At 48.1% G+C, this 68,775-nt stretch overlaps 28 non-coding genes and 1 pseudogene across 28 annotated transcripts; 1 reads left to right on the top strand and 28 right to left on the bottom strand.

Annotated features, from left to right (window-relative positions):
- Positions 1-24,377: 24,377 nt before the first annotated feature.
- Positions 24,378-24,463, bottom strand: LOC125533384 (small nucleolar RNA snoR8a). Its single transcript, XR_007294264.1, has one exon. It is a non-coding gene; the product is annotated as a small nucleolar RNA snoR8a (small nucleolar RNA).
- Positions 24,464-24,814: 351 nt separating this feature from the next.
- LOC125533426 (small nucleolar RNA SNORD14) lies at positions 24,815-24,935 on the bottom strand. The gene has a single exon (XR_007294301.1). It is a non-coding gene; the product is annotated as a small nucleolar RNA SNORD14 (small nucleolar RNA).
- Positions 24,936-25,058: 123 nt separating this feature from the next.
- Positions 25,059-25,239, bottom strand: LOC125533340 (small nucleolar RNA Z112). Its single transcript, XR_007294224.1, has one exon. It is a non-coding gene; the product is annotated as a small nucleolar RNA Z112 (small nucleolar RNA).
- Positions 25,240-25,420: 181 nt separating this feature from the next.
- Positions 25,421-25,513, bottom strand: LOC125533394 (small nucleolar RNA snoR31). The gene has a single exon (XR_007294272.1). It is a non-coding gene; the product is annotated as a small nucleolar RNA snoR31 (small nucleolar RNA).
- Positions 25,514-25,564: 51 nt separating this feature from the next.
- LOC125533436 (small nucleolar RNA R30/Z108) lies at positions 25,565-25,660 on the bottom strand. The gene has a single exon (XR_007294309.1). It is a non-coding gene; the product is annotated as a small nucleolar RNA R30/Z108 (small nucleolar RNA).
- On the top strand, positions 25,588-30,055 carry LOC147992746 (uncharacterized; annotated as a pseudogene).
- On the bottom strand, positions 25,758-25,861 carry LOC125533355 (small nucleolar RNA Z107/R87). The gene has a single exon (XR_007294237.1). It is a non-coding gene; the product is annotated as a small nucleolar RNA Z107/R87 (small nucleolar RNA).
- On the bottom strand, positions 25,920-26,006 carry LOC125533385 (small nucleolar RNA U31b). The gene has a single exon (XR_007294265.1). It is a non-coding gene; the product is annotated as a small nucleolar RNA U31b (small nucleolar RNA).
- LOC125533338 (small nucleolar RNA Z43) lies at positions 26,684-26,779 on the bottom strand. The gene has a single exon (XR_007294222.1). It is a non-coding gene; the product is annotated as a small nucleolar RNA Z43 (small nucleolar RNA).
- LOC125533291 (small nucleolar RNA snR60/Z15/Z230/Z193/J17) lies at positions 26,892-26,986 on the bottom strand. The gene has a single exon (XR_007294214.1). It is a non-coding gene; the product is annotated as a small nucleolar RNA snR60/Z15/Z230/Z193/J17 (small nucleolar RNA).
- On the bottom strand, positions 27,054-27,131 carry LOC125533365 (small nucleolar RNA U83). Its single transcript, XR_007294246.1, has one exon. It is a non-coding gene; the product is annotated as a small nucleolar RNA U83 (small nucleolar RNA).
- On the bottom strand, positions 27,545-27,665 carry LOC147992755 (small nucleolar RNA SNORD14). Its single transcript, XR_015614530.1, has one exon. It is a non-coding gene; the product is annotated as a small nucleolar RNA SNORD14 (small nucleolar RNA).
- LOC147992754 (small nucleolar RNA Z112) lies at positions 27,789-27,971 on the bottom strand. The gene has a single exon (XR_015614467.1). It is a non-coding gene; the product is annotated as a small nucleolar RNA Z112 (small nucleolar RNA).
- LOC147992753 (small nucleolar RNA snoR77Y) lies at positions 28,030-28,110 on the bottom strand. Its single transcript, XR_015614777.1, has one exon. It is a non-coding gene; the product is annotated as a small nucleolar RNA snoR77Y (small nucleolar RNA).
- LOC147992752 (small nucleolar RNA snoR31) lies at positions 28,277-28,369 on the bottom strand. Its single transcript, XR_015614478.1, has one exon. It is a non-coding gene; the product is annotated as a small nucleolar RNA snoR31 (small nucleolar RNA).
- On the bottom strand, positions 28,424-28,519 carry LOC147992751 (small nucleolar RNA R30/Z108). The gene has a single exon (XR_015614473.1). It is a non-coding gene; the product is annotated as a small nucleolar RNA R30/Z108 (small nucleolar RNA).
- On the bottom strand, positions 28,622-28,724 carry LOC147992750 (small nucleolar RNA Z107/R87). The gene has a single exon (XR_015614479.1). It is a non-coding gene; the product is annotated as a small nucleolar RNA Z107/R87 (small nucleolar RNA).
- On the bottom strand, positions 28,784-28,869 carry LOC147992749 (small nucleolar RNA U31b). Its single transcript, XR_015614475.1, has one exon. It is a non-coding gene; the product is annotated as a small nucleolar RNA U31b (small nucleolar RNA).
- Positions 29,673-29,765, bottom strand: LOC147992748 (small nucleolar RNA snR60/Z15/Z230/Z193/J17). Its single transcript, XR_015614465.1, has one exon. It is a non-coding gene; the product is annotated as a small nucleolar RNA snR60/Z15/Z230/Z193/J17 (small nucleolar RNA).
- On the bottom strand, positions 29,836-29,913 carry LOC147992747 (small nucleolar RNA U83). Its single transcript, XR_015614488.1, has one exon. It is a non-coding gene; the product is annotated as a small nucleolar RNA U83 (small nucleolar RNA).
- A 271-nt stretch (positions 30,056-30,326) lies between the features above and the next one.
- On the bottom strand, positions 30,327-30,447 carry LOC125533425 (small nucleolar RNA SNORD14). The gene has a single exon (XR_007294300.2). It is a non-coding gene; the product is annotated as a small nucleolar RNA SNORD14 (small nucleolar RNA).
- Positions 30,448-30,570: 123 nt separating this feature from the next.
- Positions 30,571-30,753, bottom strand: LOC125533341 (small nucleolar RNA Z112). The gene has a single exon (XR_007294225.2). It is a non-coding gene; the product is annotated as a small nucleolar RNA Z112 (small nucleolar RNA).
- A 58-nt stretch (positions 30,754-30,811) lies between these two features.
- On the bottom strand, positions 30,812-30,892 carry LOC125533363 (small nucleolar RNA snoR77Y). The gene has a single exon (XR_007294244.1). It is a non-coding gene; the product is annotated as a small nucleolar RNA snoR77Y (small nucleolar RNA).
- Positions 30,893-31,058: 166 nt separating this feature from the next.
- Positions 31,059-31,151, bottom strand: LOC125533396 (small nucleolar RNA snoR31). Its single transcript, XR_007294274.1, has one exon. It is a non-coding gene; the product is annotated as a small nucleolar RNA snoR31 (small nucleolar RNA).
- Positions 31,152-31,205: 54 nt separating this feature from the next.
- LOC125533437 (small nucleolar RNA R30/Z108) lies at positions 31,206-31,301 on the bottom strand. The gene has a single exon (XR_007294310.1). It is a non-coding gene; the product is annotated as a small nucleolar RNA R30/Z108 (small nucleolar RNA).
- Positions 31,302-31,403: 102 nt separating this feature from the next.
- On the bottom strand, positions 31,404-31,506 carry LOC125533354 (small nucleolar RNA Z107/R87). Its single transcript, XR_007294236.2, has one exon. It is a non-coding gene; the product is annotated as a small nucleolar RNA Z107/R87 (small nucleolar RNA).
- A 59-nt stretch (positions 31,507-31,565) lies between these two features.
- LOC125533388 (small nucleolar RNA U31b) lies at positions 31,566-31,652 on the bottom strand. The gene has a single exon (XR_007294266.1). It is a non-coding gene; the product is annotated as a small nucleolar RNA U31b (small nucleolar RNA).
- Positions 31,653-32,437: 785 nt separating this feature from the next.
- Positions 32,438-32,531, bottom strand: LOC125533289 (small nucleolar RNA snR60/Z15/Z230/Z193/J17). The gene has a single exon (XR_007294212.1). It is a non-coding gene; the product is annotated as a small nucleolar RNA snR60/Z15/Z230/Z193/J17 (small nucleolar RNA).
- Positions 32,532-32,643: 112 nt separating this feature from the next.
- On the bottom strand, positions 32,644-32,721 carry LOC125533366 (small nucleolar RNA U83). Its single transcript, XR_007294247.1, has one exon. It is a non-coding gene; the product is annotated as a small nucleolar RNA U83 (small nucleolar RNA).
- Positions 32,722-68,775: the final 36,054 nt, after the last annotated feature.

Below are 68,775 nucleotides of genomic sequence, written 5' to 3'. Positions count from 1 at the left end.
ACCGTGAGAGCTTGTGATGGGCTAAGTTGGGACACCCCTGCAGGGATTTGAACTTTCGAAAGCCGTGCCCGCGGTTATGGGCAGATGGGAATTTGTTAATGTCCGGTTGTAGAAAACCTGAAGTTGAGCTTAATTAAAATGCATCAACCGCGTGTGTAACCGTGATGGTCTCTTTCCGGCAGAGTCCGGGAAGTGAACACGGTGTTGGAGTTATGTTTGACGTAGGTTGTTATAGGATCACTTCTTGATCATAGTTTCTACATCGTGCTTTGCCTTCTCTTCTCGCTCTCATTTGCATATGTTAGCCACCATATATGCTAGTCGCTTGCTGCAGCTCCACCTCATACCTTTACCTTACCCATAAGCTTAAATAGTCTTGATCGCGAGGGTGCGAGATTGCTGAGTCCCCGTGACTCACAGATACTTCCAAAACCATCTTGCAGGTGCCGATGAGTCCGTGCAGATGACGCAACCAAGCTCAGGAGGAGCTCGATGAAGATCTTGCCCTTTGTGTTGTTTCGTTCTAGTTGATCAGTAGTGGAGCCCAGTTGGGGTCGATCGGGGATCTGTGTAGCATTTGGGGTAGTCTTCTTTTATTTTGGCTCCATAGTCGGGCCCTGATTGTATTTGGATGATGTAATGCTTTATTCATGTATTTGTGTGAAGTGGCGATTGTATGCCAACTATGTATCTTTTCCCTTATTGTATTACATGGGTTGTTTGCGAAGATTACCTCACTTGCGACATTGCTTTCAATGCGGTTATTCCTCTAAGTCGTGCTTAGACACGTGGGAGATATAGCCACATCGAGGGCGTTACAAGTTGGTATCAGAGCCTTCCCCGACCTTAGGAGCCCCCACTACTTGATCGAATTAGCTGACGAGTTGAGTCTAGAAAAATGTTTTGAGTCATTTAGGAATTTTATATGAGAGAGTTTAGGAATTCTTTTTACTCCTCAGTCCCTTCGTCACTCTGGTGAGGCATCCTGACGTAGAGTTTTGACTCTTCTCTGCTCAAATTTCACTAAAAAAAATTTAGGATCACGCGGGTATCTTGGAATCGTTCCGATGGTTTTGTGATGAGAACATTGTTCTTGGTGCCTCCTGTCATTTAGGGGTTGTGGCAGTGTCCCGGGGAATTGAGCTCCGAGGTGTTGTCGTCACAATTTTATCGTTGCAGTTCTGGAATACCTGAGATTAGTTTCGCCAACATCGAAAATCTCTTTTATGAAGTTGTTGGTGAGATAACCTTGACGCCACCCAGTACTGGGGCGGGAGTTCGGGAGTATTGCCATAACTCATATAACGGATGCTTTTCGAAGGTTGAGGTAGACGATTTCCGAAGGTTTCTTGGTTTTGTGTTGAAGGATGGATACAGCTGGATGTAGGATTTGCTAGTTTTGGGTGAGATATTATGCTTCCCCTGTATCCCCAACACCTGATTGCATAACTGGAAAATTTCGGGAGTTTATAAGTGGGAATTCAAGTAGATCTTAGGATATCTTTCCGATAGATGTATGATATGAAATTGGGGTTCGACGTCTAGTGGTCCGCCTATTCATGGTTGGTTTTACAGTGGTCTCGTTGTGTCTTAACGAGTACTTGGCTATGCCTACTCGGGGACGCTTCGTATGTCATGTGCACTGCCTTGTACATGATGGTGATGTACGATCGAGCCCGTGTAGGCCCCACCACGAAAACTTCGGACGAAATCTCTATCATATGTTTGTTCCGGCTTATTCTACAAGCCAATCCTTTGTTTTGTTTTGAGTTGTGGTATTCGAGTTGCTTCGAAGTCAAATGTTGATTCCATACCTTTTCCAAGTGGTGTTCTCATGTTTCCTATGTGAATCAATCCTTCTTGATCATCGAGTTTGTCATGTCAATCCTTTTCAACCGGCGTGTCTTTCTTTAAGTGGATCCGATCTTTTTCAACATCCGCAAGTTCAATTCTAAGCTTTCTCTCAACGGTGTTCGTTTCATCCATCCCAGGTTGTCTTTGTTGTCCCGCCCTCCCGCCCTTGTTTCGTCAAGGACTCGGATTTCTTAATCAAGTATCCATCGTATGGATGTCAAGCCTTTCCATTCTTTTAACTAATATTCTTATCCGGTGATTCTCAAGAAGATGCTAACGGAGCTTCAAGTTCTTCATTCTTCATTCTTTTCATCTCCGGTGGTTTCAATTCAAGCTTTGTTGACCATATCCTTTTCCTCGTTTCAATGTTTTTCCATGCCGGTGCACCCCATAATCATTCACCTCTCGCTATTCATTTGTTCTGGAGTGCTGAAGATATCTCAGAAGATGCTAGTGCTTATTCTCATTCTTTCAAGATCTTTCGAGGTTGCTATCTCATTCTAGCCATTTAATTCAACCGGCGCAATCTATCTTTTAAATCATTCAACGGTGTTTCTTTTGAGTGGGCCCTAACCCACAGGTCTGTTTCCAGGATCTTACCTGACTCTTCTCTTTTTCCTGGAGTTCCAACCTTTACAATTTTTTTTCACCACGGAGTTTCATCTAAATCGGTACAAGGATTCACCTTCTGTTTTCAACTTCTCTTTCTTTCCGTTTGATCATTCTTTTGTTTAACAGAGTTCTTCATGAATGTTCTACATGATGGATTCATCAAGGATTTAATTCCTTCTCGAAGTGTTCATCGACATTCTTTGCTAAGAAGCTCAAGTTTTCTTCATCTTGCTATCCGGAGTGCAATTCTTTCTTCCGTATCATTGGAGGTGGTACTATGTCATTCTTGATAATTTGAGTTCATGTTTCATGATTCACATGTTATTAAGAATGAGGTATTTTAAATCCATCAATCTCGTCATTGGAGTTACCTTGGGTTAAATTTCACCTAAAGCCTTCCCTAAGGACTGTTGCTATCTATGGTGCTTATAAAGGACCCAAGTTCTTCTTTATCCTCCCGGTGAAATACTTTCTCGCCTCCTTGTTGATATCAATCCAATTCTTTTCCCGTGAGTGGCAGGTTGTCACCTCATAAATTGAGATGTATTCCATAAGACCATATCAAGATTATTCTTTTCGTTGTTGTTTTTCCCAACAACTCCGTTCGACCCTTCTCCTAAGGATACGTTTTCAAGATCTTTTGTAGCAGAAGTTGGCATTTTCTTCTACATTCTTTTATCTCAATAATCTATCTTCTATTTCTCTCTTCCGGACGCATTGTCATGTTGCTCTTTTAAACCCATCATCTTGTTTTGTCAAAGATCATGTTCTTTTCATGCCTATCCATTTAACCGGAGTGTGTGCCCGCGGCTCAAGTTTTTTCATTTTATCAAGTCTTTCATCTCTTTTAACCGGAGTGCTTTCAACATTGCTCTTCTTCGTTGTATTCTTTCTTTTAATTTGTTCAACCTCGCAAGGTTCTTTGGTTTCACTCTTTTGTTAAGAAGCAACTTAATTTTACCTCTTCTCTTTCTCGTCCGTTGTCCTTCCGGTGCCATTCTAGATCTCGGGACGAGATCCTCTCGTAGTGGTGGAGTGTTGTAACGCCCCGAGACCGATGTGTCAGGTGTCCTCCAGTTATTCGCTGTTGTTGCCTTGTCATGTGCTTGCATGTCATGCATTGCATACCATGCCATCATGTGCATTGCATCATCATGTTTTCAAAACTTGCATCCGTCCCGGTCTCCTTGTTCTTTCCGTTGTCCGTTCTGAGCCCAGACACACTTGCACGCGCCCGCGGCATGTTTGAAATAGTATTTTATAAGTGGCCAGAAAATGTTCTCTGAATGGGATGAGAGTTGGAGTGTGGTCTTTTTATAGTGTAGATAGACCGCCTGTCAAGTTTCATCGCATTCGGAGATCGTTTGATGCCCCAACGGATAACTATAGCGGCAGTATAGCCGGTCTAACATCGGACGTTTTCGGTCTCCGGAAATCATGCCGGGCTGCATCTCTCCCCTCTTTTCTCAGACCAACCCGCTCTCCCCAGCCCACCTAGGCCCATGCCTACCCCTCTTTGCACAGTGCATCGGACCTCCTCGCGCGCGCGTCCGAAAGTTGTCCCGGACTCGACCCGGTCAGTCGTCACCGTTGGGTCCGGATCATCCCCAAACGTCTACAAAACGTCTCCGTTTTGTTATCTGGACTCCCTAGCCTATTTTTCCTGACCGTCCGATTACGATCGGAGGGACGAGTTAGCCCCTAACCTATCCTACTCGCTATATATATTAGTCTAACCCGAGACCAAATCCCTAGTTTCTAGGGATCCCCCTAGCTGCCGCCGCCACTCTTCCTGTCTCCTCCCGATCCACCTGCTCCTCTCTTTCCGCGCCTGACCAACCCTCCATCCCGATGCACCAACCACCTTCCTCGGCCCTGCCCGGCGCTCCACCCCCCCAGAAAGCAGCAGTGCCCGAGCGCTCCTCTCCTCGCCGGTGCGGCCCCCTCCATTCCGGCGCCAGGAACGGAACCCCCGCGCCCGGATCTCGCCACCACCGCCTTGCCTCTGCCTGACTGCCGCTGCAGCTCGTGGACACCACCAGCCAAGCTATCCTCGTCCCCTGAGCCCTTCGATCCCAAGCTCCTCGGCCCCGAGCACGCCTCCTGCGCAAGCCTCGCCGGAGTTCTTCCGACGACCACCTAGGACGTCGCCGTCTTCAACCAGGCCAGTCGCGCCGCGCCTCTTCTCTTTTCCTTGCTCCCTTTTTCCCCGCGCTCATCCTGCTGCTCTCTTCGTTCTTTCTCTGTGTGTAGAGATTCTGGGCGACGGAGCCGAGCTCCCTGACGCCTTCGCTACCTCCACCGGGTCTACTTTACTTCGCCGCCCGGAGCAACCCACGTCGTCGTCTTCGCTGCCCGTGGACCTCCCCTGCCCGACGCCATGGATGGCCGCCGCCCTGCTGCTTTGAGGCCAAGTCCCGCTCGATCCTCTGCTCGTTGACCCTCCGCGCTGACCCAATCGCCCTGTCTCTGCTTCGATCTGCCGACGAGATCCAGCGCCTCACCTCGATCTGACGTTGGCCCAGTGCCGCGCCCGTCGAACCTCCAGATCCACCGGATGGGCCACACCGCTGCAGGCCCAGCTCGCCTCGCCCGGCCTACCCACTCAACCGACCCGCCTGCTTCCCCTCCAGCTGGGCCAAGAGCCCATGGTGAGCACCCAGTCCGCTCAGATTCGGCCCGCGTGTGTTTTTTTAGCGTCTGCGAATTTGTTCTTTTTCCCAGAGTTGGCAGTTTTGCAGTATAACCCCTAAGCTCCATGCATATTGTAACTCTCAAACCGTGCATCACATGTAAAAACTTTATATATGAAAAATGCTTAGATTTCCGTCTAGTTTCATAATATGTCACTTTCATCCATGTTTGAAATGCTTAAAATGTTTTTTGGTTAATTTTTGCTCTATGCCTTGCTAAAATGCTTTAATTCATAACTAAATAACCGTAACTCCGAATTTAATAAACTTTATATGTAGATGGGGTGGAAAATGCCTAGTTTAACATGGTGGCTTTACTTTGCATGGTTAACAACTCTAAAATTGTGTTTAGGGTAGAACAGTACCAAACCTTAAAATATGCACAGGAGGAGTTGCCGGACTTGTTGGTTTGTTGTTCCGGCCTCATTTAAACTTGCCTAGATAGATAGTTTCTTTATGCTTCATCTCTTGCCATGTTAATCAACATTTGATCTTGTTGGGTACATAACCGAGAGAGAACTAAAGAATTGATGTGGTGTTCCGTCAATATGCAACCCGTTGCATATTGAGCTCTACTTAACTTGTAGTGTTGTTTGTGCACTTTGCCATGCCATGCATATTTAAACCGGACATGCATCATACTTGGTTGTGCATCATGCCATGATTATGTGATGGTTGTTTACTATATTGTTTGCTTCTTTCCGGTGTTGCTTCTTCGGATTGGTTTTGATAATGTCGTGTTTGTGAGGATCCGTTCGACTACGTCCGTTTGTCTTCTTCATGGACTCGTTCTTCTTCCTTGCGGGATTTCAGGCAAGATGACCATACCCTCGAAATCACTTCTATCTTTGCTTGCTAGTTGCTCGCTCTTTTGCTATGCCTATGCTGCGATACCTACCACTTGCTTATCTTGCCTCCCATATTGTTGAACCAAGCCTCTAACCCACTTTGTCCTGGCCAACCGTTGTTTGGCTATGTTACCGCTTTGCTCAGCCCCTCTTAGCGTTGTTAGTTGCAGGTGAAGATGAAGTTTGTTCCTTGTTGGAACATGGAGATGTTGTTCCTTGTTGGAACATGTTTACTTGTTGGGATATCACAATATCTCTTATTTAATTAATGCATCTATATACTTGGTAAAGGGTGGAAGGCTCGGCCTTATGCCTGGTGTTTTGTTCCACTCTTGCCGCCCTAGTTTCCGTCATATCGGTGTTATGTTCCCGGATTTTGCGTTCCTTACGTGGTTGGGTAATAATGGGAACCCCTTGACAGTTTGCCTTGAATAAGACTCTTCCAACAATGCCCAACATTGGTTTTACCATTCGCCACCTAGCCTTTTCTTTTCCCTTGGGAGTCGCGCTCCTGAGGGTCATCATTATTTTACCCCCCGGGCCAGTGCTCCTCTGAGTGCTGGTCCAAACTAGAGCCCCTTGCAGCGCCACCTCAGGGAAACTCGAGGGCTGGTTTTAGTTGTACGGACTGCTCATCTGAGTGTGCCCTGAGAACGAGTTATGTGCAGCTCCTATCGGGATTTGTCGGCACATTCGGGCGGTGTTGCTGGATTTTTTTTACCATTGTTGAAATGTCTTTTAACCGGGATTCCGAGTCTGATCGGGTCTTCCCGCTAGAAGGAACATCCTTCGTTGACCGTGAGAGCTTGTGATGGGCTAAGTTGGGACACCCCTGCAGGGATTTGAACTTTCGAAAGCCGTGCCCGCGGTTATGGGCAGATGGGAATTTGTTAATGTCCGGTTGTAGAAAACCTGAAGTTGAGCTTAATTAAAATGCATCAACCGCGTGTGTAACCGTGATGGTCTCTTTCCGGCAGAGTCCGGGAAGTGAACACGGTGTTGGAGTTATGTTTGACGTAGGTTGTTATAGGATCACTTCTTGATCATAGTTTCTACATCGTGCTTTGCCTTCTCTTCTCGCTCTCATTTGCATATGTTAGCCACCATATATGCTAGTCGCTTGCTGCAGCTCCACCTCATACCTTTACCTTACCCATAAGCTTAAATAGTCTTGATCGCGAGGGTGCGAGATTGCTGAGTCCCCGTGACTCACAGATACTTCCAAAACCATCTTGCAGGTGCCGATGAGTCCGTGCAGATGACGCAACCAAGCTCAGGAGGAGCTCGATGAAGATCTTGCCCTTTGTGTTGTTTCGTTCTAGTTGATCAGTAGTGGAGCCCAGTTGGGGTCGATCGGGGATCTGTGTAGCATTTGGGGTAGTCTTCTTTTATTTTGGCTCCATAGTCGGGCCCTGATTGTATTTGGATGATGTAATGCTTTATTCATGTATTTGTGTGAAGTGGCGATTGTATGCCAACTATGTATCTTTTCCCTTATTGTATTACATGGGTTGTTTGCGAAGATTACCTCACTTGCGACATTGCTTTCAATGCGGTTATGCCTCTAAGTCGTGCTTCGACACGTGGGAGATATAGCCGCATCGAGGGCGTTACAGATGCCCCCTCCGGCGGAGCTCCGGAACAGGCCCCAAGATGGGATCTCGTGGATACAGAAAGTTACGGCGGTGGAATTAGGGTTTTGGCTCTTGTTCTGATCATTTGGGGGTACGTGGATATATATAGGAGGAAGGAGTACGTCGGTGGAGCAACAGGGGGCCCACGAGGGTGAAGGGCGCGTCTGGTGGGGGTGGCGCGCCCCCTACCTTGTGGCCTCCTGTTTTATTTCTTGATGTAGGGTCCAAGTCTCCCGGGTCTTGTTTGTTGAGAAAATCACGTTCCCGAAGGTTTCATTCCGTTTGGACTCCGTTTGATATTCCTTTTCTTCGAAACCCTAAAACAAGCAAAAAACAACAATTCTGGGATGGGCCTCCGGTTAATAGGTTAGTCCCAAAAATAATATAAAAGTGGATAATAAAGCCCAATAATGTCCAAAACAGTAGATAATATAGCATGGAGCAATCAAAAATTATAGATACGTTGGAGACGTATCAGGTGACAGTTGAAGATCAGCAGCCAGAAGGGCCGCCTCCTCCCAAGCGCCAGAATGGCGGCAAGCCCAACTGGCTGTATGCTTTCTCATACGAGCAGACTCTTGATGCACCTTGAAAGTTCCATAGCGGTGCGAAGCCGTCCAATCACACTACTCGGAAGTGCCACTGGCTCACCAGGATCGCCAAGGGTGACGGACTCCAGCCTCCTCCTCCTCCTCCTCCTCCTCAGCAGCCGGCGGCCCGGCTAGTCGGTGCCATACAAGATGATTATCCCGAGGAGCATGGATCCTACGTCGTGTTCACCAGCGTGGCCGATGACAGGCGCAGCAGACGGCAGCAACATCTAGAAGTGAATGCAGTAGCATCAGAAACCCCCCGAGTTCATGCATTGGTCGGAGAAGCCCATCAGCTGGAGCAGAGTTGACCACCCGGAGGTGATGCCAAACCCCGGCTCTTATGCCTTGGTGTTGGATGCCACGTTTGCCACAGAGAGGCGAGCTGCTCGCTTCTCCCGAGTCCTGATAGATGGCGGCAGCAGCATCAACATTCTGTTCAAAGATACCATGGAGAAGTTGGGGATCAAGCAGAGACATCTTTAGCCCAACCGGACTATTTTTCATGGCATAGTTCCTGGCCTTTCCTGCTCACCAATCGGCAAGACTCAGATAGATGTCCTCTTCGGGGACAAAAGTCATTTTCGCTGAGAGCCAGTCTAGTTTGAAGTGGTGGACCTTGAGAGCCCTTATCATGCATTACTTGGTCGGCCTGCACTACTAGGGAAAAGCCTAGTAGTAGTGCGGGTTTTTAGGCTATCAGCAGCGCGTGGGGCCGCGCTACCAATAAGGCGCTACAACTAACTCCTAGTAGTAGCGTTGTATTCACCCGCGCTACTACTATTGACTATAGCAGCAGCGCTTTTACAGAACGCGCTGCTATTAGTTAGCTGTAGTGATTTCCTAGCCCTGCGCTACTGCTATATCTTTCATCATTTCAACCCCGTTTCAGCTTCAATAAACTACAATTTCGAGATACTAGGTACTACTAGATATCAATTTCATAAAGGCATAAAGCATGATAGGTACTAGGTAGTATTCCCTCGGTTCCAAATTACTCGTCGTGGTTTTAGTTCAAATTTGAACTAAAACCACGACGAGTAATTTGAAATGGAGGGAGTACTAGATAACAATTTCATATATACTCAACATGCATCCTCAAGCAGTACTAGGTGATATCGACGACGATCATCATATGTAGTTTTAGATGATACCGACGACGATCATCATATGTAGTTCTACATGATATCGATGGCAATCATCATATGTAGTTCTAGATGATATAGCCACACACACACATATGTAGTTCTAGATGATATCGACGACGGTCATCATCCTCAAGCCTGGACGGCGGGTGTTCCTGATAGTAATTAGGATGGCCTGTCCAACACGAAGATTCTTGCCAATGAGGAATCTCTTCCAGCCAACCGAGTTTAAGTGTGTGCGACCGTCGTCTGTGTCCATGTGGTAAGTACAGGTGGTGACGGAGCCCCTTGCGGTAAGGTGTAGTCCAGCTGAGCCTTCTTCATCAGGCTCAATACCACAACTCGCAGATAGGTTCTTTGGCAATTTCTGAATAAGAAAAACATATCAATTAATAAATAGCTTGGCACATACTCTTGCAAATATATTTCTATTAAGTCTACATTTCTACACTATCAAAAGACACAGTACTACATATTTGTACTAATTAATCATGAATTCTACTAATAAGTATATATGGATTATCTACTAGATTCCACATAGCATATCATCGACTAGATTCCACATAGCTTATCAATGGACTCTACACTAAGCATATCATCGGATTCACTAAGCATATCATCGGATAATTTGCATTTGTAAGTATAAAAATAAAGCATATATATATATCATCAACTTACTACAGTCAGTATAACATACCATTTCATGCCAATCGACCATGGTACTTGTCAGGCGGGTCACGAATGGCACCCCGACAAAGTCATCACGTGGCGGAATTATGTCCCATAGGTTGCGCACCTCCTCCTCGCTCAGCCTCATTCTTTGAGCTACGATGGCTTCACGAAGTGGGTTCTCATCATCTTCATCATCTTCGTCATCTTCATCATCTTCCACCAGGTTGAGATATATGACAGCCAGCTTGGGTCTTTCTGCTCTGAAGGAGAACCTAATCAACTCACCACCAGTAAGACGCATGTGGGCGATGAAACGGGCCCATCCATCTCCTCCAATCTGCGACATATTGCTTCCTTTCTCGACCTCCATAGTGTAAGGGCCCCCGGAGCCTCAAATGTCATAGTGTCTCCTGTCAGCTTGTTGAATTTCAACCTCACATTGCATGGGACGATCTGTGTAAAAAAGCAAAATGACACAATGCAGTAATGTCAACACTAAAAATAAAATAGTGTTACATTTCATCTAATTTCTTACCGCCGCATGACGAAAACTCGGCTGGAAGTAGACTATGTAGCACCGATACGCCAGGAAAGTGCCGTATCGCCGTTCCGGACGGCTCCGATACGCCGATACGGCTTGGATACGTGTATCAAAGAAGTATTGCGTTTTTTATTTAAAAGAAAAGAAAAAATAATGCTGATATGGCAGCGACACGCTCGGGACACGCCTGGGACACGGCGAGCGGCCGAGCGAGCCTGATAGCTCACGACCACCTAAACCTAATCTCTCTTTCTGCATGAGGAAGGGCTCGAGGGCTACTCGCCGCTGCCGCCGCCTGCAGTGGCTCACCGTCGTCGCCTCCGCCGCCTGGAGTGGCTCGCCGCCGCTGCACCCACCGCCTGGAATTGCCTCTCCTCCTCGAGTCTTCTGCACCGTTGTCGCAAAGGCAATTTCCCCGAGCACCGAGTGATGTCTGATGTGTGCTTGCTGTGTGCTTGATGTATGCTTGCCTGCTTGCTGGATTCTTGCTTGGCTATGCTTGCTGTATTCTTGCTTGGTTGTGCTTGCGGGCGTCCGTAGTACTAGTACATCGAGAGAAATAGCTGCACAAAGGAGGCTATCACTTCTATCTACTGCTGCTTGTTGCTGTTTGTTGGATAAAATTGCTAGCTGATGTTGCTGCTTGTTGATGTATTTTCTATTTTGCATACACCATGAGGAGTTGAGGACCTGGATCATTCAAGACAAAAGAAAAGAGGCTTGGAGGCAATCAGGCAACTAATGGAGTCGAGGACATTTTGTTATGTTGGTTTCTATTACATGTCACTTTTGTTAATTATTTATATATACTCGACGTATCGCATATTGCTGTTTCTAGAAATTGCCGTATCCCGTATCGCAGTACTCGTATTGCCGTATCGGTGTCGCCGTAGGAAGTAGATGCTGAACAGCTTGCCAGTTGCAAGGCTGCTGGCGCACCTTGACTTGCACAGTCGACATAGTGGTGGTGGTGGCGGCGCTATTTTCCTAAAGCAATATGAGCAAAGGATTAACGATCCACTTCACAGGAAAGAAAAACAGTAGCATGTGATTGTAACTAAATTGGCACCTACATTTTGCCAAAAAATAACTTACTACAAAAAAACAAAAACATCTACATATCCATGTATAGAAAAAATAACAATAAAATGATGCATACTAAATCAACTAGCCTACTAAATCAACTAAATCAAAATGTTCTAAATCAACTAAATCAACTAGCCTACTAAATCTACTAAATCAAAATGTTCTAAATCAACTAAATCAACAAGCCTACTAAATCAACTAAATCAAAATGTTGCATATGAAGTAGCCTACTAAATCAAAATGTAGCAGGGAGGAGGGAGAAGGAGGGGCGACTCGAGGAGGGAGAAGAGAGTAGGACGGAGGAGGAAGGCGGAGCGAGGAGGGGCCGGCCGGCGGCGAGTCGAGGGAGGACGGAGGAGGAGGGCGGTACCGAGTCCAGCGAGGAGGAGGAGTTGACGGTGGCACAGAGGGAAGAGGGGTAGGCGACGGCGGCTGGCCGGGGCGACGGCGGCCGGCGGGGGAGGACCAGCGCGCCGGGGGGGGGGGGGGGTTGAGGGGGAGTGAGTCTGAGTGTGTGAGTGTGTATCGCGGAGAGGAGCGGTAGTGGGGGTGGAGATAACTAGTTTTAGCAGTAGCGCTCTAAAGGCGAAGGCGCTACTGCTAAACTACCTATCAGTAGCGCTGTCCGAGTAAACGCGCTGCTGCTAGAACTAGCTTCATGGCGGGGTCGTGGGAATTTTAGTAGTAACGTGTTTATGACGTAACGCGCTACTGCTAGAACTTTATCTGCAACGCGGTTTGCACAGGCGTGCTACTGCTACTTAGCACCAGCGTGCTTTTTTGACCCTCGCTACTGCTAAAATTCGGTGTATAAGGTTTTCCCTAGTAGTACTGCCCTGGCCAAATTCATGGCAGTTCCCCACTATGCTTACCTAAAGATGAAGATGCCGAGCTCCAAGGGGATCCTGACCATAGCAGGAGACTACAAGAAGTCGTCTGCCTGCGCTGCAAAGAGCAGCCGGTTGGCCGAGTCCCTCGTGATCGCAGCGGAGAAGCGGCTCCTTGACCAGGTTGTGGCAATGGCAGGCAAGCAGCCGGAAATGTCACCCAACCCCAAGGAGTCGGAAGCCGAGGGCTCGTTCAAGCCGGCCAAAGAAACAAAGAAGATACCCTTGGACCAGGAGCACCCGGAGATGTACGCTGTCATAGGTGCAAACCTGGACAGTAAATAGGAAGGCGAGCTCATCGATTTCCTCCATGAGAATCGGGACATCTTCGCATGGTCCCCCAAGGACATGCCGGGTGTTCCGACGGATTTCGCCGAGCACAAGCTACACGTCCGACCTGATGCCAAGCCAGTCCGGCAGCCCTTGCGCCGCCTGTCAGAAGAGAAAAGAAGAGTTGTTGGAGAGGAGATAGCCCGACTTCTGGTAGCCGGCTTCATCATGGAGGTGTTCTTTCCAGAGTGGTTAGCCAACCCGGTCCTAGTGCTGAAGAAACAAGCAGTGGCGCATGTATTGATTATACCAGCCTCAACAAAGCATGCCCTAAAGACCCATTTGCTCTGCCAAGAATCGACCAAGTGATTGACTCTACAACCGGATGCGAGCTGTTGAGTTTTTTGGATGCATACTCCGGGTATCACCAGATCAAGCTGAACCCGGCCGACAGGCTGAAGACAGCCTTCATCATGCCATTCGGAGCCTTCTGCTACCTGACCATGACGTTCGGCTTGAGAAACACCGGCGCTGCGTTTCAACGATGCATGCAGAAGTGTCTCCTCAAGCAACTCAGCAGAAATGCTCATGTCTATGTGGACAATGTGGTCGTGAAGACGGAGAAGCTTGGGACGCTACTAGAAGATCTCAAAGAGACCTTTGAGAATCTGTGCCGATTTCAGATCAAGCTCAACCCGGCGAAATGCGTCTTTGGAGTACCAGCCGGGTAGCTTCTTGGCTTCTTAGTCTCAGAGCGCGGCATAGAGTGCAACCATGTGAAGATCAAGGCCATCGAGAGGATGGAGGTTCCCACCCGACTGCTGGACGTGCAAAAATTCACCGGCTACTTGGCATCCATCAACTGTTTCATCAGTCGGCTGGGCGAGAAGGCTCTTCCCCTGTATCAGCTCATGAAGAAGACCACTCTTTTCGAGTGAAACGACAAAGCAGATGAAGCTTTTCTCCAGCTCAAGAAAATGTTGGCCACCCCGCCTGTCCTGGCGGCCCCGATTCCTAAGGAGCCCATGCTCCTCTACATCGCCGCTACCAGTCGGGTGGTCAGCACAGTCATAGTGGTGGAATGCAAGGAAGAAGGAAAAGCCCTACCAGTCCAAAGGCCGGTGTATTACGTGAGCGAAGTACTATCCGCTTCCAAGCAGAACTATCCCCACTACCAGAAGATGTGTTATGGTGTGCACTTTCCTGCCAAGAGGCTGAAGCCATACTTCCAAGAGCACCCAATCACTATGGTCTGCACAGCTCCGCTTGCCGAGATCATTGGAAGTCGAGATTCCTCGGGCCGAGTGGCCAAATGGGCCATAGATTTGGCCACCTACACCATCTACTACCAGCCTCGCACCGCCATCAAGTCACAAGCACTGGCCGACTTCCTCGTCGACTGGGTCGAGACCCAGTACCTGCCGTCAGCGCCAGATTCCACCCATTGGCGGATGCATTTTGATGGTTCAAAAATGCGCACTGGTTTAGGAGCCGGCATCGTCCTCACCTCTCCCAAAGGCGACAAGCTCAGATATGTGCTGCAAATTCACTTTGTCGCCTCCATCAACGTAGCTGAATACGAAGCGCTTATACACGGGCTCCGGCTTGCCAAGGAATTCGGCATTCGCCGGATCCTGTGCTATGGAGATTCCTACTTGGTGGTCCAGCAGTCATCGGGTGACTGGGACGCCAAGGATGCAAATATGGCCAGCTACCGCTTCCTCGTACAGCAAGTCAGTGAATACTTTGAAGGGTGCGAGTTCGTCCACGTGCCAAGAAATGACAATGAGGAAGCCGACGCCTTGGCACGAATTGGCTCCACCCGGCAAGCAATACCAACCGGCGTCGCCCTGCAACGCCTCCTCAAGCCGTCTATTAAACCATCGCCAGAGTCGGATTCCATCTTTGTGTCGGATCCTCCTGAAGCAGTCGGATCCGACTTAAGAGCCCCAGCAGCCGGCACGAGAACTTCAGCAGGCCGCCCGGGGACTGCAACAGTCGCACCTGGCCCTGGGACCTTAGAGCCCGACCTGCGGACTGCAACAGTCGGCCTGGGGACTTCATCAATTCAGCAAGCGGCGGCCGACTCCAACCCATCGCCTCCCAGCCCAACCGCCCTCGTGCAAGTAGCAGTCCTAGCAGTCGAAGAAATTGCAGCACCTTCATGGGCGCACCCCATCCTCAACTTCCTGGTGAACAAAAACTGCCGACTGATGAGATCTCGGCCCGGCAGGTGCAACACCGGGCAGCAGTGTACACAATCGTCAACAGAGAACTTGTGAGGCGCAGCGTCACTGGTGTTTACCAGCGCTGCGTGGAGCCAGAGCAAGGCCAAGCAATCCTCAAAGATATCCATCAAGGCGAGTGTGGTCACCACGCGGCTTCAAGAGCACTTGTTGCCAAAGCTTTTCACCATGGTTTTTTCTGGCCAACTGCTCTAGAAGACGCCAAAGACTTGGTCCAGAAATGCAAAGGGTGCCAGAACTTCCGCTCCAAGCCTCATCAGCCGGCTTCTGCACTCAAGACTATCCCCATTGCCTGGACCTTTGCTGTCGGCCTGGACATGCATGGTGGGACCATTCAAAACAGCACGAGGTGGCATGACTCATCTGCTTGTCGCAGTGGACAAGTTCACCAAGTGGATAGAAGCAAAATCAATCAAGAAATTGAATGGTCCGACTGCTGTGACTTTCATCTCCGACATCACCATCCGGTATGGCATACCATACAGCATCATCACCGACAATGGCACGAACTTCGCCAAAGGCGCCTTGGCCCGTTTCTGCGCGACGCAGGGCATCTGACTAGACTTAGCGTCTGTAGCCCATCCGCAGTCAAACGGTCAAGTGGAGCGAGCAAACGGACTTATTTTGTCTAGCATCAAGCCCCGACTGGTCGAGCCTCTAGAGCGTTCGGCCGGCTGCTGGCTCGACGAGCTGCCGGCCGTCCTCTAGAGTCTGCGCACAACCCCGAACAAATCAACCGGCTTCACTCCTTTCTTCCTCGTCTACGGTGCCGAAGCCGTCATCCCAACGGACATAGAATTCGACTCCCCTCGAGTCACCATGTACACCGAAGAGGAGGCAGAAGAAGCACGACAAGACAGCGTCGATCTGCTAGAAGAGGGCCAGCTGTTTTCACTCAGCCGGTCCACCATCTACCAGCAGAGTGTGCGCCGATACTACAACCGAAAGGTTAGGCCAAGATCCTTCCAAGAAGGAGACCTTGTGCTCCGGCTGATCCAGCGAACAGCCGGGAAACACAAGCTCTCGGCACCTTGGGAAGGCCCCTTCATTATCAGCAAGGTGTTGGGCAACAACTCCTACTACCTCGTCGACGCTCAAAAGCCTCGAGCACGCAAAAGAGATGACTCCGGCAAGGAGACGCAGCGACCATGGAATGTGAATCTCCTTCGAAGGTTTTACAATTAAAAGAAGTATGAATCACACCAACTTTTGTATTAAGTACGAAGACTCCGGGTCCCCCGAGAAGAGCTCGGGGACTACCCTCTTTTATCTATATGATAAGTATTACGCCTGTCATTTGTGTTATCCCATTAGACCGTCTGGCAGCGGGTTCGACCAATCGACCCGGGGACTTGCCGCTTTGTACTATGAAATGCTTCTTGCAGCCGGACAAGTAGTGTGTTGGCACCTTAGCTTTCTCCTGCTAGAGCCCGCAGCTCGCAGAGCGACTGTTCGGTCGGTAGGAGCTAAGGCGAAAAGGGCGTCTGCATGAAAAATGGCTAAGGACCTAAAGCATACACATAGTCCAAGCCGACTTCTCGCCTCACCGACCGGCTTCTACTTAACTTGCCAAGAGAACTCTAGCCGGCTAAGTACTTGCCTTCCCAAAAGTGGCTAAGTACTTGACCCAGCCACAGTCCGCAGAGCGGCTGTTCGGCTGGCAAGACGGCAACCAAGGGAAGGCGGCAAAGGAAAAAAAGCCAAAAGAGCATAAAGCAAGGAAAGATCGAACTCGGATAAGATATTTACACATCAAAAGGCCCTTGGCCGATATTCAACAGGAGTTTGAAATACACCCAGTGGGTGGGATTGTGCGAAATTAACAAAGTTGTTGAGACTGATAAGTAGGAAGAAGCAAAGGTAAATAGCAGCCTAGGAAGCAGCAGACGGAGTCGGCGGAATGGCGGAGTCGGTGGTGCTGGCTGGTTGGGCGGCCGGCTGGTCGGTCTCCGCTTGGTTGCCCTCAGCAGCAGCCGGCTCGCTCGGGCGCGGCTCATTGCTGGAGGCGCGGTCGAGTTGAGGCTGGACGTCCGCTCCGACCTCTGGTGCCTCCTCTTCACCTTCCTCCTCTTCGTCTTCTCCCTCGTCGCTGGAATCGATCACCTCGGCCGAGTCCTCGCCATCCTCCGGGTTCAGCCCAAACCACTCCGGTGGCGCCTCGGCACCGTTCTCGGCCAGCTCCGGGACGAAGATGCTGGTGTTGGTGTACTCGGTGATTGCCGCCGCTCGCTTGACAAGGTCATCCTCCACCGCCACCAGCTCCTCCTGGGCTTCCAGTCGAAATGTGGTCAACCAGGCTAGATCTAGCCCAGGGTACCACGCCTTGATGAATTCCAAGGCCCGGCGTGCTCCGACGCGGGCCGAGGAGCCCTTCCACGCCTCAAGACGGCCGACCATCACCTCCAGCCAGTCGGCAGTCCGGCTGGGTGTGTGTGGTGCTAGCATGTCTGGGCACAGGGCGGCAATTGCCTGGGCGCCGACACGCTGAAGGCGGCGCAGCATCCGATGAGTCGGCCGAAGACGAGCCTGGATGCTGAGAAGCTGCTCGCGGAGAGTGCGAGGGGCATTGGTGGCGATCTCCTCGCCTTCTGCCCTTCGTCCTTTGTGGTCGGCCTCAATAGCCTGGTTGGCGGCACCAGAGTGACCTAGGAAGAAGTCTGCCAGGACAAAAAAGCAAAGAGTCAGAACAGAAACGAGAAGTCGGCTTGATCAGAAGCTGGCGGTTTGAAGAAAGAGTAAAGAAGGCGGCTTACCGTCGACCATGTCCTCGATCTCGCCAAAGCCAGCCGTCAGCATCGCCTCCTTGTCGGTCCAGGCGGAGCGTTCGATCTCGAACTCAGCAAGGAGACCCGCCTCCTTGTCCTCCGCCTCCTTCTGAGCCTTCTTGAGAAGCTCCGCCAGTTGCACAACCAGCCGATCGCGCTCTTCGGCCATCTTGCTGCAGTCCACCTCCTTGGCATGCAGCACGGTGTTGGCTTCGCCCAGCTGCCGTTGAAGGGTGGCGTTGGCCTCTGCAAAAAGAAGAAGAAGAAAGGACATCAACATTTAGCAAAGAAAGATGAAATTGCCAGGAAGATCCGGCCCGACTGCTCAGTAGTCGGCCCGAATCTCGGGGACTACAGCCCGCGGGTGCGCCAACGCGCCCCCGCAGAGAAAGAAGAAGAAGACTTACTCCGGCTCTCCGACAAGTCGACGGCACGTTAATCCAACTCCTGGACTCTGGAGTTGAAGGCGGCCGCACGGAGGTTATGATAGTCCTGCAGCAAAGATATTAGTACTCGGAGCTTGCTAATTAAAGTTCCGGGCCGCCTGCTCAGCAGTCGGCCCAAAATTCGAGAACTACACCCAGTGGGTGCGCTGGCGCGCCCCCACGAAGCAATACAAGAATTAAAAACGAAGAAGCAAGAAGCGTACCCAGATGGCCTCTTGCGATTCCAGGAACGCCTTGTTGCAGAGCTTGAGAGCGTCGGCCTCGGCGCGGAGTTTGGCTTGAACGTCCAGGATCGCCTTGTTCAGAGGGCCCGTCCTGCCTCCCCGCACCCACCCAGTGGGCGCGGCGCTGGTCGCCTCGGTGTCCGGCATCGAGGAGCTTGCGGTGCCGGTCTCCAGCGGGCGTGGCGTCTAGGCTGCCTTCGTGAGCCGGCATCGTAAGGGTGTGCGGACCCTGGGAGTCGGGCCTGTCACCATCTCGTTTCCGGCTGGTGGCGCCGGCGGGTCGGCCGGCTGCTTGTCTCGCGCCTCCTTAGAAGGTGGTGGCGGGGGCACGATTACGTCCGGCATGGCGACGTTGCCGCTGTCCCTCTCCATGATAGGGTGCTCGCCGCCGGTTTCCCCAGTCTGTGCCACGAACTCCAGTGGTGGCGGCGCAAAGTTCAGGGGGATAACAAACATCACCGACTGACGGCGTGCGGCTTCCTCGGCCTGCTCCTTCGCCACGGCGGCGGCCTCGGCCTCCGCCAGCTTCTTCAAAGCGGTGGCCTCCGCCCTGTCTGCCTCTGCCTTCTTCAGGCGGGCGGCTTCCTGCTCCTTGCACGCCTCCCGCGCGTTCCGCTCCGTCGCCTCCCGGAGGTCCGCGGCCGGATCGATCCGCCAGGTGGTGGTGGAAGTCTCTGCCGACCCCATGATGGAGGAGGCGGCCAACGTCTCAAGAGAGAGCGGGGCCCTAGATCAAGGGAAACAAAGCGAAGAAACTCGGACAAGATCAGCAAGGAAGGAGAAAGTACGAGAGGAAGACAGTACTTACGCGGAAACCAGTTGCGGCTCCTTCACCGCCTTGTGGAAGCGGATGGTCTTCGCGGCCGCTTCATCCCGCTTGGTCGCCGCGGCCGAGCCCCTGGGCTTCTTCGGCTGGCTGCCGAACAGGCTCGGCGCGGCCCTGCGCTTATGCGCACCACCTTGGGCTGCCGGCGCAGCAGACGAGCTCACGCCCTGCTGGTCGGACCTCGGCTGGCGGCGCGGGACGACTTCCCCCGCGTCGTCGTTGTCTGGCCAGTCCTCGAGGCCGGCTCCGAGCCCTGAGCCGCCTGCTGCGCCGCCCCCTCCCTCGGCGTCGTCCTCCAAGGTTGCCGCCCCCAAGTCGGGGTCATCCACGTCGCTCTCCGCTCGGTCGGGGAGAAATTGACGCTCCAGCCCCGCGGCGCCGGCTGCCGGCTGGAGGAGGGGGCTCTGTTTGAAGAGCCAGTTGGTTAGGTTAGACAAACGAAACTCGGCAAAAAAGAAAGAGAGATAGAAGGAAAGGAAATCTACCATAGGCGGGGGATGGCGCGAGAATACGGCTCCTTGCCGAACCGCCACTCTTCCGTGAGCTTGCAGTTCACAAGGTAGTTCACCATATGAGCCACCTCTGCGTGAGGCATCTCCTTGATGCACAGTCGGCTTGGGTTCCGATGCCCGCTCATCTGACAGATCATGTGAGGGCAGCCCTGGAGCGGGAGCACCCGGCGCGCCACGAAGGCGGACAGCAAGTCGGGCCCGGTCAGGCCCTCCGACTGAACCAACACCCGAAGCCGCGCGATGGCGGCGGCTCTAGAAGGCGATAGTGTCTTGGCCCGGTACGACTAGTTGGGCCGCCTCCCGGCCGGCGGGCCGGCAGCGTAAGCCGGCAGGTTGACCTAGTCACCCTCCACGAAGATACTCTTCACGTAGAAGTATGACTGCTGCCACATCTTCACCGACTGGATCAGCGTGATGGGAGGAAATGGATTGTCGCCTCCCGGCCTCCGCACCGCGATGAAGGCGCCGCATTGAGCCGGCACGCCCGCGACGACGGTGCCGAGCTTGGTGTAAAAAAACTCCCCCCAAAGCTCGATAGTGGGGAGGACGCCGAGGAAGCCTTCGCACAGAGTGACGAAGGCGGACAGCAACACCACCGTGTTCGGGGTGAGGTGGTGCGACTGGAGGTTGTAGAATTCGAGGAAGGCCTGGAAGAAGCCGCTCGCCGGCAGGCCGAGGCCACGCAGGCAGTGCGAGCGGAAGACGACCTGCTCGCCCTCCTCCGCCACCGGCGAGATCTCCCCCTCCGGCGCGAGGCGAACCCTCACGTACTCCTTGATGGGCAGCCGCCGCGTCTGGCGGAGGAAGTCGATGTGGTCTTCATGAACTGTGGAGCCGTCCCAGGCTCCGGCGCGCGCCATGGGGACGCGAGGTTGACGGACGAACTCGACGGAGACGAACTATGGCAGCGCTTCGGCAGGGCTCGGGGCGCTGCGACGAGAAGAAGAAGAGGGAGGGAGAGTGGGGTGGAGGGGCGCGCGTGCTTCGCCGCTCCCTCTCCTCCCCCTACTTATAGCCTACGGGCTACGAAGCCGAGGGGTGGGCGTGGGATTAACTGTGCCCACGACCCCACGCTCCCGCCTTTACCGCGCGGGTACTGCGCGCAGTAACTCCGCAGGGGAACCCAACCGCCCGCCTCGGCCACAGCGGATCCGCTCGCAGCCTGAGGCCCGGTGGTGGCGGGCCCGGCCTGCGGTCGCGTCCCGTCACGCGCATGGGCTGGCAGGCCGACCCGGCTGGCCGACGCCATGTGGCACGCCCACGACGGATGGCAGGCAGAGAAGCTTAGCAAGCACGCCACCTGGTTCCCACCGATGCATTCGAAATCCCAGAAGGATCCGACTGGACGTATCCGACTCCTGCCAACCGGCTCCCCAGAAGTCGGATGGAGCTTCCTTCAGAGCACCCGGAGGAGGAAACTATTGAGGCTCCCCGGCTCCTCGAACCGCGGCCCCTCACCAGATTCGGGGACTACTGTCGGAGTAATGGGCCACGGGTAGCCTAACCCGAGCCCCTGAACCTTTCAAGACAACGGGGCTGGATGCGCCCCTCAAGACGTCAAGATAGATCTCCGCCTTCTGGCAGCCGGTTGGCCGAGCGGCCGACTGGCCAAAGGCTGCCGAGTTCCAAAAGACGGCATCACGACAGGCCGACTCCTAGTGAGCGGCCTCCAGAGAGGCAGTCGGCCTGTGGCGCCCTCAAAGTCTGCGCCCTCATCAAGGAGACAAGACAGGGTACTGCTACAGTGCAGCCATCCCCCCGAATCCAGGGCCGGGCGTGGCCACAGTGCCCCGTACAGGTGGAGATCTCCGCACGACGCGGCACTGTTGCCTCCCCCCCCCCAAACGTCACCCCTAACAGGCGGAGCCCTGTTCCCACGACGGCCTGTCGGTACGGCTTGCAGGCGGCGGGCCCTACCAAGCAGTGAGAGCCCTGAAGACGGAGGAAGCCAGGGCAGCCAGACCTAAGGGAAGGCTTCCAGCAGGCGACTTATCCCTCCCTCGGGCCCCATGCGCCATCAACCAGATGGGACGCGGTGTGGCCATAGTAATCGCCCACCAGGCGGCCGGACAGTAGCCACGCCCCCCCCCCCCCCGACCAAGCCTGCGTCATTAGCATCACGGCTACAGTGATCAGCAGCCGGCAAGACCCGCGAGCGGCGAGAGCGGCCTGTCGGCTCCGTACCAGACCAGTCAGCGGGGCCCACCATGCGGCGGGCCCGAGCAGTCGGCGGAGAAGCCGGCGGCCGGAGACACTGACAGCCGGGTCTTACACCCGGCAGATTACCAATGTACCCCTGGGAGGTGTAGGCCTATATAAACCCCCTAGGGCACCCATGCAAAGGGTTCAAACCTGTTAGAACTAGACTCACACCTAGAGGAGAGAGCGTGCCTGCCTTCTTCCACCTCTAGCAAACAGCTCAAGGAGCACCATTGTACCACTAGTGCCTTAGTGATCATGCGAAGACCCCGCAGAGCAGGACTAGGGTGTTATCTCCTAGGAGAGCCCCGAACCTGGGTAAAGTGCGCCGGCGTTCGTGTCTACGCCTCATCCCACTTTCAGGCACCGGCGACGTTCTAGTCGCTCCCACCATGATAAGCCATCCTTTGGCATATGTCGCACCTAACCCCCAACAGTCACGAATGGAGATAGGGAAGTGAAGACTTGAACACGACTATAGGCACATCCTTCGCATGCAGATTTGGGTGGGCTTGGGGCACATAGTGTTGGTGACATAGTGTGCATCTTTCTAAGAAGCTGGTCAATGTAAATCAGTGAGGCATGGGTACTAATTTAACAATGGCAACTACAAACCAGGACAGTAAAAGAACAACGGATAAACACACCCCAAAGAAATCAACGAGCACCAATCACACAACATGCCCATCACACAGACATGCAGTCTGCTGGTCTAAACAAACACATGCAAAACTAGTTCCCCGGCCTAAAAAACTCATGCAAAACCATCCCCGAGACAGATACCACAAGCCAACAACCCCACCAGTTAACCAGATGACCCCACCATGCAAAATTGACCATAAAACTTTCATCACACACGTCACACCGCCAACGGCAAACTGCTTTAGGCCTTGTTCGGTTCAAGAGTATTTAATCCTCTGGAGGATTGGGTGATCCCCCACCATGCACCAAATCCCCTCGAGGAACAAATACATGTCACTATGCAATACATGTCACTATGTAATCCATGTCAATTATTATGCATTTGGTTAATCCTTTGCTACAAATAGAGAGAACAGAGAGTAGGCAGGTGAGAAGCACACAGTAGAGAGAAAGAGAGACCGCCCTGAAGAGGTCTTTGTCGTCTACCTCCTCTTCTCCGGCGTGAGGTGGCGGGGGTGATTGGTCGAAGTACAGCTAGGGTTCCGGCCAGGCTCCATGGTTGTCTGGGTCACCGCCAAGATCATGCCACTTCCCCTAAATGTTGTGCGGCAATTCAAAAAGGGAGAATAAGGGGAAGGAGGAAGTGCATCGTCGCTGAACGGAGAGAGGGAGACAAGGTCGGGGCAAGAGAAAGGTTGTGTAACATTTCGCGAGAGGGTTTGCTTCCACTGAATGGGTCACGTGGGTCATTTCCCGGTGATTTCCACGAGGTTTGGGAGGGATTTGGCCCGGGCCAGGATCCAACCCTGTCCAGGGCTAAACCCACGCAGATCGGCCGGGTTTTGGCCTGAATTAGACAAAAGACCTTGGAGCACGGAAAAGAGCCACATTAAATACGAATGGCATGAGAAAACACATGAACCATGACCCAGTTGGTGGAGATGTTGTACAATCTCTTTTCGTCAACCACATCACACCACCAATTTCAGTGACAATGTTGCTGTCGATCTCTCGATACTAATACTTAAATTGTGGCGGATCAAAAAAATTGTCAAATGATAAATCATGGTTGACGAAGAGATATTGTACAACATTTCTCCACCAAAAAGAATCGTCGGTGAGTAGTGACATATTTATAAGCATTGATCATCAGTGTCGATCACTAAACATGCTTCACAATGATTCACTATTGACCAGCAATTACAAAATCTTTTAGAAGCGAAGGCTACATTTAAAAAAGAAATTAAGCGAACCCTATTGAAACCGTCTCTATTTCAACAGTCTAAATTACATTTCATGGAGGAGTGCCTGATTCAAACCCGATGCTTTGCAACTGAGCAATGCTCTCGCTGAAAAAGAGCTGGATAGTTCGGGACTACTGTCCAAGGTCTTGTAATACGGTGGCCCGCAAACTAGCAAGAGATGGCTGGACTTCAGGGGCTCCACTACAGAGTTTATATCTGAACTGGTGACTAGTGGTTAATGTTCAATAATCACTGCAAATTGCAACCACCAGCAATACGAATAGAGAATTTACCACACCTCAAGTCAAACAAGCTTCATATCTTAAAGTTCAACAGATACAGATAAACATTTAGTCTCAAGTCCAAACGAAAAGAAAGTCAGGGGAAATAAACAGAAAACAAAATTAAGAATCAAATGAAACCAAAGGACATATTGTTTGTTGGTGCTCAGATTCTATGGGTGTATAGTTGTCGTTCACAGGGATTTCCCGTCAGCACGAGGAATGTTTTATAATCACCACACCAACAAAGGTTCAAATTGCTAAATAATCAATCCCACAATAACTAGAACTATAATACATGAAAAAAAAAGTATAAAACAGTAGAGATTAAACTGGAATTTGGGGGCGAGCGAAACAAAGATCCATCTAGACGGATTTGTGCTGGAAGCGCCACCAGAATACCTCTTAGGAGCGTTGTAAACTCGGATCCAACTAGAGAACGGTGGGCGGACATGGGACAGTGCTCCCCAGATAAACCAACAAAACACAACAACATTTAACAAGATTAAAGCATCAAAGAAGAGAAGGCGGAATAAATAGATCAAGAAATGAAGTCAACAAAGAAAATAAAAATAAAAATAAATTGGGGATTTCATAAGGCTCAGACATCCAAGGAAGGAATTAGCAGCATTAACTCTCAAGCCTGGCAGGGCGAAAGCTCTTAGGCGGCAGCTGCGAATGTTTTGAGAAACAAGCCTTTAATTTATCATCATTGCCATAACACATCCCCAAAAAATAAAATCATATTGATCACAACTGATTAACTACTCGTAACGAAAACTTCATCACAATAACAGGCACTCTGGACCGGCCAAATAAAATGCTAACAAGATTAAAGAGAATCCCTCTGAGACCCGTTTAAAATCACACACAGCTGAACCAAACCAGCTGCAAATGGAGATTCCAGCCCAGACCAAACCACAAAGGCTATGCTCGAAGGAGGACATTTGCAGTGGAGAGAAGCAGCTGTTGTTTACAGTGTCATACGGCACTTCCTATGGTCTGAGAATCTTCACAGGGATGATTTAAGATGAACGAAATTAACAATGCAAAAACTACAGAAGACCCACAAACATATCGTAAAGCTAATCATAGATCCAACTTGGAAGACAAGATGGCCCTCATTTACAGGAAATTAAGCAGTGTGTCAAAGGTGTAAACCCATGATAGTAACGAAATAAGAAAAAATATAACTCATATCTGATGGATTCAGTTGCAAAGATGACGTCATATGGGCGGCTCAAGCTGCCCTCGGATCAAGTGTTGGATTATGCATCAATACTTCCTCACGATCCAAACAGATCTTGTAGATGTAAGCAGCAACAAAGATTGTACGAAGATACAGAGTTGCTCAGTGATGGCAATATTTAATTGGTTCGATTCTGCCAGCGATGTCGTCAATGCTTTCAGAAGAGGGAGCTTGTTATCCTCATCGCAACTACGTCCTCCAATACAAGAAAAAAACACACGAAAAGATGCATGTTACTGAAGAATCCAGATATAAGAACAATGACCGGCAGTTTAAAAAACTCAAGTGTCAGATGGTTCGGTTCAGTGGGATAATTGGCATACAAATCAACTCCTGAGAGAAAACCTATGATTTGGTCTGTTAAGCTTGAATATTTCCAAATCATCACTGCCATCACCCAAGGAAAATAAGTAGAAAAGAAAATCAAACCAATTGTTCAAAAATTCATATGCCGAGTCAGATTCAGCAGTATGTCAATCAGCACAGTTCCACCAAAGCGGATCCTAAGACTGGGGCGACAAATATGAAATCATCACCCTCAAAACTGGTTTGGAGAATCATAGCAAAGATCGAAGTACGTACTGTACTGCAGATGGTCAACCGACAGTGCCGTCTAATAAAAGATAACCCCAGAAATATGAATTCCCATTTATTACTCTTCTGTTATTTCTCCATTATACTAACACTACTCTTTTTCTTGACTTGTGTAATCACAATAATTTCATGAACTACTATGTGAGAGGTTCTGTGTAATGTGCAGTAGAATGGCTTTCCAGTGTTCAATGGCATTAACATTACAGTTCTGCGCATACTATACGGAGCCCTTAAGAACTTAGCAATTGATAATCACACCTGAAAGATCATATTGAGTGAATTGTCTCATCACTGCTCCAAATTAAACTAAATAAAACATTCTCCAAAATTATTGAGTAGGATATGGTTTATCATATGCACTTGTAACTGAAATTAAACAGGTAAGCTAAAGTTAGCGAAGGACTGCTTTGTTAATGCAATCACTGTTTGGTCATCTGATATGCACTTGTCATAATCAGCCTACCTAAATACTAATAGTAAAAAAACAATCAGATTTTGACCTCATTGCTAATTACATGAAGAGAATTGAGACATATGCTTGCCTATTTGTTTGGTTTATTTATAGGCCAAACAGCAAAATAATAACATATCAAACCAATTATATGCTTGAGTATGTACTAAGAGGACTCAGAATATGGGTGGTGATATAGCAGGATGGTCGGCAAGGCAAATAAATGCCAGTTACGACGAACGAGACCAAATATCAATCTTCACCGTCCTCGATGGAATTCAGACATCTACATTTTATTACTTATTAGCATAAAATGTAAAATACAATAAAAAACAGACAAACGACTAAATTGTTTGATTCCCCTGAAAAAGGATGAGCTTGAAAGTCGTCCGATAGGAGCGAGAGACTTTTTTTTGTTCAAGTGATCACAATTTGATCATATGAACTATGCACTTGTGACAATCATTCGACCTTGGCAAACCAATAATTCAGGAGACAACCAAAAAAATGACAGAAAAAGACAAGGAATCTAGGAATCATGGTGCCTCAGAAGGAAGGCAGTAGGTTATGTAATCATTAGTGATTTCATTGAGAAAGGTTCACACTAATCATCATCGGCATCATGCAACCAACAACATATCAAATAAAACTGCAGATTAAGAAACGAGCAAGATCATTAGCATCATAGAGAAGATTAGATCATTCCACATGAAGAAAATTCAGACATATGCTTGTCTATAATTTGGTTTAATCCTCGGCCACTAACAAAGCAAAACAAAAAAAAGATAAGTGAAATAAACAAAAAGCAACAATAATAAGAATCCAATGAAACCAAAATACTCCTTGGGAGCGTTGTAAACTTGGATCCAACAAGAGAACGGTGGGCGGACATGGGACAGTGCTCCGAGTGAAACCAACAAACAGAACAGCATTTAATAAGATTAAAGCATCAAAGAAAAGAAAGCGAAATAATTAGATCAAGAAATGAAGTCAACAAAGTACATAGAAATAAAAATAAATTACGGATTTCATAAGGCTCAGACATCCAAGGAAGGAATTAGCAGCACTAGCTTTCAAGCCTGGCAGGGCGAAAGCTCTTAGGCGGCAACTGCGAATGTTTTGAGAAACAAGCCTTTAATTTATCATCATTGCCATAACACATACCCAAATAATCAAATCATAGTGATCACAACTGATTTACTACTCGTAACAAAAAATTCATCACAATAACAGGCACTCTGGACCGGCCAAATACGATGCTAACAAGATTAAAGAGAATCCCTCGGAGACCCGCTTAAAATCACGCACACAGCTGAACCAAACCAGCTGCAAATGGAGATTCCAGCCCAGACCAAACCACAAAGGCTATACCCGAAGGAGGACATTTGCAGTGGAGAGAAGCAGCTGTTGTTTACAGTGTCATACGGCACTTCCTATGGTCTGAGAATCTTCACAGGGATGATTTAAGATGAACGAAATTAACAATGCAAAAACTATAGAAGACCTGAAGCGATTGGTTTTATGCCTCAGAAAGCCGCAAAAATATCATCATTGGGCATCTGACGGTAATTCCAACATAAAGCTAATCATCAAGAGCTTCAATTGCATTACAGATCTAACTTAGAAGACAAGATTGTAAAAAATTATGAAAATAAGATGTACCATCAGAATATAAATGACTTCTTATTCACAGAAAATTAAGCACTGTGTCAGAAGGTGTCCTAAGATTGTTTCTATGTTTCAGAAAAAGTAACACTGAACTCTGATGGATTCAGTTGCAAAGATGACATCATATGGGCAGCTGAAACTGCCCTCGGATCAAGTGTCCGATTATGCATCAATACTTCCCCATGATCCAAACAGATCTTGTAGAAGTAAAAAGAAGCAACAAAGATTGTACTAAGAGACAGAGTTGCTCAGTGGTGGCAATATTTAATTGGTTCGATTCTGCCAGCAATGTCATCAATGCTTTCAGAAGAGGGAGCTTGTTATCCTCATGGCAACTTCGTCCTCCAATACAAGCAAAAATAAATAAACACGAAAAGAAGCATGGAAGTGAAGCATTTGGAGATGAGAACAATGAACGGCAGTTTTAAAAACTCAAGTGTCAGATGGCTCGGTTCAGCGGGATAATCGGCATACAAATCAACTCCTGGGAGAAAACCTGTGATTTGGTCTGTTGAGCTTGAATTTTGCAAATCATCACTGCCATCACCCAAGAAAAATAAATAGAAAAGAAAATCGAACCAACTGTTCAAAATTTTCATCTGCTGAGTCAGATTCAGAAGTATGTCAATCAGCAAAGATCCGCCTAGGCGGATCTAAGACTGGGGCGACAAATATGACATCATCATTCTCAAACTGGTTTGGAGAATCATTGCAAAGATCAGAGTATCTATTGTAGATGGTTTACCAATTCAAAATCAGCTAACTATGTTAGTGCCGCCTGATCAAAAATCCCAAAAATATGAAATTCCATTTATTACTACAAAATTCCATTTATTACTCTATTGTTCCAACAAAGTCTCTTTTCCTTGAGATGTGTCATTCCAATAAGTTCATGAACAACTACTATATGAGAGGTTCTGCCTAATGTGTTGTAGAATGGGTTTCCAGCGTCCACTGGCATTAACATTACAGTTCTGAAAATATTATACGAAAGATATTGAGTGATTGTTTAGTCACTGCTCCAAATTCAAGTAAATAAAACATTCTCCAAAATTATTACTCAAATCGAAATAGCTTTACTGAGTAGGTACGGTTTCTCGTATGAAATATTAACTGAAATTGAACAGGAAAACTAAAGTTCGTCAGCTACATGCTCAAGACTACTTTGTTGATGTAATCACAGTTTGGTCATCTGTGACTATGCACTTGTGATAATCAGCCTATTTCAGACAAGTTATACTAGTACAAAAACAATCAGATTTTGACCTCATTGCTACTTATGCTTTCCACATGACGAGAATTGAGACATATGCTTGTCCATTGTGTCAAACAAATAATATGGTACTCGGAATATGGGTGCTGATATAGCAGGATGGCCGGCAAGGCAAACATCAATCTTCACCGTCGTCTACAACAAATTCAGACATGAGGTTGCAAAACATAACAAGGAAAATAACACACAAATTGTTTTTCTCCTGAGAAAGGTAAGGTTGTAAGGTCGTCAGATAGGAGCGAAAGACTATTTTTGTTAAGTAATCACGATTTGATCATATGAACTATGCACTCCTGATCATCATCCGACCTTGGCAAACCAATAGATCCAGAGACAGACAAGAAAACTGACAGAAAAGGACATGAGGGATCCAGGAATCGTGGTGCCTCAGAAGGAAGGCAGTAGGTTATGTAATCATTAGTGATTTCATTGAGAAAGGTTCACACTAATCGTCATCGGCACCACGCAACCACGGAATGCATCAAATAAATCTGAAGATCAAGAAACGAGCAAGATAACTGGCCTCATAGAGAAGATTAGATCGTTCCACATGAATAAAATTCAGACATATGCTTGTCTATAATTTGGTTTAATCCTCGGCCACTAACAAACCAAAACAAAAAGAAAGTTATGGGAAACAAACAGAAAGCAAAATTAAGAATCCAATGAAACCAAAATACCTCTTGGGAGCGTTGTAAACTTGGATCCAACAAGAGAACGGTGGGCGGACATGGGACAGTGCTCCGAGTGAAACCAACAAACAGAACAGCATTTAATAAGATTAAAGCATCAAAGAAAAGAAAGCGAAATAATTAGATCAAGAAATGAAGTCAACAAAGTAAAATAGAAATAAAGATAAATTGGGGATTTCATAAGGCTCAGACATCCAAGGAAGGAATTAGCAGCATTAGCTCTCAAGCCTGGCAGGGCGAAAGCTCTTAGGCGGCAACTGCGAATGTTTTGAGAAACAAGCCTTTAATTTATCATCATTGCCATAACACATACCAAAAAAATAAAATCATATTGATCACAACTGATTAACTACTCGTAACGAAAACTTCATCACAATAACAGGCACTCTGGACCGGCCAAATACAATGCTAACAAGATTAAAGAGAATCCCTCTGAGACCCGTTTAAAATCACGCACACAGCTGAACCAAACCAGCTGCAAATGGAGATTCCAGCCCAGACCAAACCACAAAGGCTATGCTCGAAGGAGGACATTTGCAGTGGAGAGAAGCAGCTGTTGTTTACAGTGTCATACGGCACTTCCTATGGTCTGAGAATCTTCACAGGGATGATTTAAGATGAACGAAATTAACAATGCAAAAACTATAGAAGACCTGAAGCGATTGGTTTTATGCCTCAGAAAGCCGCAAAAATATCATCATTGGGCATCTGACGGTAATTCCAACATAAAGCTAATCATCAAGAGCTTCAATTGCATTACAGATCTAACTTAGAAGACAAGATTGTAAAAAATTATGAAAATAAGATGTACCATCAGAATATAAATGACTTCTTATTCACAGAAAATTAAGCACTGTGTCAGAAGGTGTCCTAAGATTGTTTCTATGTTTCAGAAAAAGTAACACTGAACTCTGATGGATTCAGTTGCAAAGATGACATCATATGGGCAGCTGAAACTGCCCTCGGATCAAGTGTCCGATTATGCATCAATACTTCCCCATGATCCAAACAGATCTTGTAGAAGTAAAAAGAAGCAACAAAGATTGTACTAAGAGACAGAGTTGCTCAGTGGTGGCAATATTTAATTGGTTCGATTCTGCCAGCAATGTCATCAATGCTTTCAGAAGAGGGAGCTTGTTATCCTCATGGCAACTTCGTCCTCCAATACAAGCAAAAATAAATAAACACGAAAAGAAGCATGGAAGTGAAGCATTTGGAGATGAGAACAATGAACGGCAGTTTTAAAAACTCAAGTGTCAGATGGCTCGGTTCAGCGGGATAATCGGCATACAAATCAACTCCTGGGAGAAAACCTGTGATTTGGTCTGTTGAGCTTGAATTTTGCAAATCATCACTGCCATCACCCAAGAAAAATAAATAGAAAAGAAAACCGAACCAACTGTTCAAAATTTTCATCTGCTGGGTCAGATTCAGAAGTATGTCAATCAGCAGAGATCCACCTAGGCAGATCCTAAGACTGGGGCGACAAATATGAAATCTTCATCCTCAAACTGTTTTGAAGAATCATTGCAAACATCAAAGTATCTATTGTAGATGGTCTACCAATTCAAAAACAGCTAACTATGCAAGTGCCGCCTAATCAAAGATCCCCAAAAATATGAAATTCCATTTATTACTCGTAATTCTGTCATTTCTCTATTATTCCAAGAATTCTCTTTTTCTTTGAGATGTGTCACCCCAATAAGTCAAGAATGGCTTTCCAACGTTCACTGGCATTTACATTACAGTTCTGAACATATTATACAAAGCTAGGTAAGAACAGAGCGATTAATCAAACCAGAAAGATATTGAGTGATTGTTTAGTCACTGCTCCAAATTCAAGTAAATAAAACATTCTCCAAAATTATTCCTCAAATCGAAATAGCTTTACTGAGTAGGTATGGTTTCTCGTATGAAATTTGAACTGAAATTAAACAGGAAAGCTAATGTTCGTCAGCTACAAGCGCAAGACTACTTTGTTGATGTAATCACGGTTTGGTCATCTCTGACTATGCACTTGTGATAATCAGCCTACCTCAGACAAGTTATACTAATAAAAAACTATCAGATTTCGACCTCATTGCTAATTATGCTTTCCACATGAAGATAATTGAGACATATGCTTGTCTATTAGCTTAGTTTAATCATAGGCCAAACAGCAACAACAATAAGAATAACATGTCAAACAAATAATATGGTACATCCTCTACAACAAATTCAGACACGAGGCTGCAAAACATAGCAAGCAAAATAACACACAAATTGTTTGATTCTCCTGAGAAAGGGAAGGTTGCACGGTCGTCAGATAGGAGCGAAAGACTATTTTTGTTCAAGTAATCACGATTTGATCATATGAACTATGCACTTGTGATCATCATCCAACCTTGGCAAACCAATAATTCAAGAGACAACCAAAAAAAATACATACAAAGACACAAGGAATCAAGGATTCGTGGTGCCTCAGAAGGAAGGCAGACACAAGGAATCAAGGATTCGTGGTGCCTCAGAAGGAAGGCAGTAGGTTATGTAATCATTAGCGATTTCATTGAGAAAGGTTCACAGTAATCATCATCGGAACCACGAAACGCATCAAATAAAACTGCAGATCAAGAAACAAGCAAGATCCCTGGCCGGCCTCATAGAGAAGATTAGATCGTTCCACATGAAGAAAATTCGGACATATGCTTGTCTATAATTTATTTTAATCCTTGGCCACCGAAAACAAACTAAAAATACAAGAACAAATCAGGAGAAGAATGTAGTTGGGAGAAAGGTACTTCTAATCTAATCCAGAAGAAAGGAACAAGAAGATGCCAGTTACGACGAACGAGACTGAATATCGATCCCCACCGTGCTCAAACCCAGATGGGGAAGAAATCCCGAAGAACGAACGGAAAAGAGGTTCCGAAGCAAGACAGATCGAGAATCTGCAGGATGAAGATGAGAGAAGAAGAACCTGTTTGCTGAGATGGGAGGTGGCGGCGTGGGGAAGAAAGGCTGTGATTAATATAGAGGGGCTCCCGTTAGGGCAGATTGCTTACAGGGGCGCCCGGACGATTCGTGCCGTTGGATGCGTTCGGTGTAATCTGCTCGGCCCGTAGGGCCAGAACTAACGGGCCGAGGAACCCATCCCATCGGCCGTTCTCCTTCGGCCTTTGTTGCTTTGTCTTCGAACACCTAGAAAAACTATTATCCCTCAAAAAATCTTAGAAAAACTTTTTTTTTTGAGGAAAACAGGAGTACACAAAATTACTCCTGAGCCAACACAGGGTCGGCAGCTAAAGCTGCATCCAAATCATCTGGGACGCCCGCCACTATCTCTACGTCGTCCTGGGTTCTAGCTCGAGCGGCTAGGAGGTGGGCCATGTTGTTTTGGCTCCTGCTCGTATAATTAACCTGGGCAGCACTGAATTTCGCCAGTTCCATCTTAATGTCGACGATCGCGTGGAACCAAGCAGAGAGTTGCTTGCACCCGGGCGCAGCTCATTTGAAAGGAAGGTGCAGTCTATTTCAGCAGTGATTGGCCCCCTGTACAGATTCGAGAGGGTATTCAGTCCAGCATGTAGGGCTATCGCCTCGGCTTCCTCCACCGTGGCACAGTTGGCGATCTGCTTGGACAGTGAGAAGAGGACCTCTCCCCTGTGGTTACGCGCGATCGCACCCGCATGGGACACGCCGCTGTTAGCCAGGAACGCCGCGTCCGTGTTCAGTTTAATGGTGCCATCAACTAGGGGGCACCACGGACTAGAAGTGGCTTTCCCATTGTTCTCTATTCTCATACTGGCTGTAACTGACTGGGGATCCGAGGGGGTTCGCCCGACCAAAGCTCCTTATCCACTGCACTAGTGCAACTGATTTCCTCCTTGTATTGTTTCAAGAAGAGCGCTGAACGGGTAATTTGCTCCTTCCCTGTGTTGTGGATACAGTCATCTCGGAGGAACCAGCAACGCCACAGGAGGAGGAGGATTTTTGCTCTCATCTCGGCACTGCAAGGGATAAGTAGGTTCTATAACCAATCTGTCCCCGTGTATTTGAACTGCAACTCGCTAGGAAGAGCCCAGACATCTCTCATTTTATCCCTCAGTGCCTTGCTTTTTGTGCAGGCTACAACTACATGGTATTCATCTTCTTCTTCTCTGCCACATATGGTACACCTGCTATCCAACTCCAGCGTCCGTCTCCATTTATTCTTCCTCGTAGCTAGAGTGTTAGTTGCAACTCTCCATCCGAGGATTTTAACTTTTTCTGGCACTTTTGCTTTCCATATCGAATCCCACATGCTGCGATCATCCGCACCATTTGTTGAGGTAGAAGTTGGGTGGTTCACTTGGTTTTGGAGTGAAGCCGCCAATCTATATGCACTCCTGACTGTGAAGGAACCGGATTTCTCAAAGCCGCCAATCTTCAGTATGCGACCTAGGGAGCTTGATGTTACAGATAGCCTCTGCATCAAACGGATAAAATAATTGATATATCAGGTCTGAGTTCCATCCACTGCCGTCGGCCAACATCAATTGGTTCACCCATCTCAACCTAGATTGTCGGATGAAATTAGCAGGCTGGAGCCCCTCCTCCCTTGGGATCCAATTGTCTCTTTTGATCTGAACCTTCTCTCCGTTTCCAATCCTCCAGACCAGCCCTGCTTTTAGGAGTTGCAGTCCATGCTCGATCCCGCGCCAGACCGGAGAGGCTTCTAAAGCAAAGATAGTGTCAATCAGCTCACCGTGAGGGTAGTACTTGGCCTTCAAGACTCGTGCACATAGAGACTCTGGTCTTTGCAGCAGTCTCCAAGCCTGCCTGGCCAGTAAGGCTTGGTTAAAGAGATTCATATCCTTGAAGCCTATGCCGCCCCCTCTCTTCGGTTTGACCATTCGATCCCATGACATCCAGTGCACTTTCCGGTGTCCATTTTCCTCTCCCCACCAAAAATCCCGGATCAGTTTCTCATACTTATCACATAATCCCTAGGACATCTTAAACACGCCCATGCAATACGTGGGGAGAGCTTGCAGGACTGATTTTACTAAAGCTTCTTTAGCAGCAAAAGACATGAATCTTTCAGACCAATCCGAGCATCTCTTAATAAACCTTTCCATGATCGGTTGGAAGGACGAATCCTTCATGCGTCCTTCCGGGGTTGGGAGGCCCAAATACTTACTCTCAAAGGTGGCAGTTGAGAGCTGGAGGGTCTCTTTAACAGCAAGTTGCGTAGACTCTGGGCAAATATCGCTAAAAAGGATTGAGCATTTATTGTTGCTTAACAGTTGACCTGAGCCCTTCTGAAATTTGTCAAGCGTCTTCATAATGCATTCAGCCTCCTCTCTGCATGCCTTAAAAAAGAGCAGGCTATCGTCGGCAAATAATAGGTTCGAGATCCCAGGGCTGCCTCTGGCTATTTTAAGTGGTGTGATCCTCCCCTGACGAATTTCTCTATCCAGCAAGCATGACAGGCCCTCAGCTACAAAGAGAAAGAGGTAGGGGCTTAAGGGATCCCCCCGACGGAGCCCTCTTGATGGAATGAACGGTTCCAAAAGCTCACCGTTAAATTTTACGGTATATCTAACTGACTTTACGCAACACATCACCCAGTCTACCCATTTATGGTCAAAGCCCCATTTCAGGAGGGCCTCCTCCAAGAAGACCCAATCAACCCTATCATACACTTTTGCCAAGTCCAACTTGAAGGCACAGTGTGTGTTAGCAGGCTGTCTAGTATGCTGAATTTTGTAGAAACATTCGAAGGCAATTGTAGCATTATCCGTGATCAACCGACCTGGAATGAAGGCACTCCGCGTCTCTAAAATTAGCTCGTCCAGAAAAGGCCTTAGACGGTTTACCATACATTTGGATATGACCTTATATATCACGTTGCATAGGCTAATAGGTCGGAAGTCTCTCAAGTGCTCTGGATTCTTATTTTTCGGGATAAGCACAATGACTGTGTCATTTATTCCTTCTGGCATAACCCCGTTCTTGAAGAATTCTAGCACCGCCAACACCACATCTTGCTTCACCGTACTCCAATTCCTTTTGAAAAACCTTGCAGGAAACCCATCAGGCCCGGGTGCTTTCAGCGGGCCAACTTGGAAGAGTGCATCGCTAATTTCCTTCTCGGTGAATTCCTTGGTCAGAGACGTGTTCATCACACTAGTGACTCTCTCGTTCATGCAGTCCACAATCACCTTAGGTTCCACCCCCTCCTCCTTAGAGTAAAGAGCTTTGAAGAAATTTGATGTCATTTCCTGGAGTTTGCTTCTTTCCTCCACCCAGGTGTCGCACTCATTTTTTTAGCTTACTGATAGTATTCTTTTTGCGTCTCCAGAAGCTTTTCGTTGGAAATACTTTGTGTTTCTGTCCCCCTCTCGCAGCCAAAGAGCTCTAGAACGCTGTCTCCACATCATCTCTTCCCGATGGAGGACCTCATCCAGGTTCGATGCGACCTTTTTAATTTCTTTATCTCTCTCAGGAGACGGTTGTCGCCTCCATAGGGCTTCTAGTTGCTTCCTCAGGCCCGTGGTCTGTTTGATGATTGATCCGAAGTTCTTCTTTGCCCAAACATTGAGGGTACGCTGCAAGTTCTGTAATTTAGCTGATATGTCCAATAGCTTTATAGCTTCAGACTTATCTTTCCACGAGTCCACAATTGCCTCCGAAAGGGAGTCCAACCTCTCCCACATATACTCATAATGGAAGATTTTATTGATAGGCCTCCATTCCATTCTTGGTCCAAATCTGAGGAGGAGGGGCGGGTGGTCGGATCTTGAGGAACTGACATGCTCAACTGATGCCTGTGGAAAAAGAGAGCTCCAATCTCTGTCCGCAACCCCCGGTCAATTCTTGCTTTCACATTGGCCTCCCCGCTTTGCTTATTGTCATAGGTCCACTTTGGACCTTTGAACCCCAGATCCAGTAATCCACAATCAGCTAGGCATTCTCTGAAGTTTTCCATATTTCTTTCACTTCTTTTGGTTTTGGAAATGTGTTCATGCTGCCAAGCCGTCTCATTAAAGTCTCCTATCATGAGCCATGGTTCGCTTGACATGGGCCTAATTCTCCTTAGTAGCTCCCACATGTGGTGGCTCTCACATGCTTTAGGTTCCCCATAGACAAAGGTGCCCCGCCATTGATGGCCATGGGGATTAAGACGGATCAACACATCAATATAACGCGGGCCAACATCGAGTCTTTTTATTTCAACATGCTCATCATAGAAGAGAGCGATACCTGCACCTTTTCCTTTACCCAAATGGGAGATGCAATGCTTGAGACCTAGTCTCCTACGCAACTTATTAACATAGTCCTCGCTTTTCCTAGTTTCCGAGACAAACACCAAAGACGGGCGGTATGTGCGCACCAAGCACACAAGCTCCTGAACTGTCCGGGGTTGCCCAAGGCCCCGGCAGTTCCAGCTGATAATCGTCATGGCTCCTGGTGGGTGCTATCCGTTGCACCCACCAGTTGACCGAGAGCCCCTGGCTCGGTTGCTTCCTGTCCGCCTTTCTTACCATTGTCATTATCCTCCTTTGGTTCAGTACCCCCTTTCTTCTTTTTACTCTGTTCAGGACCATAACCCTTCTTTGGAGCATCAGCGTTCCCAGTTCCCTTCTCTTCAGTGGCATCTCTCTTGCCTAGGATTGAGCCTGTAGTAGTTAAGCCTCCCCCACAGCCCTTGTTGATCGCCTTTTTGCATTTTCTTCCCAAACCTTTTCCTGCAAGTTTCCCACCAGAGATGCCCATATTGTCTGTCAATGTTTTAGTCCCTAGCACCGTCAACTGCGACGCCCCAGTCAACAGCTTCGTGGCCAGGTCCCCTTCTTTTGGTTCAGATCTGTTCTTCTCAGGGCTGCCATCTTCTGCTTGGTTCAGGGTCTTGCTCCGAACAACTTCAGTAGTGATCCCCCCCACTTTTGACTGTTTCTCATCCACGACAGTATCAGCCGCAGCAGCGTTGTGCGTCCATGTAGCATCACCCTGCACCGCTACCTCGGCCAGGGGAAAGCCATCTCGGTGAAGGGGTTCAAAGCCAGGAGGGAATTCCGGGCCATGAGACTCACCCCTTGCTGCATTTCCCACCGGTGTGATGTCTGAAGGTTGGCCCCGTGGGGTTTTGTCTCCATCAGACATTGCTCCAGCCTGAATGATATTCGCTGCTATTGCATCCTTCGATATCAGTGCTTCGGCAGGGCCCCCATTTCTTCCCGCGTCCAGGCGGAGAGCGCTTACAGCCGCAATGGCTTCCTATACTAGAGGATCTGCCAACACCTCCTCAGGAACCATTCCAGGCCTTACCACCAGTGACCTTTTGGTGGCCTCAGCTGGTGCTCCTTTGGCCTCTGAGTCGAAGAGGAGGAAGCGACGGGCACTGCTCGCCTCTGGTACAATGACTCCACCCCTACTGCTACTCCTCTTAAATGGGGATGCGCGCATTGCTGCCGAGTATCTCATCTCTTGGAGATCCTCGGGCAGCTTACAATCGCGCTGGCTGTGACCTAGATGACCACATGAGCTACAGAACCTAGGAAGCCTTTCATACTTTACATTCAGCTCATACCACTTCCCCTCAGCACTATCATATGACTCCAACTTGCTACGGATAGGTTCATCGACATGATGATTAACACGAACTCACATGTAGTTACCCCATATCCTGCCCTCACTGTCTGTGTCCACTTCCAGCACCTCGCCGAGCTCAGCGTCGAGTTCACGAGCCACCGATTCAAAAAGCATGATCGGTGGGGCATCATAGATGCGAGCCCACATTGGCATGTGGGCAACCTCCACGTCTCCCGGCTGTGCGCTCCCGTCCACAGCTACAATGAGGAAGGCGTCGCCCTTGTGCATCCAGGGGCCGTTGTTGAGGATGAACCGAAGGTCCCCCTCCCGCTTGAACTCGAGGAGGAAGCGGTTATTCTTTAAGGGTGTGTAGTTGAGGCGCTGTAACACCCCGGATGTAACTTACCCAATATGTATTCCAACTCTTGCCGTTTCCGGTGTTAAGTTATTTTATTTTCTCGGGTTCGGGTTTTTCTCTCAGTGTGTTGTTATCGTTGTCATGCATCTCATATCATGTCATCATGTGCATTGCATTTGCATACGTGTTCATCTCATGCATTCGAGCATTTTCCCCGTTGTCCGTTTTTCATTCCGGCGCTTCGTTCTCCTCCGGTGGTCATTTATACCTTTCTTTCATGTGTGGGGATTAAACATTTCCGGATTGGACCGAGACTTGCCATGCGGCCTTGGTTTACTACCGGTAGACCGCCTGTCAAGTTTCGTATCATTTGGACTTCGTTTGATACTCCAACGGTCAACCGAGGGACCGAAAAGGCCTTGTGTGGGTTGCAGCCCAACACCCCTCCAAGTTGGCCCAAAACCCACCTAAACCCTCTCCATCACCTAGAGCGTTCGATCACGATCGCGTGGCCGAAAACCGCACCTCTTTTGGACTCTCCTAGCTCCCTCTATGCCTATTTAAAGGCCTCCCCCCCCCCCGAAATTTCTCCTTCCCCTTCCTCCCGAAACCCTAGATCCAACCTCTGTTGCCGCCGGACATGTCCGTCCTTGGCCGGACGCGCCGCGCCGCCACGCCCAGCCAGTAGCCGCGCGCCACGTGTCCGCCGTCAACCGCCGCCGCCGCGGCCCGCGCGGCCCACGGGGAGCCCGCCCCGGGCCGGATCGGGCCCGAGCGTCCCGCGCGCATAGCACCGCCCGAGCGCCTCGCCCCGCCGCCTCCTTCCTCCGGGCCGGCCGCCGCCGCCTGCGCGCCGCCTCCTCGCCGGCCGCCGCCACCGGACCTCGCCGCCGCCACGGGTGCTCGCCGAAGCCGCCTCCCCGCGTCGCCTCGCCTCCCCGCCGCCGGATCCGGCCGGGAGAGGCCGGAGTGACCTTCCTCTCGCCTCCCCGCCGCTCCATCAAGCTCGCCGGAGCCGAGGGAGCTCGCCGGACTTGCCTCGGGCCGCGTGCCCACCGAACCCCAGATCTGGATCCGGATCTCGTCCGGGTTGACTTTCTATCCCCAAAACCCTAATTATTTTCTCATGTTCATCGCATCGTAACTTTGCATCCATAGCTCCGTTTTGGGCATATAGCATATCAGAATGTTCGTCTCAGAGAGTACATCATTTCATTCCATTGTATCATTTTCATTTGAGTTCATCTTGATGCCCGAAATGCTGTTAGAAGAGTGCTACTTGAGATAATTGTCAGATCTGCTACTTCTTTTAGACATTTGTCATTTTTGCCATGATTATTGTGTGCATGATATGTCCCTGAGTTCTACATATGTTCTGTTAAGGGTTTTGCCATCTTTCCAGAGGTGCAACCCATGTATTTTTGTGATGTGTGTGGTGACTAGCACAAGCTTGCAAAGTGAGGCACTTGGTAATGCTGATTTCAGGGACTTAGCATTTCCACGAAGTCCTTGACCTGTTTATCTCATATTGCCATATGTTCATGTTGTTTCCTAGTGATCCGTGCCTCTTTTGAGGATGATCAGTAAGGATGTTTTGTTAATATTGTAGTGATCTATCCATCCATGTCTTTGTTTGCAATTATGGAGCACCCCAGCTTAAGTCAATCGAGCTCTACTTTTGCTATTTCGTGAATCTGGGCAGATTGTCTACTTGTTAGCAATTTTGCCGAGGATGTTGTAGTTGATCCGTGCATGCTATGTTATTGTTCTTGCCATGTCTAGCTTGTATTTTGTGTATTCTTGATGGGTGTATGCTTAGTTTGTCATGACTTGCTCCGTAGTGAGTGCATCGAGCTCGTAAACATGCCTACTTGATCTCTGTTTCAGCATGCTCCAGTTTTCACTAAGTCTGAGAACTGATTATGTTTTTGCCATGTTCACATGCTTGCAATTGTATTTTCTGATCCCTTTTGGCTCAAGGTCACTAAGGGACTTTTGTTAAGATCTTTGAGTAGCTCCATGCCATACTTTACTTTTCCATGTTTAGGTCCTGTAGAATATAGTTTTGTTGCTCCAAAGAGTGCTAACTGATCTGAAATTCGAGACAAGTGTTAATTTCACTAAGTCTGAAATCTGTTTACCATATGCATTTTTGTCATGCTTGTTTGAACCTGTTAATGGATGAATTGGCCGTAGCTCAGTGCTAGACTTTTGTTAAGCATCATGAATGCATCCCTGCCATGTATTTTGATGTCATGTTTGAGTGCTGTAGCTTGTTCATCTCGTTGCATTTAGATGGCTACTTGCTGTAAATCGCAGAACGTGGTCATATTTGAATTGCTTGCCATTTCCAAACCGTAACTCCGATTCCGGCGTTCTTTATATCGTTTTCAAGCGATTTCATCTCATCTTTCCAGTGGCACACTTGGATTTCCAAGTTGAGGCCAGGTTCATGCATTCCTTGTCAAATCTTGCATATGCATCCCGCATCGCATCCCGCATAGCATACCATGTTTGCATCATATTGTTTGATCCTTGCACGTGGTTGATTGTGTCCTTGTTGATTGTTTGTCTTGTTTGGGTAGAGCCAGGATACGAGTTCGCTAACGAGGAGCCCGTTGAGTTTGCTTTCGAGGATCCAGTCAACTCTGACAACTTTGCAGGCAAGATGATCATACCCTCGAAATCACTACTATCTTTGCTTTGCTAGATGCTCGCCCTTTTGCTATGCCAATGCTACGATGCCTACCACTTGCTTTCAAGCCTCCCAAATTGCCATGTCAAACCTCTAACCCACCATGTCCTAGCAAACCGTTGATTGGCTATGTTACCGCTTTGCTCAGCCCCTCTTATAGCGTTGCTAGTTGCAGGTGAAGATTGGAGGTCGTTCCTTTTTGGAACATTATTTACTTGTTGGGATATCATTATATTATCTTGTTATCTTAATGCATATATATACTTGGTAAAGAGTGGAAGGCTCGGCCTCTCGCCTAGTGTTTTGTTCCACTCTTGTCGCCCTAGTTTCCGTCATATCGGTGTTATGTTCCCGGATTTTGCGTTCCTTACACGGTTGGGTTATAATGGGAACCCCTTGACAGTCCGCCTTGAATAAAACTCCTCCAGCAATGCCCAACCTTTGTTTTACCATTTGCCACCTAGCCTTTTCCCTTGGGTTTCGTGGACTCAAAGGTCATCTTATTTTAAACCCCCCGGGCCAGTGCTCCTCTGAGTGTTGGTCCAACCTAGAGCACCGTGCGGGGTCGTCCCTCGGCAACTTGGGTTACGTTGGCTCCCGTACGCTTAGCTTATCCGGTGTGCCCTGAGAACGAGATATGTGCAGCTCCTATCGGGATTTGTCGGCACAGCGGGTGGTGTTGCTGGACTTGTTTTACTATTGTCGGAGTTGTCTTGAAGAACCGGGATACCGAGTTTGATCGGAACGTCTCGGGAGGAGGTCTATTCCTTCGTTGACCGCGAGAGCTTGTCATGGGCTAAGTTGGGACTCCCCTGCAGAGATTTGAACTTTCGAAAGCCGTGCCCGCGGTTATGGGCAGATGGGAATTTGTTAATGTCTGGTTGTAGATAACTTAAACCTTAACTTAATTAAAATGAATCAACCGTGTGAGTTACCGTGATGGCCTCTTCTCGGCGGAGTCCGGGAAGTGGACACGGTGTTGGAGTAATGTTTTGCGCAGGTTGTCCTCTAGTTTCTCGCTCGCGCTTTGCATCCTCTTCTCGCTCTCTTTTGCGAACAGGATAGCCACCATATTTGCTAGTCGCTTGCTGCAGCTCCACCTATTTTACCTTGCCTTACCTATAAGCTTAAATAGTCTTGATCGCGAGGGTGCGAGATTGCTGAGTCCCTGTGGCTCACAGATTACTATTACACCAGATGCAGGGCCTGATGTTTCTGCTCCAGGTGACGCGCTCGAGCTCAAGTGGGAGTTCGACGAGGACTCTCAACGATACTATGTTTCCTTTCCTGATGATCAGTAGTGGTGCCCAGTTGGGGTGATCGGGACCGTGTCGCATGTTGGGTTATCTTTTATTTTGGCGCCGTAGTCGGGCCATGAGTGTTTGAATGATGTAATGTTATTTATGTACTTGATTAACGTGGCGAGTGTAAGCCAACTATGTTATCTCCCCTTTTATTATCTATATATTACATGGGATGTTGTGATGATTGCCTAACTTGCGACATTGCTTTCAATGCAGTTATGCCTCTAAGTCGGGCCTCGACACGTGGGAGATATAGCCGCATCGAGGGTGTTACAAGTTTGTATCAGAGCCTTCCCCGACCTTAGTAGCCCCATTGCTTGATCGTTTTTAGCGGCCGAGTTGTGTCTAGAAAAATGTTTTGAGTCATTTAGGAATTATATATCGGAGAGTTTAGGAATTCTTTTTACTTCCCAGTCTCCTCATCGATCTGGTAAGGCATCCTGACGTAGAGCTTTGACTCTTCTCTTCTCAAATTTCACTAAAAAAATTTAGGATCACACGGGTATCTTGGAATCATTCCGATGGTTTTATGACGAGAACATTGTCTTGGTGCCTCCTGTCAGGGGTTTTGTGGAAGTGTCCCGGGGAGTTGAGCTATGAGGTGTTGTCGTCATAATTTTATCGTTGCAATTCTGGAATACCTGAGTTTAGTACGCCGACATCGAAAATCTCTTTTATGCAGTTCGTTGGTGAGATAACCTCGACGCCACCCAGTACTGGGGCGGGAGTTCGGGAGTATCGCCATAACTTGTATAACGGATGCTTTTCGAAGGTTGAGGTAGATGGTTTCTGAAGTTTTTCTCAGTTATGTGTTGAAGGATGGATACAGCTGGATGTAGGATTTGCTAGATTTGGGTGAGATATTATGCTTCCCCTGTATCCCCAACACCTGATTGCATAACCGGAAAGGTTCGGGAGTTTCATAGGTGGGAATTCTAGTAGCTCTAGTTCTTCTTCCACGGATATTTGGTTTGAGATTGGGATTTCTTACCGAGTATTCGTTCTTGATCCGTACCTTGTTGATTTATTTCTCTACCTAAATTCTACGTGGCTTCTCAATTTATGGATATGTGACCATTTCAAGAGGAATGCATTCGTTCATTTTGTTCGGATGTGAAGACTATATGTTGCAATTTTCATTCCGTTGGTTTCAGCTTCATTTTATCTGTCTATGTGCTAACGGTGGTCAACCTCTTCAGGATGGCTCCCGCTAAGAGCACCAATAAGAATCAGAATCAAGATCCGCCACCACCTCCACCTCCTCCGGAGGCATGGCAAGCTGTGATGGCCGCAACCAATGCAAACACACAGTTGATCATGCAAATTCTCAAAGAGCGCAATCAAGGCAACCAAGGCAACAATCAGAATCACTTTGCTACAGTCAACCAGTTCCTTGCTAATGGGCCAAAGACTTTCAGCAATTGTGTTGAGGCAACTGATGCTGACGATTGGCTCATGGATCTGTGCAAGCATTTAGTGCAGTAACGTCAGGCCTGAGGACTTTGTCAAGTTCGCTTCCTTCCAACTCAAAGATCAAGCTGCAGAATGGTTCCAGCAGTACAAGGACTCCAGAGGTGGATGTGTGATCACTTGGGATGAATTCCATCAAGATTTCAGAGCTCATCATATCCCTCAGACCGTGGTTGAAAGCAAGCATGAGGAATTCCGCAACCTGAAGCAAGGCTCTTTGTCTGTCTATGACTACAACAAGTTGTTTCAGAAGCTCGCCCGCTTTGCTAAGCAGGACGTCCCTGACGAGAAGAGCATGATATACCAGTTCAGGGGTGGTCTCAGAGAAGAAATCCAGCTAGCTCTTGTTCTCTTTGAGCCCTTGAGGTACGATGAGTTCTACAACATGGCATTGAAGCAAGAGGCCGCTCAATTGAGGTGTGATGCTTCCAAGAAGCGAGTCAGAGAGGCTACAACTTCCTCTACTCAAGTGGCCAAGCAGCAGAAGTACTGGCTTCCTCCTCCTCCGTTCCGGCAGCCGTATCAGCAGAAGAGCAAAGGTGGCTGTGGATCTTCCCACCCACCCAACCCTGGCTTTCAGAACAAGACTTCGTCTCAAGCTCCAAGATCGAGTGCTCCGTACCACCGTCCGCTTTCAGAGGTCACGTGCAACAGGTGCCAATAGAAGGGTCACTATGCCAACAAGTGCTTCAATCAGAGGCGTCTCCCTCCTCCTCCTCCTGTCAGATCGGCAAGTACAGCTGTGGTCAAGCATAACCCCAAGCACGCCAAGGTCAACTTGCTGAATGCAGCTCAGGCAGAGGACTCATCAGATGTCATCATGGGTAACTTTCCAGTTAACCCCTTTCCCGCAGAAGTTCTTTTTGATACTGGTGCATCGCATTGTTTCATGTCAAGATCATTTGTTTCCAAGCATGACTTCATTTCACAAATGTTGGGTAAACCTATGGGAGTGGTTTCTCCGGCTAAGTCTATGAGGGCTACTTCAATAGTCCCGGATATTTCTATCATGATGGGTGATTTCAAGTTTCTGGCTTCCCCAATGGTTCTTGATAACTCGGATATTGATCTTATTCTCGGGATGGATTGGCTTTCTAAGCACAAGGCTCAGCTTGATTGTGCAGCCAGGCAGATTCAATTGACTCATTCGTCTGAGGATGTAATTGTCTTTGCCGCGAATGATGATACCATCCGTCTATTTTCTCTCAATGAGAAGGGTGAACTAGATGCTATCTCGCAAATTCCAGTCATTTGCGAATATCAAGACGTCTTTCCAGAAGAGCTTCCAGGAATGCCTCTGCACCGGCTAGTTGAATTCGTCATCGATCTTGAGCCTGGCACGGAACCTGTGTGCAAGCGTCCTTACAAGCTCGGACCTGAAGAGCTGAAGGAGCTGAAGAAGCAACTCGATATTCAAGAGAGAATGGGTCTCATCCGGCCTAGTTCTTCTCCGTGGGGTTTTGGTGTTCTTTTTGTGAAGAAGAAGCATGGAATGGACCGACTTTATGTTGATTACTGTCCATTGAACAAGAAGACCATCAAGAACAAATACCCACTTCCCAACATCAACGAGCTGTTTGAACAACTCAAAGGTGCCCAAGTATTCTCCAAGCTTGATCTCCATATGGGTTATCATCAGATTCGAATCTGTGAGCAAGATATTCCCAAGATGGCTTTCAGGACAAGCTATGGTTCATATAAATACACTGTCATGTCTTTTGTCCTCGTCAACGCTCCTCCGACTTTCTCTCGCATGATGAACTTCATCTTCAACGCCTACACCAATGACTTCGTTTTGGTCTATCTCGACGACATTCTGGTTTTCTCGAAGAACAAGGAAGATCATGCCAAGCACTTGCATTTGGTACTCGATAAGTTGAGGGAACACAAGTTCTACGCCAAGTTCTCCAAGTGCGAATTTTGGCTCGATGAGGTTCTTTATCTTGGTCATATCATCTCTGCCAAGGGCATTGCGGTGAATCCTGAGAAGGTGTCTGCAATTGTGAATTGGGAACCTCCTCAGAACGTGAAGCAACTCCGTAGCTTCCTCGGTCTCGCAAGCTACTGCCGAAGATTCGTTGAAAACTTTTCTAAGATCGCGAAGCCTCTCTCAAATCTTCTCCAGAAGCACGTCAAGTACGTTTGGTCTCCGGAGTGTGACATTGCTTTCAACACTTTGAAAGAGAAATTGATCACTGCTCCAGTTCTGACTCCGCCTGATGAATCCAAGCCGTACGAGGTCTTTTGTGATGCCTCTCTCCAAGGTCTTGGCGCAGTATTGATGCAAGAGAATAAAGTTGTTGCTTATACCTCTCGCCAGTTGAAGCCCAATGAGAAGAACTACCCCACTCATGATCTCGAGTTGGCGGCAGTTGTGCACGCTCTTTTGACTTGGAGACATCTCTTATTGGGAAGAAAAGTGGACATTTTCACTGATCACAAGAGTCTCAAGTACATCTTCACTCAGCCTAATATCAACCTCAGGCAGACTCGATGGGTCGAAATGATTCAAGAGTATAATCCGAGTATCGAGTATACTCCAGGCAAGGCCAATGTGATTGCTGACGCATTGAGCAGGAAAGCTTGTTGCAACAGTCTGATTCTCAAGCCTTATCAACCCAAGCTTTGTGAAGCTTTCCGCAAACTTAATCTGCAAGTTGTTCCTCAAGGTTTCCTCGCCAACCTTCAAGTCTCTCCTACCTTGGAAGACCAGATTCGCCAAGCTCAGCTTCTTGATGCTATGGTGAAAAAGGTGAAGATTGGGATTGCCAAGAGTCAACCCAAGTACAAGTGCTACCGCCTTGATGACAAGGATACTCTCTTCTTCGAGGATCGTATTGTTGTACCCAAAGGTGACCTCCGTAAAGTGATCATGAACGAGGCTCACAATTCTCTCCTCTCCATCCACCCTGGGAGCACGAAGATGTATTAGGACCTCAAGCAGGCTTATTGGTGGACTCGAATGAAGCGCGAGATTGCTCAATTCGTGAATGAGTGTGATGTGTGCAGAAGAGTGAAGGCAGAACACCAAAGGCCAGCTGGTCTCCTCCAACCTCTTGCCATTCTAGAATGGAAGTTTGACCACATTGAGATGGACTTCGTGACTGGGTTTCCAAAGTCCAAGCGTGGCAATGATGCTATATTCGTTGTCATTGACAAACTCACCAAAGTGGCTCACTTTCTACCTATCAAAGAGTCGATCACTGCAGCTCAATTGGCGGAACTCTATACCTCTCGTATTGTCTCTCTGCACGGTATTCCACAAGTGATCTCTTCAGACCGTGGCAGCATCTTTACATCCAAGTTTTGGGATTCTTTTCAGAAGGCCATGGGCACCAACATCCGCTTCAGCACAGCTTTCCATCCTCAAACTAGCGGTCATATCGAGCATGTCAACCAGATTCTTGAAGATATGCTCAGGGCTTGTGTGATCTCCTTCGGCATGAAGTGGGAGGATTGTCTTCCTTATGCTGAATTCTCCTACAACAACAGTTTTCAAGCAAGTTTGGGCAAGGCCCCATTTGAAATTCTGTATGGCAGGAAGTGCCGTACCCCTCTCAACTGGTCTGAAACCGGTGAACGTCAGCTTTTGGGTAATGACTTAATCACAGAGGCAGAGGAGATGTGCAAAGTCATTCGAGATAACCTCAAAGTAGCCCAATCCCGTCAGAAGAGCTACTATGATAGTAAGCACCATGATTTGGCTTTCGAGATCGGAGATCATGTTTACCTCCGTGTCTCTCCTATGAAAGGTACTCGTCGCTTCGGTATCAAAGGGAAGCTTGCCAATAGATACGTGGGACCTTTCAAGATTGTCAGCAAGAGAGGCGACCTCGCCTATCAACTCGAGCTTCCTTCAAACTTTGCAAATGTTCATGACGTGTTCCATGTCTCTCAGCTTCGAAAGTGCTTCAAGACTCCTGACCGCACCGTCAACTTCGAGGACATTGAGCTCCAAGAAGATCTCTCCTATCGTGAGCACCCAGTTGCTATTCTTGAAGAGACTGAACGCAAGACTCGCAACAAGTCAATCAAATTTCTCAAAGTCAAGTAGTCACACCATTCCGACCGTGAAGCTACATGGGAACGCGAGGATCACCTCTGTTTTGAGTACCCGGCGTTCATTCAGTCCTAGATCTCGGGACGAGATCCTTTCGTAGTGGTGGAGTGTTGTAACACCCCGGATGTAACTTTCCCAATTTGTACTCCAACTCTTGCCGTTTCCGACGTTAAGTTATTTATTTTCTCGGGTTCGGGTCTTTGTCTCCGTGTGTTGTTATCGTTGTCATGCATCTCATATCATGTCAGCATGTGCATTACATTTGCTTACGTGTTCATCTCATGCATTCGAGCATTTTCCCCCTTGTCCGTTTTGCATTCCGGCGCTTCGTTCTCCTCCGGTGGTCATTTCAAGCTTTCTTTCGTGTGTGGGGATTAAACATTTCCGGATTGGACCGAGACTTGCCAAGCGTCCTTGATTTACTACCGGTAGACCGCCTGTCAAGTTTCGTATCATTTGGACTTCGTTTGATACTCCAACGGTTAACCGAGGGACCGAAAAGGCCTCGTGTGTGTTGCAGCCCAAAACCCCTCCAATTTGGCCCAAAACCCACCTGAACCCTCTCCATCATCTAGAGCATTCGATCACGATCGCGTGGCCGAAAACCGCACCTCATTTGGACTCTCCTAGCTCCCTCTATGCCTATTTAAACACCCCCCTCCGAAATCCCGGATCCCCTCGTCCAAAACCCTAAAGATCGTCCCCGCGCCGGCCGGACACGTCCGTCCGGGCCGGACGTCGCTGCCGCCCCAACCAGGAGCCACCACGTGGCAGCGCCCCACTTCGCCGCGCCGCCGCCCGCGCGGGCCCGCCAGGCCCAGCGCCGGCCCCCGCGGCCCGTAGCCGCCGCCCGGGTCGTCCTCCATCCGCCCGCGCCGCCCTTCTTCTCCGCGGCCGACGCCGCCCCTCCTCGCCGCCGTCCTGTCGTGCCGCACCCCGGCGCCGGCCACCGCCCGACGCCGGCCAGACGTCGCCGCGCGCGCCGCGTCGCGGGAGCCGAGCCCCGCCGCCGTCCGCACCGGTCCGGCCCCGGATCCGGTCGGATCCCACCTCCTCTGTCCACTCCGGCGAAGATCCGGCCACCGTCCTCGCCATCTCCGGCGAGCAGCGCCGCTGCCTCGGATTGCGTGCCACCGAAACCCTAGATCTGGTGGTTCCTTTTTTTCTCAAGTTCCCGGAATTTTCTAGTCCATATGCTCATGTTCATAGCCTCGTAACTTTGCATCCGTAGCTCCGATTCATGCATATAGCATATCAAAATGTTCATCTCAAAGAGTATGTCATTTCATTCCATTGCGTCATTTCCATTTGAGTTCATCTTGATGCCCGAAATGTTGTTAGAAGAGGGCTACTTGAGATAATTGTCAGATCTGCTGCTTCATTTAGCTTTTTGTCATTTTTGCCATGATTAATGTGTGCATGATATGCCCTGATGCTCTAAATATGTTTTGTTAAGGGTTTTGTCATCTTTCCAGAGGTGCAACCCATGTATTTTTGTGATGTGTGTGGTTACTAACACAAGCTTGCCAAGTGAGGCACTTGGTAATTCTGATTTCAGGGACTTAGCAATTCCACTAAGTCCTTGAGCTATTTATCTCATGATGCCATATGTTCATGTTGTTTCCTAGTGATCCGTGCCTCTTTTGAGGATGATCAGTAAGGATGTTTTGTTAATATTGTAGTGCTCCATCCATCCATGTCTTTGTTTGCAATTATGGAGCACCCTAGCTTGAGTCAATCGAGCTCTACTTTTGCTACTTTGTGAATCTGGGCAGATTGTCAACTTGTTTGCAATTTTGCCGGTGATGTTGTAGTTGATCCATGCATGATATGCTATTGTTCTTGCCATGTCTAGCTTGCATTTTGTGTATTATTGATGGATGTATGCTTATCTTGTCATGACTTTCTCTGTAGTGAGTGCATCGAGCTCGTAAACATGCCTACTTGATATCTGTTTTCAGCATGCTCCAGTTTTCACTAAGTCTGTGATCTGATTATGTTTTGCCATGTTCACATGCTTGCAATTGTATTTTCTGATCCCTTTTGTCTCAAGGTCACTAAGGGACTATTGTTAAGCTCTTTGAGTAGCTCTATGCCATGCTTTACTTTGCCATGTTCAGGTCCTCTAGCATGTAGTTTTGTTGCTCCGAAGAGTGCTACCTGATCTGAAATTCCAGACAAGTGTTGATTTCACCAAGTCTGAGATCTGTTTACCATATTCATTTTTTGCCATGCTTGTTTGAACCTGTTAATGGATGAATTGGCCGTAGCTCAGTGCTAGACTTTTGTTAAGCATCTTGAATGCATCCCTGCCATGTATTTTATTTTCATGTTTGGGTGCTGTAGCATGTTCATCTCATTGCATTTAGATGGCTACTTGCTGTAAATTGCAGACCGGTGTCATATTTGAATTGCTTGCCATTTCCAAACCGTAACTCCGATTCCGGTGTTCTTTATATCGTTTTCAAGCGATTTCATCTCATCTTTCCAGTGGCACACTTGGATTTCCAAGTTGAGTCCAGGTTCATGCATTCCTTGTCACATCTTGCATATGCATCCCGCATCGGATCCCGCATAGCATACCCTCATTGCATCATATTGTTTGAGTCTTGCACGTGGTTGATTGTGTCCTTGTTGCTTGTTTGTCTTGTTTGGGTAGAGCCGGGAGACGAGTTCGCTAACGAGGAGCCCGTTGAGTTTGCTTTCGAGGATCCAGTCAACTCTGACAACTGTGTAGGCAAGATGATCATACCCTCGAAATCACTACTATCTTTCCTATGCTAGTTTGCTCGCTCTTTTGCTATGCCAATGCTACGATGCCTACCATTTGCTTTCAAGCCTCCCAAATTGCCTTGTCAAACCTCTAACCCACCATGTCCTAGCAAACCGTTGATTGGCTATGTTACCGCTTTGCTCGGCCCCTCTTATAGCGTTGCTAGTTGCAGGTGAAGATTGGAGGCTGTTCCTTGTTGGAACATTTATTTACTTGTTGGGATATCATTATATTATCTTGTTATCTTAATGCATCTATATACTTGGTAAAGGGTGTAAGGCTCGGCCTCTCGCCTAGTGTTTTGTTCCACTCTTGCCGCCCTAGTTTCCGTCATATCGGTGTTATGTTCCTGGATTTTGCGTTCCTTACGCGGTTGGGTTATAATGGGAACCCCTTGATAGTTCGCCTTGATTAAAGCTTTTCCAGCAATGCCCAACCTTGGTTTTACCATTTTCCACCTAGCCTCTTTTTTCCCTTGGGTTTCCGGAGCCCGAGGGTCATCTTATTTTAAACCCCCCCCCCCCGGGGCCAGTGCTCCTCTGAGTGTTGGTCCGAACCAGGCAGCCTGCGGGGCCACCTCGGGGAAACTCGAGGGTTGGTTTTACTCGTAGCTTGACCTATCTGAGTGTGCCCTGAGAACGAGATATGTGCAGCTCCTATCGGGATTTGTCGGCACATTCGGGCGGTGTTGCTGGTCTTGTTTTAACCTGTCGAAGTGTCTTGAAGAACCGAGATACCGAGTCTGATCGGAACATCTTGGGAGGAGGTCTATTCCTTCGTTGACCGTGAGAGCTTGTCATGGGCTAAGTTGGGACTCCCCTGCAGGGATTTGAACTTTCGAAAGTCGTGCCCGCGGTTATGGGCAGATGGGAATTTGTTAATGTCTGGTTGTAGATAACTTGAACCTTAACTTAATTAAAATGAATCAACTGAGTGTGTTACCGTGATGGCCTCTTCTCGGCGGAGTCCGGGAAGTGGACACGGTGTTGGAGTAATGTTTTGCGCAGGTTGTTCTCTAGTTTCTCGCTCGCACTTTGCCTCCTCTTCTCGCTCTCTTTTGCGAATAAGTTAGCCACCATATCTTTGCTAGTCGCTTGCTGCAGCTCCACATATTTTACCTTGCCTTACCTATGTAACACCCCGGATGTAACTTTCCCTATTTGTACTCCAACTCTTGCCGTTTCCGGCGTTAAGTTATATTTATTTCCTCGGGTTCGGGTTTTGTCTCCGTGTGTTGTTATCGTTGTCATGCATCTCATATCATGTCATCATGTGCATTGCATCTGCATACGTGTTCGTCTCATGCATTCGAGCATTTTCCCCGTTGTCCGTTTTGCATTCCGGCGCTTCCTTCTCCTCCGGTGGTCATCTCTAGCTTTCTTTCATGTGTGGGGACTAAACATTTCCAGATTGGACCGAGACTTGCCAAGCGGCCTTGATTTACTACCGGTAGACCGCCTGTCAAGTTTCGTATCATTTGGACTTCGTTTGATACTCCAACGGTTAACCGAGGGACCGAAAAGGCCTCGTGTGTGTTGCAGCCCAACACCCCTCCAATTTGTCCCAAAACCCACCTAACTCTGCTCCATCACCTAGAGTGTTCGATCACGATCGCGTGGCCGAAAACCGCACCTCATTTGGACTCTCCTAGCTTCCCCTATGCCTATATATACACCCCCATTCCAAATTCGCGGATCCTCTCCCCCTAACCCTAAAAAAATCTCCCCGCCACTGCCGGACATGTCCGCCGCCTAACCGGACACGTCCGGCCGCCTCAGCCACCCAATCGCACGCCGCCACGTGGGGGCGTGCCCACTTCGCTGCGCCGGCACCCGCGCGGGCCCGCCAGGCCCGAGCCGGGCCCCCCGCGGCCCAGTCGCTCCCGCCGCCGCCCGGGTCATCTGCCTCCTCCGCCCGACCGCCAGCGCCGCCTTGCGCCAACGACGCTGCCCTGCTTCTCCCCGCCGGCCGTCGCGCTGCCCCGCAGCCACCGCAGCTCCGGGCGCCGCACCGGCCTCGCCCGCGCAGCCCTAGGCCTCCACTAGCCAATGCCGTCACCAGATCCGGCCGGCCTCCCCCGGCGAGCTCCGGCCTCCTCCCCGTCCTCAACTCCGGCGAACAGGGCCCGGCGTCGAACCTCGGGAGGCGCGCCCAGATCTGATCCGGTTGCTACAGTAACCCTAATTTTTTCGCGAGGTTGATTTTCTCTAAGTCCCAGAAATTCTGATCCAAGTGCTCATGTTCGTGGCCTCGTAACTATGCATTCGTAGCTCCGATTCATGCATATAGCATATCAAAATGTTCATCTCAGAGAGTACATCATTTCATTCCATTGCATTATTTTCATTTGAGCTCATCTTGATGCCCGAAATGCTGTTAGAAGAGGGCTACTTGAGTTAATTGCCAGATCTGCTACTCCGTTTAGGTTTTTGTCATTTTTGCCATGATTATTGTGTGTATGCTATGCCCTGATGCTCTACATGTGTTTTGTTAAGGGTTTTGTCATCTTTACAGAGGTGCAACCCATGTATTTTTGTGATGTGTGTGGTGACTTGTGCAACCTTGCAAGGTGGTGCACTTGCTAAGTCTGTTTTCAGGGACTTAGTAATTTCACTAAGTCCTGGAGCTGTTTATCTCATGATGCCATATGTTCATGTTGTTTCCTAGTGATCCGTGCCTCTTTTGAGGATGATCAGTAAGGGAGTTTTGTTAACCTTGTAGTGCTCTATCCATAAATGTCTTTGTTTGCAATTATGGAGCACCCTAGCTTGAGTCAATCGAGCTCTACTTTTGCTACTTTGTGAATCTGGGCAGATTGTCAACTTGTTTGCAATTTTGCCGGTGATGTTGTAGTTGATCCGTGCATGCTATGCTATTGTTCTTGCCATGTATAGCTTGCATTTTGTGCCTTCTTGATGGATGTATGCTTGTCTTGCCATGACTTGCACCGTAGTGAGTGCATTGAGCTCGTAAACATGCCTACTTGAGTTATATTTCAGCATGTGTCAGTTTTCACTAAGTCTGAAAACTGATTATGTATTTGCTATGTTCACATGCTTGTAATTGTATTTTCTGATCCCTTTTGGCTCAATGTCACTAAGGGACTTTTGTTAAGCTTTTTGAGTAGCTCCATGCCATGCTTTAATTTGCCATGTTCAGGTCCTGTAGCATGTAGTTTTGTTGCTCCGAAGAGGGCTACCTGATCTGAAATTCCAGACAAGTGTTGATTTCACGAAGTCTGAGATCTGTTTGCCATTTGCATTTTTGCCATGCTTGTTTGAACCTGTTAATGGATGATTTGGCCGTAGCTCAGTGCTAGACTTTTGTTAAGCATCTTGTGTGCATCCCTGCCATGTATTTTGTTGTCATGTTTGGGTGCTGTAGCATGTTCATTTCATTGCATTTAGATGTCTACTTGCTGTAAATCGCAGACCGGTGTCATTTTTGAATCGCTTGCCATTTCCAAACCGTAACTCCGATTCCGGCGTTCTTTATATCGTTTTCAAGCGATTTCATCTCATCTTTCCAGTGGCACACTTGGTTTTCCAAGTTGAGGCCAGGTTCATGCATTTCCTGTCATATCTTGCATTTTGCATCCCGCATCGCATCCCGCATAGCATATCATCTTTGCATTGTGTTGTTTGAGTTTGCACGTGGTTGATTGTACTCTTGTTGCTTGTTTGTCTTGTTTGGTTAGAGCCGGGAGACGAGTTCGCTAACGAGGAGCCCGTTGAGTTTGCTTTTGAGGATCCAGTCAACTCTGACAACTGTGCAGGCAAGATGATCATACCCTCGAAATCACTACTATCTTTGCTATGCTAGTTTGCTCGCTCTTTTGCTATGCCAATGCTACGATGCCTACCACTTGCTTTCAAGCCTCCCAAATTGCCATGTCAAACCTCTAACCCACCATGTCCTAGCAAACCGTTGTTTGGCTATGTTACCGCTTTGCTCAGCCCCTCTTATAGCGTTGCTAGTTGCAGGTGAAGATTGGAGGCTGTTCCTTGTTGGAACATTTACTGACTTGTTAGGATATCATTATATTATCTTGTTATCTTAATGTATCTATATACTTGGTAAAGGGTGGAAGGCTCGGCCTCTCGCCTAGTGTTTTGTTCCACTCTTGCCGCCCTAGTTTCCGTCATATCGGTGTTATGTTCCCGGATTTTGCGTTCCTTACACGGTTGGGTTATAATGGGAACCCCTTGATAGTTCGCCTTGATTAAAGCTTTTCCAGCAATGCCCAACCTTGGTTTTACCATTCGCCACCTAGCCTTTTCTTTCCCTTGGGTTCTGCAGACTCAAGGGTCATCTTTATTTTAACCCCCCCCCCCGGGCCAGTGCTCCTCTGAGTGTTGGTCCAACCGAGTGATGTCCGGGGCTACCAGGGGCAACTCTGGGCTGGCCTACCCGACGTCTTGCTCATCTGAGTGTGCCCTGAGAAAGAGATATGTGCAGCTCCTATCGGGATTTGTCGGCACATTCGGGCGGTGTTGCTAGTCTTGTTTTAACCTGTCGAAGTGTCTTGAATTACCGAGATACCGAGTCTGATCGGAACGTCTTGGGAGGAGGTCTATTCCTTCGTTGACCGTGAGATCTTGTCATGGGCTAAGTTGGGACTCCCCTGCAGGGATTTGAACTTTCGAAAGCCGTGCCCGCGGTTATGGGCAGATGGGAATTTGTTAATGTCCGGTTGTAGATAACTTGAACCTTAATTTAATTAAAATGAATCAACTGAGTGTGTTACCGTGATGGCCTCTTCTCGGCGGAGTCGGTGTTGGAGTAATGTTTTGCGCAGGTTGCTCTCTAGTTTCTCGCTCGTGCTTTGCCTCCTCTTCTCGCTCTCTTTTGCGAATAAGTTAGCCACCATATTTTGCTAGTCGCTTGCTGCAGCTCCACATATTTTTACCCTACCATACCTATAAGCTTAAATAGTCTTGATCGCGAGGGTGCGAGATTGCTGAGTCCCTGTGGCTCACAGATTACTATTACACCAGATGCAGGGCCTGATGATTCCGCTCCAGGAGACGCGTATGAGCTCAAGTGGGAGTTCGACAAAGACTCTCAACGTTACTATGTTTCCTTTCCGATGATCAGTAGTGGTGCCCGGTTGGGGGTGATTGGGATCGTGTCGCATGTTGGGTTCTCTTTTATTTTGGCGCCGTAGTCGGGCCATGAGTGTTTGGTTGATGTAATGTTATTTATGTACTTGATTGACGTGGCGAGTGTAAGCCAACTATGTTATCTCCCCTTTATTATTTATATTACATGGGATGTTGTGAAGATTGCCTAACTTGCGACATATGCCTTCAATGCGATTATGTCTCCAAGTCGTGCCTCGACACGTGGGAGCTATAGTCGCATCGAGGGTGTTACAACCTATAAGCTTAAATAGTCTTGATCGCGAGGGTGCGAGATTGCTGAGTCCATGTGGCTCACAGATTACTATTACACCAGATGCAGGGCCTGATGATTCCGCTCCAGGAGACGCGCTTGAGCTCAAGTGGGAGTTCGACGAAGACTCTCAACGTTACTATGTTTCCTTTCCTGATGATCAATAGTGGTGCCCAGTTGGGGGTGATCGGGACCGTGTCGCTTGTTGGGTTATCTTTTATTTTGGCGCCGTAGTCGGGCCATGAGTGTTTGGTTGATGTAATGTTATTTATGTACTTGATTGATGTGGCGAGTGTAAGCCAACTATGTTATCTCCCCTTTTATTATCATATTACATGGGATGTTGTGAAGATTGCCTAACTTGCGACATATGCCTTCAATGCGATTATGCCTCTAAGTCGTGCCTCGACACGTGGGAGATATAGTCGCATCGAGGGTGTTACAAGTTGGTAATCAGAGCCTTCCCCGACCTTAGGAGCCCCATTGCTTGATCGTTTTTAGCGGCCGAGTTGTGTCTAGAAAAATGTTTTGAGTCATTTAGGAATTATATATCGGAGAGTTTATGAATTCTTTTTACTTCCCAGTCTCCTCATCGCTCTGGTAAGGCATCCTGACGTAGAGTTTTGACTCTTCTCTTCTCAAATTTCACTAAAAAAATTTAGGATCACGCGGGTATCTTGGAATCGTTCCGATGGTTTTATGATGAGAACATTGTCTTGGTGCCTCCTGTCAGGGGTTTAGTGGAAGTGTCCCGGGGAGTTGAGCTCTGAGGTGTTGTCATCATAATTTTATCGTTGCAGTTCTGGAATACCTGAGTTTAGTACGGCGACATCGAAAATCTCTTTTATGCAGTTCGTTGGTGAGATAACCTCGACGCCACCCAGTACTGGGGCGGGAGTTCGGGAGTATCTCCATAACTTGTATAACAGATGCTTTTCGAAGGTTGAGGTAGATGGTTTCCGAAGGTTTCTTGGTTATGTGTTGAAGGATGGATACAGCCGGATGTAGGATTTACTAGTTTGGGTGAGATATTATGCTTCCCCTGTATCCCCAACACCTGATTGCATAACCGGAAAGGTTCGGGAGTTTCATAGGTGGGAATTCTCGTAGCTCTAGTTCTTCTTCCATGGATATTTGGTTTGAGATTGGGATTTCTTACCGATTATTCGTTCTTGATCCGTACCTTGTTGATTTATTTCTCTACCTTAATTCTACGTGGCTTCTCAATTTATGGATATGTGAACATTTCAAGAGGAATGCATTCGTTCATTTTGTTTGGATGTGAAGACTATATGTTGCAATTTTCATTCCGTTGGATTCAGCTTCAATATTTGTCTATCTATGTGCTAATGGATGTCAACCTCTTCAGGATGGCTCCTCCAACGCGCACGACTCTGAATCCTAATCCGCCACCACCTCCACCTCCTCCGGAGGCATGGCAAGTTGTGATGGCCGCAACCAATGCAAACACACAGTTGATCATGCAAATTCTTCAAGAGCGCAATCAAGGCAACCAAGGGAACCAAGGCAACAATCAGAATCACTTTGCTACACTCAACCAGTTCCTTGCTAATGGGCCAACAACTTTCAGCAATTGTGTTGAGGCAACCGATGCTGACGATTGGCTTGTGGATCTGTGCAAGCATTTCGAGTGCAGTAACGTCAGGCCTGAGGACTTTGTCAAGTTCGCTTCCTTCCAACTCAAAGATCAAGCTGCAGAATGGTTCCAGCAGTACAAGGACTCCAGAGGTGGACGTGTTATCACTTGGGATGATTTCCGTCGAGATTTCCGAGCTCATCATATTCCTCAGAGCGTGGTTGAAAGCAAGCGTGAGGAATTCCGCAACCTGAAGCAAGGCTCTTTGTCTGTCTATGACTACAACAAGTTGTTTCAGAAGCTCGCCCGCTTTGCTAAGCAGGACGTCCCTAATGAGAAGAGCATGATATACCAGTTCAGGGGTGGTCTCGGAGAAGAAATTCAGCTAGCTCTTGTCCTCTTCGAGCCCTTGAGGTACGATGAGTTCTACAACATGGCACTGAAGCAAGAGGCTGCTCAGTTGAGGTGTGATGCTTCCAAGAAGTGAGTCAGAGATGTTACTCCTTCTTCCTCTACTCAAGTGGCTAAGCAGCAGAAGTTTTGGCTTCCTCCTCCTCCATTCCGTCAGCCGTATCAGCAGAAGAGCAAAGGTGGCAATGGTTCTTCCCACCCACCCAACCCTGGCTTTCAGAACAAGACTTCGTCTCAAGCTCCAAGATCGAGTGCTCCGTATCACCGTCCGCTTTCAGAGGTCACGTGCAACAAGTGCCAACAGAAGGGTCATTATGCCAACAAGTGTTTCAACCAGAGGTGTCTTCCTCCTCCTCCTCCTCCTGTCAGATCAGCAAGTACAGTTGTGGTCAAGCATAACCCCAAGCATGCCAAGGTCAACTTGATGAATGCAGCTCAGGCAGAGGACTCGTCAGATGTGATCATGGGTAACCTTCCTGCTAACGATATTCCTGCAAGAGTTCTTTTTAACACGGGTGCATCGCATTGTTTCATGTCAAAGCCATTTTTTACCAAGCATGAGTTCGTTTCTTCTCATTTGGGTAAACAAATGGATATTGTTTCTCCTGGCAAACATTTAAGTGCAAGTCTGGAGGTGCCAGATGTTACTATCACGTTGGGCGACTACAAGTTCCTTTCTTCCCCAATGGTTCTTGGTAACTCGGATATTGATCTTATTTTCAGAATGGATTGGCTTTCTAAGCACAAGGCTCAGCTTGATTGTGCAGCCAGGCAGATTCAATTGACTCATTCGTCTGAGGATGTAATTGTCTTTGCCGCTCGTGATGATACCATCCATCTTTTTTCTCTCAATGAGAAGGGTGAATTGGATGCCATCTCGCAGATTCCAGTCGTTTGCGAATATCAAGACGTCTTTCCAGAAGAGCTTCTAGGAATGCCTCCGCACCGGCCAGTTGAATTCGTTATTGATCTTGAGCTCAGGAACCTGTGTGCAAGCGTCCTTACAAGCTCGGACCTGAAGAGTTGAAGGAGCTGAAGAAGCAACTCGATATTCAAGAGAAAATGGGTCTCATCCGGCCTAGTTCTTCTCCGTGGGGTTGTGGTGTTCTTTTTGTGAAGAAGAAGGATGGAACGGACCGACTTTGTGTTGATTACCGTCCATTGAACAAGAAGACCATCAAGAACAAATACCCACTTCCCAACATCAATGAGCTGTTCGAACAACTCAAAGGTGCCCAAGTATTCTCCAAGCTTGATCTCCGTATGGGTTATCATCAGATTCGTATCCGTGAGCAAGATATTCCCAAGACGGCTTTCAGGACAAGCTATGGTTCATATGAATACACTATCATGTCTTTTGGTCTTGTCAATGCTCCTCCTACGTTCTCTCGCATGATGAACTTCATCTTCAACGCCTACACCATTGACTTCGTTTTGGTCTATCTCGACGACATTCTGGTTTTCTCGAAGAACAAGGAAGATCATGCCAAGCATTTGCGTTTGGTTCTTGACAAGTTAAGGGAACAACAGTTCTACGCCAAGTTCTCCAAGTGCGAATTTTGGCTCGATGAGGTTCTTTATCTTGGTCATATCATCTCTGCCAAGGGCATTGCCGTGAATCCTGAGAAGGTGTCTACAATTGTGAATTGGGAACCTCCTCAGAACGTGAAGCAACTCCGTAGCTTCCTCGATCTCGCAAGCTACTGCCGAAGATTCGTTGAAAACTTTTCTAAGATCGCGAAGCCTCTCTCAAATCTTCTCCAGAAGCACGTCAAGTACGTTTGGTCTCCGGAGTGTGACATTGCTTTCAACACTTTGAAAGAGAAATTGATCACTGCTCCAGTTCTGACTCCGCCTGATGAATCCAAGCCGTACGAGGTCTTTTGTGATGCCTCTCTCCAAGGTCTTGGCGCAGTATTGATGCAAGAGAAGAAAGTTGTTGCTTATACCTCTCGCCAGTTGAAGCCCAATGAGAAGAACTACCCCACTCATGATCTCGAGTTGGCGGCAGTTGTGCACGCTCTTTTGACTTGGAGACATCTCTTATTGGGAAGAAAAGTGGACATTTTCACTGATCACAAGAGTCTCAAGTACATCTTCACTCAGCCTAATCTCAACCTCAGGCAGACTCGATGGGTCGAAATGATTCAAGAGTATAATCCGAGTATCGAGTATACTCCAGGCAAGGCCAATGTGATTGCTGACGCATTAAGCAGGAAAGCTTATTGCAACAGTCTGATTCTCAAGCCTTATCAACCCGAGCTTTGTGAAGCTTTCCGCAAACTTAATCTGCAAGTTGTTCCTCAAGGTTTCCTCGCCAACCTTCAAGTCTCTCCTACCTTGGAAGACCAGATTCGCCAAGCTCAGCTTCGTGATGCTATGGTGAAAAAGGTGAAGATTGGGATTGCCAAGAGTCAACCCAAGTACAAGTGCTACCGCCTTGATGACAAGGATACTCTCTTCTTCGAGGATCGTATTGTTGCACCCAAAGGTGACCTCTGTAAAGTGATCATGAACGAGGCTCACAATTCTCTCCTCTCCATCCACCCTGGGAGCACGAAGATGTATCAGGACCTCAAGCAGGCTTATTGGTGGACTCGAATGAAGCGCGAGATTGCTCAATTCGTGAATGAGTGTGATGTCTGCAGAAGAGTGAAGGCAGAACACCAAAGGCCAGCTGGTCTCCTCCAACCTCTTGCCATTCTAGAATGGAAGTTTGACCACATTGAGATGGACTTCGTGACTGGGTTTCCAAAGTCCAAGCGTGGCAATGATGCTATATTCGTTGTCATCGACAAACTCACTAAAGTGGCTCACTTTCTGCCTATCAAAGAGTCAATCACTGCAGCTCAATTGGCGGAACTCTATACCTCTCGAATTGTCTCTCTGCATGGTATTCCTCAAGTGATATGTTTAGACCGTGGCAGCATCTTTACCTCCAAGTTTTGGGATTCTTTTCAGAAGGCCATGGGCACCAACATCCGCTTCAGCACAGCTTTCCATCCTCAAACTAGCGGTCAAGTCGAGCGTGTCAACCAGATTTTTGAAGATATGCTCAGGGCTTGTGTGATCTCCTTCGGCATGAAGTGAGAGGATTGTCTTCCATATGCCGAATTCTCCTACACACACACGCACACCGCTCGTGTCAATCGTCCCCATCCACCTCCCACTCCTATCTATCTCTCTTCCCCTCTCTATATTCCCCTCAAATCCATTTTTGACCTCACGAGGAAATATAGTATGGACGAGATTATAAAGTGTAAAATGCTACTACCATAGGAGACACCACGTCAGGTGATGCATTATGTGGTGCCTCCTGCCCCTGGCCACCGCCGCCATCAGGATGGACAACTTTGTTCGTTGATGGTTCCTTCTCCGGGCAGGATGGTAGCGCAGGAGTTGGTATGATCGTATGTCGGGAGGATGGATCGGTTATATTTTCTGCATACCGAGTTATTTTTCACCGCGATGAGGCACTTGAGGCGGAGATACATGCGCTTATGCAAGGTATGGACCTTGTTGCACAACATACGGATCGTCTAGTGATGGTCCAAGCGGATTCCTTAGAGGTTCTCTCAATACATGTAGGTGATAATTGGTCTCGTTCAGCTTATGGACACTTGGTAGCTGAAATCAAGGCGACGATGATTGGCAGGGAGTTTATTCCTTGGAAAATTAGTAGAGCTCAAAATAGGGTAGCAGATTGTATGGCAAATTATAGCCGTACAGAGTCGTGTATTGCGGTGTGGATGAACAGATGTCCTCCATGTTGAGGATATATTGCAACTCGATTCACTACCGGACTCGCGGGCTATGCCTAAGGCCACGGGCCGTCGGCATAGGCCCCTAGGCCGTCGGCATAGATATATGCCTACGGCTGCCGTCGGCATATCCCCGTCGGCGTAGATGTCGTCAGCGTAGTCTTGTCAGACCGTCGGCATAGTATAGCCGTCGGCATAGGGTCCTATGCCGACGGCCTGACGTCAGCCGTCGGCATAGTATAGCCGTCGGCAGTGTTTTTCGTCTGACGGCAACGGACGGCGCCGTCAAAAGCGCTGACGAATCACGCAATGCCACGTCGCAGGGCTATGCCTATGGCAAAGCCGTCGGCATAGATTAATCTATGCCGACGGCTTTGCCGTCGGCATACCTCTGCCACGTGGCATCTCCTGGTTTCTCCTGGCAGCAGGGCTATGCCTACGGCAAAGCCGTCGGCATAGATTTTCATATATGCCTACGGCTTTGCTGTAGGCATAGATGTGCCACGTGGCAAGCCCTGGTAACTCCTGGGCGTATATATGCCAACGGCTTTGCCGTAGGCATAGTTTTTTTCCCCTGTTTTCTCTTTTCCAATTCATTTGACAGCATTTCAAAACAGAACAATATGAAATTATGCAGAAATATGACAATTCATCATGCAAACATACTCAAGTTCATCTAAACATACTCAAGTTCACCATCATCATCTAAACATACTCAAGTTCATCACATCATCTAAAGATCATCACCGACGGAAGTTCATGAACATAAAAGTAGTGCAAGACATGAAACATGATAAAAGTAGGAATATGAAAGGCATGGCACGATGGCCACATGCACGGAATCATCAAGCAAGAGCACCTCCGCCAAAACCACCACCTCCGCCATAACCACCACCACCTTCGCCAAAACCACCACCACCACCTCCGCCAAAACCGCCATCGCGACCACCACCACTCTGCCAGATCGGAGTGACTGGGGTCGACGGAGCAGGAGTCGAGCCACCGGTCCCCTACATGTTTCAGAAAAGATTCTAACGGTAAATATGATATGATAGTGTTTCATGAACGAGAACTAGTTTGCTAGTAGTTAGGCAAATGTACTAACCGGACCATCACTGCCTAGTGCCACCCATTCATCGAACGTGGGCACGTGTGGGGGTTCTCCCGCAGGTGGTGGTGGGGGTCCCATTTGTGGTGGATCCGTGCGGTTAGTCCAAGACGCCAACATAGCCTGAATGTTAGTTAAACAAGCAAACTAGAAGATCAGAAGGAATGAAAGTGCAAAAATTTAGCTTGGTTTTAAGAGGGCAAAACTAACCGTCATCATCTGACGGTTGTAATCATCGTTTGCCTTCACTCGTTTCAAGTACTCCCGCACCTCGAGATTCCTATGCTCGACAAACTCCTTATATGCCTACATAATTTAGGTTGTTTCTAAGTGAGCAATGCTGAAAATAAACTGAGAATGCAAGATAGAAAAAGATAAAGAGGAAGTACTTACAGCATGCTGGCGGGCTAAGGGAGTCTGTGAATGCCCCGTACTCTCTAACTGGCTCTGGTTGGTAGCCCGAAGCTGTGTGTACAAGATCGAAGGAGTGATCAAGCCATCGAAACATGGATACCGGCCATTCTTCTTCCCCTGGATGGCCACCACCACCATGTCGTCGATCTGAGACTGGGCGACCTCAGCAACAGGAACATCCGGATGCAACTCCTGATAGTGATGAATGTAAGACCCCAGGTGCTCCTCGGTCTTGCCGTAGTACTGGCTCTCGCCCTCCTTGCGATGACTCCGCTCGCGGGCCAGCTTCCACGACTCCATGTCTGAGAGCGGCCTCTTCAACTTGTCCTCCTACAACGTCAAATAGAAGTCAGCCATACATAAGAACATGACGTAAAGAAGAACAAAAATGCATCATGCACATAGATATACCTTCATGGCCTTGAAGCCCCAGTGGTTCCTGTTTCCTTGGCCATGTGTCCCGTCGCCTCCACGGTTAGCCCGGGCCTTGATGCTCTTGGCAGCAAACTCTGCATCGGCGCCGAGCCACCTATCCACCAAACTCGCCCATCCGTCATGCCTTCCATAGCACCAACGAGGAACAACCTATGCAAATTTTGGAAGCATGACATGTGAGCACGAAACATATAGTTGACTGCTTGAAACAATGAAAAGTTAGTAATAGTTACCATCATGAACTGCTCCTTGCTCAAGGTAAGTCGTAGCTTCTGCGCTTGAGTTTTGGTCATCTTTTGGTGCAGGTAGTAGTGGTAGTACTGCGAGACAGCAACCCAGCGCACCTCGTACTGCAACTGACGAGCTTTCTTCTTCGCAGCCGCAAGCAAGACCACGTCGGCTCTGGCCTTGTGCTCGTCAAGAACTCTATAGAGTTGCTACAATCATGCATAAACCAGAAGCAAACAAGGCATCAGTTGAGTGATTCAATGATAAACTATGAACGAAACTGAAGACAAGTGATTCAGAAGAGAACTTACCCAAAATTTGGTGATCACGGCCTTAGCGGTCGTCCCGTACTCCGCGTTGCTGCAAGCCTCGTAGTGGGCCCAGCTCGTGGCCAAAACCCGCTGCTGCGGGTCCCTGTCTGGCCGCGGGCAGAATAGGCCAGGCCAAAACTCCTTCAACAGAACAGTGATAAGGACGTTCGGTTTACGGCCCTTTCCGCGAAGGATCCAGTTTCTGCAAAAGAATCAAATGATTGCCATGTGTACAATAAGAAAATGTTGTCATGTGTTGAAAATATGATTGAGAGGCACTTACTCTGTCCCCACAGGTTCAATGAGCCACTTGTGCTCCTCGATAGAAGGTGGTGTAGGTAGTCCGGCATTACCACGCAGCCACCCCTGCGAAGAACCCGGTGGCAAGTCACCCCACAACGCGGGATCAACCTCCCCTCCACCCTCCTCGCCCTCCTCCTCACCCTCCTCCTCGGCCTCCTCCTCCTCGCCATCAGGAACATACTCCTCCTCCTTAGACTCAGAAGGTGCCTCTGTATAGGAGGGCATCGAAGAAGACCCTCCTATTTCAGACACGGCCCGGAGTTTTTTGCCCCGGTTGCCTCTCCCCCCACCTCCTCCTCCTCTAGGGGCTCTCCCCCCACCGCCTCCTCCTCTAGGGTCTCCTCCCCCAACCCCTCCACCTCCCTGTGAGGTGTCATCCTCGCGTAGTCGGGAGGGAACCTTGTGGGCTCGTCCACTCCGAGTAAGTCCTTTAAATTTACTGAGGAAACTAGCGCCGCTGGACTTGCCCATGATTAGCAAACCTGCATTGAGAAGAGAATAAACAATTAGTAAGGATATCAATTAAACAAGCATACAGGAAAAACATTAATACCAGAAGAGCACATTAAGCATACTATTGTAATGATCATTAAAAGAACTTACATTTTCTAGAACCCATATGAATCATCACTATTGTAATCTATTTGTGGACCAGTCTCATCATCACTATCACGCATATCTTCTTCGTTGTCTGACGGAGGTGGAGGCTCTTCCTCATCGTCGGCGTCTTCATTTAACTTTTCAAGCATAATTATGTCTCTTTGATTCACAACTGCCTCACCATCAATCCGTGCGTCGTCGTCGTTTGGGTCTAGGTCAACATAACCCAAGTCATCATCCTCATTGTTTCGGACCACGTCATCATGTTCCTCTTGATAGAACACTCCCTCGTATGTCATGGGGTTTATGTTGTAGTAATCATCATCGTTCGGGTCCGGTAGCTTACCATGCGGCGACACCTTGAACACAACTTCCCGACCCTTTAGGTACTCTTTCTGGCATGGGTAAGGCAGATAATATACTTGTGTGGCCTGGGTAGCGGCGATAAAGAGATCAGCTCCGGCATAGACGGTTGATGGTTTAACTTCAACTAAACCAACAGAAGGCGTATGTCTCAGACCCTTTTTGGGGTCGAACCATCGGCATTTGAACACAGTGAGACTTAGGTGTTCGCGGCCACGTTTGAATGTAAGCTCGTATATTTTTCCTACCCTTCCGTAGTAATCTACTTTATTATCTCCTTCAGTGAAGACTCCGGTATTTATGGTTTTGGGATCAGGCCGACTGTTCTGGTGCTCCTCTGTATGGAAGCGATACCCATTCACATCATACTTTTCGCATGTCATGACGACAGGATCAAAACCCATGGAAACCCATCTCAATTCTTCATCCATTGATTCGGTCAGATCATTTCCCTACAAGTTTAATTGAAATTATAGGGTGCATGAGTTTAATTGAAATTATAGGGTGCATGAGTTTAATTGAAAGTGTGAAAAATTACTTTCTCGATGAACCACGCAACGAAATTTTTCCTTCCATCAGCACCCTTTCGGAGAAGAGCAAGTGCCTCGGCTTCAGAAGGAGGCAGCATTCCCGTCCATTCTTCTTCAACGAATCGACTACAATAAGAAAAGCGGTATAAGAACTAGGCAAAGTGAACATAACGAATTGACTAAAAGAATGGTGCAAAGGTATTACCTCATCCACTCATCCTCAACTTCCTTGATGTTGTGCAAGATATAGAACATGACATCCTCCCACTCATCTCGTGGCATGAGATAAGATTTCGAGCATCCAGCCCTACTACCTTGCCCGATGAATAGAGGCAACTTGGGTTTATACTTGGGTTCTTCTGTATTGTATCGAGACACCTTATTGTGCAACGTGGGAACATGGTCCGGATAGTAGGCTGTCCTGAGGTCTGGCACCTCCTCTAGGATAACTGCCTCAGCTATGGAAGCTTCAATCTTAGCTTTGTTTCCACATTTCTGTCTCAGATGCTTGTTCTATCTCTCAGGGCCGTACTGCCAACGATTCTGCACAGCCCCACCCAACAAAACCTCGTTCGGGAGGTGCAAAAGGAGATGTGTCATCGGAGTAAAGAAGCCTGGCGGGAAGATCTTCTCTAGCTTGCATATCAACTCCAGCGCCTTCTTATGCATTTCTTTTATCTTCTCAGGACATACTTCTTTAGCACAAAGCGTGCGGAAGAAATGGCTTAACTCCGCAAGCACACGCCAGACACGCTCGGGAACATAGCCCCGAACCATCACCCGCATAATCCGCTCAATCCATACATGATAGTCATGACTCTTGAGCCCGGTCACTCTGCCCTTGAAAGATTGACCCCCTTACTTATATTCGACGCATAACCATCAGTGAACTTCACGACGTGTTTCAGCCACTTGAATGTCTCCATCTTATGATCCTTTTTAAGTACAAAGTCAGCATCTGGCTTGAACCAAGATTTTCGACTGCCTGTGGGAGGCTGCATGTGTAGACGTGGTCTATCACAAATATTCTGTTGATCAACTCTAGCATTAACATTATCCTTTGTCTTATCAGGAATGTTGAGGATCGTGTGAAAAAGGGACTCTGCGACATTCTTTTCGGTGTGCATCACGTCTATGTTGTATGGAAGTTTGAGGTCCTTAAAATAGGGAAGCTGCGTGAAGGGGGTAATGTGAGTCCAGTTGTGCGTCTCACCATATGCTTCAAAAAAGTTCCCTTTACTTTTTCCTTTGCCCTCGCCCTCGTCTTCACCTGTGGCTTTGCCTTTGCCTTGCCTTTCCCCTCACCGGCAGGCTTAAGAGCTTTCAGCTGAGCAATCACATCCGCACCAGAAAACGTTGGAATCTCGTTTACTTCATGGACAACTTTGCCTTTTGTGAAGTTCTTCTTGTCTTCCCTATCAGGATGGTCTGGAGGGAGGAACTGTCAATGCAGGTCAAATGCAACATACTTGCCAGCCTTCTTCAGCCAAATGAAAATCAAGGCCTGCATGCACACTGGGCAAGGCATCTTTCCACTTGTACACCATCCGCAGAACAAGGCATAATCGGGAAAGTCATGCATGCAATATTGTAGCCAAACTTTCATCAAGAAATTTTTCTGCAGATGTCGGTCGTATGTCAACCTCGGGAAGTACCAAGAATGGTGCAAATCATCCACCAACGGCTGCATAAACACACTCAAATTCTTCCCCGGATATTCAGGCCCCGGAATTATAAGCGACAGGAACATGGTCTTGCGTTGCATTATGGCGCCGGGAGGGAGATTCAGCGGAATAACAAATACGGGCCAACAGCTGTATGGATTAGACGACATACCATATGGATTGAACCCATCACCTGTTATAGCAATTCTGACATTCCCAGCCTCGGCTGCTTCCTCCGGGTACTCTATATCGAATGACTTCCATGCTTCACCTCCTGATGGATGTACAATTTTTTTTGG

Source organism: Triticum urartu, chromosome 1A (genome assembly GCF_056163025.1).
Source record: "Triticum urartu cultivar PI428250 chromosome 1A, HENAU_Tu73, whole genome shotgun sequence".
Taxonomy (NCBI): Eukaryota; Viridiplantae; Streptophyta; class Magnoliopsida; order Poales; family Poaceae; genus Triticum; species Triticum urartu.
Note: the sequence above shows the minus strand (reverse complement) of the source record. Positions and strands in the feature narration are given on the sequence as shown.